At 38.2% G+C, this 72089-nt stretch overlaps 1 long non-coding RNA gene across 1 annotated transcript; it reads right to left on the bottom strand.

The window, feature by feature from the left end:
• Positions 1 to 43431: 43431 nt before the first annotated feature.
• Positions 43432 to 70722, bottom strand: LOC122237311. The gene is made up of 4 exons (XR_006215706.1): positions 70615 to 70722; positions 47100 to 47171; positions 46314 to 46406; positions 43432 to 43704 (listed from the first exon to the last, which is right to left on the bottom strand). It is a non-coding gene; the product is annotated as an uncharacterized LOC122237311 (long non-coding RNA).
• Positions 70723 to 72089: the final 1367 nt, after the last annotated feature.

Genomic DNA, 72089 nt, shown 5'->3' with positions numbered 1-72089 from the left:
GCAGGACAATTCACAGATCTGGGAATAGTTTGTGTTCCTACCAGCCAGAGTAGGAAGACCTCATAATATATGGGGCATTGGGTAGTCCTCAAAAAAAAAAAAAAAAAAAAAAAAAAAAGAGTCCTTAGTAGTAGCACTAAATTAGCCCTACATTAAAGGTTACTCTAGACCTGCTCTAACAAAGCTTAAAAGCAAGTCTTGAAATAAGCCAAATGATCCCAAGTAATTTAACAGTTCACCAGAACAAAATCTAACTGTAGTTAAAGATATAGAACAAAATCCAGCAAAACAATATAAAATGCACAATGTCTGACATCCAAAAATAACCAAGCATGCAGACAGGACTTTGGCTATGACAGAATAAAGAGGTATGTGATGGAACCAGAAAAGACCCTGAATAGCCAAAGAAATCCTGAAAAGAAAACTAAACTTTGAGGCATCACAATTCCGGACTTCAAAGTGTATTACAAAGCTGTAATCATTGAGACAGTATGGTACTGGCACAAAAATAACACATAGATCAATGGAACAAAATAAAGAATGCAGAAATGGAGTCACAAATGTATGGCCAACTAATCTTTGACAAACCAGGAAAGAATATCCAATGGAAAAAAGACAGTCTCTTTAAGAAATGGGGAAAACTGGACAGCAGAATCATGTTGTGATCACAACTGGGGCAAACAGCCTGACTAGACAGAATTGTAATAAGGAGATTCTGAAAAAGACAGAGCCAGAGCCATAGAGCACTAGATTAGCTCTCCACCTATTCCTAGATGACTGGGAAACTACATACATGCACAGGGGGTACTGAAGAGAGCCCAGTGGAAAGTAAAAACCTAGGCATACTTGAGAACTAGCTAAAATTTGAAGTTACTCACTCTTTGGTTTACACATAGGTAAGTTAGCAGAGGAGTGAGTTAAAGCCTTATTGATTCAAGGTGTTTGAGCAAAATCTCTGTTCAAATCATTGGCTGACTACTAGGCTATGTTGACACAGAGATAATTTCTAGTAAGCCAAGACAGAAAGAAAAAAAAAAGAAAGAAAGAAAGAAGGAAAGAAAGAAAGAGGAAAGGAAAGAAAGAAAAAAAGAAAAGAAAGAAAAGAAAAGAAAAGAAAAGAAAAGAAAAGAAAAGAAAAGACAGAATAAAAAATCTGGGCAGAGACATCAGCAGGGGTCTGCAACTCATGGGGGAGAAAGATTCCACCATTGAAGCCAAACAATTTTTTTTTAATCGGGGCTGGGGGGGGGGGGGAGGAATCAGAATAGAGACTTGCTACAATGCATTATTGAAATGCCTCATGTCAACCAAAAATTATGAGAAATGCAGAAAAACAGTAGAGTATGATTCACATTCAGGAAAAAAATCAGTCAATAAAAACTAACTCTATAAGCCCAGATGTTAGATTGAGGAGACAAACACTTCAAAGCAACTATTATAAATATATTTAAATAATTAAAGAAAACTTTATTCAAAGAATTAAAATAAAATATGAAAATGTTTGATAAGTAAGGAATGTCAATACAAAAATAGAAACTATAAAAAAGAACCAAAGGGGAATTCTAGAGTTGAAAAGTACAATAACAAATATGAAAAATTCCCTAAATGGGCTTTATAGCATATTGGCAGAAGAGTAAATTAGTGACTTTGAAGATAAAATAGTAGAAATTTTCCAATCTGAAAAATAGAAAAAAGAATGAAGAAAAATGAATAGAGCCTCAAAGACTTGTGGGACAGCATCAGGCATACCCATGTACCTATTATTGGAGCACCAGAAAGTGAGGAGAGAGAGAAAGAGTTAGAAAATTTTTGAAAAAATAAAGGCTAAAAATTCTCCAAGTTTTATGACAAACATTTATCTTCAAATCCAAGAAATTCAACAAACTCCAAGAATGATAAACTTAAGAGCTCCACCCTCAAACACATCATAGTGAAAAAGTTGAAAACCAAAGAAAAAAAGAAAATCTCAAAATCGGTAAAAAAAAAAAAAATGATTCATCATGTACAAGGGAACAAAAATATGATTAAAAGCTAACTTCTCATCAGAAGTAATGAGCCAAAAGGCGTAAGAGTGACATATTCAAAGTGCAAGAAAAACCTTTTAATCAAGAATTCCATATCCATCAAAATTAAAAATAAGGAAGTTTCTGATGGTCAAAATTCAGAGAATGTGTTATTAGTCAACCCGTCATACAAGATATACTAAAGGAAGTTGTTTGGGCTTAAAGAAAGTGATACCAGGTGGTAAATACAATCCACAGAGAGAAATGAAGAGCACAGAAATAACAAATTGTGGGTAAATAAAACATATAAGCAAACATAATAAATAAGAAATGTATTTATAAATATATAACATATAGTTTATAAATAAATATATTTTCTCTCTTTTCTCTTACTTTCTTTAAAAATATGAGACTGTATAAAATAATAATTATACTAATACATTGTTGGTTTTATAACACATATACTAAATTATATGACAATAATAACACAAAAGAAGGAGATGGAAATGGAGTTGTATTGGAGCAAAGTTGCTATATTTTCCTGGAACTAAGACAGTATTAACCTGCAGTAGATTGTGGTAATTAAAATGTACATTATAATCCCTAGAACAACAACAAAAAAAAACTTTAAAAATAGTAATAAAGGGGCACCTGGGCAGCTCAGTCAGTTAAGTGTCTCACTCTTGATCTCAGCTCAGATCTTGATCTCAGGGTCCTGAGTATGAGCCCTGCATTGGGCTGTATGCTGGGTGTGAAACCTACTTAAAAAAATAGTTATAAAAAGTCAAAATAGTAAAAACAATTATATACTAAAATGTTTGTTTGACACAAAAAAAAATACAACCAGGGAGTAATAGAGAAACACAATAAAAGCCATGAGATCTATTGAAGACAGATAGGAAAATGGCATATGTAAGTCTAACCATGTTACATATTATGTTAAATGTGAATAGACTAAATATTCCGATCAAAAAGCAGAGTGTCAGACTGGAAGAAAAAACAACATCCAATGATATGCTGTCTACAAGAGAAAGTTTAGATTCAAAGACACAAATGGATTGAAAGTAAAAGGATGGTGTGATTGTTAATTTCATGTGTCAACTTGGCTGGACCATAGTGCCAAGATATTTAGTCAAACATTATTCTGACATTTCTGTAAAAAAATTTTTTTGGATGAAATTAACATTTAAGTGAATGAACTTTGAATAAAGGACATTACCCTCCATAATATGGGTGGGCTTTCTCCAAATCAGTTGAAGGTCTTAATAGAACAAAAGCTGACCTTCCCTGAGCAACAAGGAATTCTGCCAGTAGGTGGCCTTTAGATCAAACCATGACTCCCCTGGGTCCTCACTCTGCCAGCCTATTCTGTAGATTTTGACTTATCAGGTGAGCCAATTCCTTAAAAATAAATGCGTGTGTGTGTGTGTGTGTGTGTGTGCGCGCGCGCGTGCACGCGCACGCACTGTTGATTCTGTTTCTCCAGAGAACCTTGACTAATATAGATGACCAAAAGTATATAGTAACCATAAGGAAGCTGGAGTGGCCATATTAACATCAGACAAGTAAATACTGAAACAAGAAATCCTACTAGAAGAGGAGGGGGAAATTTCATGAGAATAAAAAGAGTTAAATTTCAAGAGGATAAAGAGTTTTCTTCAGTGAAGAAATATAAAAATTATAAAAGTATATATGCACCTAACAGCAGAGCTCTAAAATACATAAAACAGAAAGTGACAGAATTGAAAGGAGAAATACACAATTCAACAATTATAGTTGGAAACTTCAACACTCCCTCCTCAGTAATTGATAAAACTAAGTGGTAAACAAGAATATAGAGGACTTGAACAACACAACCAACTTGAACTAACTGGCATTTACAGAACACTATACCCCCAAACAACAAAATAGACCTTCTTTTCAAGTATCCATGGAACATTTGCCAGGATAGACCATATGCTAGACCATAAAAACAAGTTTCAATAAATTTATTTTTTTAACTTTTTAAAAAAGGTTTTTTTATGTTGAGAGAGAGAGAGAGAGAGAGAGAGAGAGAGGTGGAGAGAAAGAGGGAGAGAGAGAGAATCCCTATGCAGGGCTTAAACTCACAAACCATGAGATCATGGGACATGAGCCAAAACCAAGAGTCAGACACTTAACTGCCTGAGCCACCCAGGTGCCTCTCAATAAATTTGAAAGGATTGAAATTATTTAAATTTTAATTTAATTATTAAATTATTTTTGACCACACCAAAGTAGTTAGAAGTCAACAACAAAAAGAAATGTGAACAAATCAGAAATAGTTAGAAAATAAACAACACATTTCTAAACAAACCATGGCTCAAAGAAGTCACAAGGAAACTTGGAAAATATCTTAGACTGAATAAGAATGAAACATGACATATCAACATTTATGGAAGGCAGATAAAGCAGTGCTTAGAGGGAATTTTATGTCTTTAATCACTTATATTAGAAGGCAGAAAGATCTAAAATCAATAACCTAAGCTACTGCTTCAAGAAGCAGAATAAGTCTACCATGCCAATTTTCTGAAAACTAACCATAAAAAAATTGTAAACAAGTTCAGAGGAAAACATATGGTACAATATGGAACCAAGATAAGAATGATGTCATACTTCTTGTTGAAAACTATGCAATTAGAAGACAATGGGGCTTCTTTACCGCTTTACTTCTTTACTGAAAGGAGAAAGCTGAAATCTAGAATTCTTTAACCAGCAAAAATATATTTCAAGAATGAGAGTGAAATAAAGTTATTTTCAGACAAAGCAAAGACAATTTATTTACAGGAGATCTTTCCTATAAAAATATGATAAAGGAAGTTATAGAGGCACATCAAAAATGATAACAGATGGAAATTTGGATATACACAAAGGAATGAAGAATACCAGAAATGATTACAAAGTGAGAAATGGTAACTTTTCAGTTGAAAAATGTGGTGGACATCACCTTGACCCAGTGATAAAAATTATCAACAAGACAAAATTACCAATAAGACAAATTGGCATGCTGTTCTTCCTGATGTGATATATTGAAGAGGACACAATATCACTTATATAATACTCATGCCAAAAATGTCTAACTTGAATGCAACTATGATGAAATAAACAAAACCAGCTGAGGGATGCTCTATGCTCTATTTTAAAGAAGACTAGAAAGATATGACAAGTCAATGTAATATGATCCTGGACAGAATACGAGATCAGAGGGAAAGGAAAATGACTATAAAGGACATTATTGGGGAAACTGGTAAATTTTAAATACGTACTGAATATTAGATAATAACATTATATCAGTATTAAATTCCTGCATCTGATGACTGCATGGTAATTATGCAAGAGAATATCAATATCATTTTTCTTAGAAAACACAAATTAAAATATTTAGGGTAAAGGGTATTATGTCTATATGATATTCTTTTTTTTTTAACGTTTATTTATTTTTGAGACAGGGAGAGACAGAGCATGAATGGGGGAGGGTCAGAGAGAGAGGGAGACAGAATCTGAAACAGGCTCCAGGCTCTGAGCTGTCAGCAGAGCCCGACGCAGGGCTTGAACTCACGGACCCTGAGATCATGACCTGAGCCGAAGCCGGATGCCTAACCGACTGAGCCACCCAGGCGCCCCTCTATATGATATTCTTAAATGATTCTACAAATATATATATATATATATATATATATATATATATATATATATATTTTACACACACACATATATATACACATATGTATATGAATATATGTATATACATATAATGTGTGTGTGTATATATATGTATATGTATACACACACACGTATGCAATAAGCACAGCGACCCTCTATGCATACACACCACCTTGACATTTAGCATTTGCAATGAGGAGATGGGTCTAGAATCTCTTACTTTTTTCTATCTCAAAAATTATGACTCTGATTTCTGTCATCTTTTGCATCTCAGTCACTTCCCTCAACTTACCCCAAAGCCACTCCATAATCGATTTCCCACTCCCTCTCCCACAGAGGACAGCTGTTATAAATAAGCTGTGTTCATTTAAGGAAGTAGAGAAAAAACATGAACATAATGGAGAGAGTAATGGAAAATATAAAAACACACTAAACTTCTAGAGATGAAAAAAATGCACTGCAAAATATTAAACCTTGTGGGTTTTTTGCCATTCAATTGACAAGCCCTTTCCCCATATTGTACAGCAACTCCTGAAACATCATTTCCTTCAGGCATTCTTCCCAGATTGATTCAAAGAAAGAGACTACTCATGACACTCCTATAGCTACTTCCTTTGTGCACATTTAACTTGGTTTGACCTGTTCTAAAAGGCAATCATCCTTGACCTGTAATAATATATGCATTTGCCTGTTTATTTGTGGCTTGACTTAATGTGCTAAATCAGACTGTGAATCCTCTATATGCATATCCATGTCAGTGAATCTGTCTTTGATTTTAAAGGGACTGTCTTCTCATGGTTTAAAAGGACTGGCCTTGGGGCACCTGGGTGGCCCAGTCAGGTGAGTGTCAGACTTCTGCTCAGGTCATGATTTCATGGTTGGTGAGTTCAAGCCCCACCTTGGGCTCTGTGCTGACAGCTCAGAGCCTGGAACCTGTTTCAGATTCTGTGTCTCCCTGTCTCTCTGCCCCTCCCCTGCTCACACTCTGTCTCACTCTTTCTCTCAAAAATAAATAAATATTAAAAAAATAAAAGGACTGGCCTTACTATCAAAAAAATTAATCAAAATAGAAATCTGATGCCCCACTTTCTTTCATCAGACTTTATCCCTAAATCCCTAATAGAAAGTAAATACAGGATTTCTGCTTTGAGGAAAATAGAGGAGATATACCTCTCTCTAGTCTTCCTACTAAATACAACGAAAAACTCTAGATGGTATATTTAAAGACTAGAGACCTCAGGACCCAAGGAATGACATAGTGGTGGGTTACTTTAAATTTGTTTTTGCCTCATATACCCAGACTGGGTGTTGAAAGAAGATGGCAACTTGGAAATGCCAACAAACATAGACATAAAAGTCCCAATAAAAGCTTACTTTCTCTAGCCAAGAACCAGAAAGATGAAAAACTTTGAGGCAATAGCTGTTTTGCCAAATACAAGAGAAAAAATACCTTGGCCCGAGCCTAGGGCCCTCCAAAGCACAATCCATAAAAGGAAAAATTGATAGGTGAGACTTAGCAAAAGTTATAATTTTTTGGTCTGTGAAAGACCCTATTAAGTGGATACAAAGGCAAACAAACTATAGTCTGGGAGAAATTATTTCAAAACATATATCTGACAAAGGACTAGTATCTAGAAAATATAAAGAGCTCTCAAAATGCAATAGTAAAAACCAAACAATCCAATGAGAAAATGGGAAAAAGACATAGACATTTTACTAAAAAGGATATACAGATGGCACACAATACCTGCAAAGATGTTCTATTTTATTAGCCAGTAGGGAAATGCAAATTAAAACCACAAGCAGATATCATTATACAACAATCAGAATGACTAAAACAAAAAATAATGACAACACCATATGTTGATAAAGATGAACTAGATCCCTCACACACTGCTGGTGAAAATACACAATGGGAAAGTCACTCTGGAAAATAATTTGGCAATTTCTTCTAATCAACAACAACAATGGTATGCAACTACCATATAACGAAGGAATGAAACTCTTGAGCATTTATCCCAGAGAAATGAAAATTTATATTCACCCAGAAACCTGTACATGAATGTTTATTGCAGCTTTATTTACAATAATCAAAAACTAGAAGAACACAAGTGTCCTTCAATGCGTAAATGGTTTTAAAAACTGTAGTACATTCATACCATGAGATACTACTAGGTAATAAAGGAATGAGCTATAGATATATACAACTTGGATAAATCTCCAGAGAAGTAGGCTGAGTGAGAAAAGCCAATTCTTAAAGGTTACATACTGTATGATTTTATTTATATAACATCTCTGAAATGACAAAATCATAGAAATGGTGAGCATATTTGTGGTTGCCAGGAATTAAGGAAGTAGTGGGGGTGCAAGGAAAGTGGATAGTGCTATTAAAGGGCAACATAATCTTGAATATCGATATCAATGACCTGGTTATGATACTGTGCGCTAGTTTTTCAAGATATTATCATTGGGGGAAACTGGGCAGAGAGTGCACAAGATTTCTGTTTTATTTCTTACAACTACATGTGATTCTACAATCATCACAAAATAAAAAGCTTATGTTTAAAAAAGTAAATACATTGGATGAGATTACATTTGGCTGTTTTTAGTTTTTTAGACCTTAGCATAAAAAATATTTTTATTAGAGGAGCCTTCAGGGAGAACAGGATGATCCTAGGTGCCTTGGCCTTGTGAAAAGAAGGTGGGCACACACTAGAGGCTTAAAGGACCGGAAGCCAGATACAGAAGTTAAACTTCATCAACTTCTTAATTAAGTCCAGGACTGGCATTAGTCATTTAATGATTTATCATTAAAAAGTATTAGTCTATTACTGATTTCCTTTTATGCATCATACTATTTATATTTATGTATTTTTTTTTTTACTCCACAGGATCATTTCACAATTCACAAGCACCCAGTACCAGCCAGCAACAGGACATATCATTCTTAATATTCCTTCCTCTATAAGACAAAATTATTTCAATAATAACCATAAAATTAAATAAGTAATCATGATGGCCAGAAAAGAAAACAGGCAATAAAAGTTTTCTTTTATTTAAATGTTTGTATGTTTACTGACATATATGACAGTAAAAAATACATAAATATAAATAGTATGATTCACATAAGGAAATCAATAATAGATTAATACTTTTTAATGATAATGCATTTTTGGAGTCAAAGATTAAAAACCCTTATATTTACATATTAGTATGTTATAATAATGAATAATAACAGCTTAAGAACAAATGAGAAAAAACAACTAAAAAGAAATTTTCATTTTAGAGATATTAATATGCAAAAAAACTATTTTGAATGAACTAAATTTGCCCTCACTAAACAAAAATATTACATCTCAAATTTTACATTCTGTCTTACCATTTTAAATTTCAAACACAAGTAAAAAGTCTAAGCGGTCACATAGAAAGATGGAATTTTAGTAACTCAAGATGTGTGTCCTTGTTTTTACAAGCACTATGGTATGAGGGTTTATTTCTAATCTTCTATTTAAATTTGGAAATACATGATACCTCTAGGGGTAGAGACAGAAAGCAAACTCAAATTATTCTGTCCCATTACTGACTTACTCTTGAAACAAAAGCATGTGGCTAAGACTTAATATTTTGGAAGCTGACTGTGTAACTGGGAATTTACCATATTAACTTTCAGGAAGAATGCAGTATTTATTAAAGTATAAGGAATAAAAATGTGCTAATTTTAAGTTTACCTCTATTATTAAAATGTGAGAGAATGTCAACAACTGTTTAGAAGTTAGACCAATCAAAGATTTTATTGGGGATGAGTATGTTATCACTGACATTATTTAGAATTGCTGGAACATGGTGATAATCAAAAGCATATCTACTTTAACTTGACTTTACAATTGTTTTTAGAACCTCCAAAGAAAATGCAGCCCCTATTGCCTGCACCCAGGGGTGATCACTTCCATCATCTCATACCTATTTTGCCATTATGTGAACCAACTGGACCTGTAGTGTATACCCTGATTGGTCTCTCCTACCAACAATAAACTGCTTCTTAGATTTGTAGCAGGAAAATAACTAAATCTGTTAAGGATAGCATAACAGAACTTCCTTTCCCACCTCCTTTTCTATTGCAATGAGAAGTCATTCAACATATTCTTGGCAACTACGAGGAAACCTTTCACAGGATGGAATAAAAGAGATTCCTCCAGAGAACAGTGTTCTGGCAATTTGGTGGGGGAGATGTATTTGTAATATTTAAGAAAGTGCTTCTTTCCTCCTGTTTACCCCTTTTGCATTTGGTCTCCTTTGTATTGAAGAATAGCTTACTAGTTCTTTCAGAGAAGATTTGTAGATACTGAACTCTCTTAGCTGTTGTAAAACTAAAATTTCCCTGTTTTCACTGCTCTCATGCAATGGTTCAGCTTGGTGGTTCTCAAGTATAGTCCCTACAACAATAGAATCGGAAATATGTAGGACCTTATTAGAAAGTGTGTTCTCAGCCCACCTAAAACCTCCTGAATCAGAAACTCTGGGGGTTATGTTTTCATAAACCCTCCAGATGATTCTCATGCACACTAATGTTGGAAAGCCACTGATTTAACTAGTTAAAGACTTTTAGGTTGATACTAATTTTTTTCCTCGGTGTTTCGAGAATATAATGTTACAGCCTTTTACCATCTACTATACTGATAAAAAGACTACTGTCATTCTGTCTTTATATTATATCCAATCATATGAAATTTCCAGTATTCAACCATATTTTATTGAGGTATATTTACAAATAATAAAATTCACCAGTTTGAAGTATATAATTAAATGAGTTTTGGCAAATGTACAACAATGTAACCACCATCACAATCAAGATATAAAACATTTCCAACACCCAAAATGTTCCTTCACCACCCGTTACAGTCTATCCTCTCTTGCTATGCTGGCAATCTACTCTTGGTCACCATAGATTACATGGAATTTTCTAGAATTTCACATACTTGGAATCATACAGCATATGCTTGTTTGTATCTTGGCCCTTTCATTTAGCATAATGCTTTTGGGCTTTATTCATTTTACTGTATTTGTCAGTAATTTGCTCCTTTTTTTTTTTTTTTTTTTTTTTTGGCTGGCTAACATTCTACTATATGGATAAACTGCAATCTGTTCATCTGTTCACAAGTAGTGGACATTTGGGTCAGTACATTTGTCTTGCTTTCTAGCTATTTACAGAGGGAGGGCAATTCCCATAGCAGTTACTCCTTCATAAGCAGAAACAGAGTTCCTACTCAGTCATTTTAGATATACAGTGATCTTTATTTCACCTGGCCTAATCCAATAGATAATCTGTCCTATTTTTTTTAAACGTTTATTTATTTTTGAGAGGCAGAGAGAGGCATGAGTGGGGGAGGGGCAGAGAGAGAGACACACAGAATCTGAAACAGGCTCCAGGCTCTGAGCTGTCAGCACAGAGCCCAACGTGGGGCTTGAATCCATGAACTGTGAGATCATGACCTGAGCCAAAGTCAGATGCTCAACTGACTGAGCCAGCCAGGTGCTCCATCCCATCTATCTTGAAGTTCTAAGGTTATCTCTTTCACCTTGACTTTTTTTTTTAACCTAACTTCCTATATTTCCACTCTACTATATCTAGATTTGGATTTGTTTTTATTTATTCTACTTAACTCATTTGTACAATTTCTGCCTGAAGACTCATATCTTTCTTTGATTCTCAAGATTTTTAGCCATTATCTCTTTAAATATTTGCTCTCTTCCTGTCTCTGTTTTCTTTCTCTGCAATCCCTACCAGACCTATGTTATAACTTCTTATTTCAACTTCCACAACTCCTAATTTCCCTTTTGGTTTTTCTGTTTTTTTCTCTCTGTGCTCTGCATTCTGCGTAATTTCTTTATATGTATTCTGTAATTCTAATTCTGTAAGTTTCTCTTTACTCTGAATTACTATTTAACCTTGTTTTCTCAATAAGTTTTCTCCATATTTTAACTTCCAGGGTTCCTGTATGTTCTAGTTATTTATTGCCACATAATAAACTATCTCAAAACTTAGCAGCTTAAAACAATCTTTTTATTTTGCTTGTGATTTCATACATGAGGAATTCAGAAAAGATTCCGTCAGAGGTTCTGGCTTAGGGCCTGTTCTGCAGTTGCAGTCAGACAGTGGTTAGAGCTCGCACAGCAGCGACAGAAGACATTGCATATGGCCAGAGATCTCTCTTTCTTTAGTCACCCGACCTCTACATGTGGTCATTTTGCATGGGCTAACTTGGCTTCCTCACCCCTGCCAATTCCTAAGCAGTTGAACTACTTACATGGCAGCTCAGGACTCTGGCACAAGTGATCCAGTTAGCAAGGCAAAATCTGCCCCACATTTCTGATATAGTCTCAGAAGTCACACAGCATCACTTATACCTCAATTTTGAAATAGTTTTTTCAATGTGCATTTGTTTATTTTTGAGGGGGCGGGGGAGAGACAGAGGGAGTGGAAGAGAAAGGGAGAGAGAATCCCAAGCAGGCTCCACACTGTCAGCATGGAACCTGATGCAGGGCTCGATCTCATTAACCCTAAGATCATGACCTGAGCTGAAATCAAGAGCTGGTCACTTAACGGAACTTTGCCACACAAGTGCCTGCACTTATACCTCACTGTTTTCATTGCAAGTGAGTCACAATTGTGTCCCTCAAAGGAGTTGACATAGACCTACACTTTTTGATGGAAAGAGTATGAAGGAAATGTAAGAGAAAAGCATGAGGGATGGGAAACATTGCTGTGGCCATCCGTGTGTAGCCATTTTGGAAGATACAGTCTGCCATGCTACACGATTCTTTTCAAATTCTTCCATTTTAAAGAAGTATGTCCTATTCTTTCAAGTTCTATTCCTACCCTCCCCTACTTTCTTAATACTTTTGAGCATACTTAAAGTCCCTTTTGCATTTGTGCCCTTGGTTGTGGATAAGACCCCATCAAGCTTTTCCAAGGTTGCCATTGCTGAGCATTCAATGGGATTCACTGATCACACACAAATGTTTAACTTAGATTTTTGGCACAGGGCTGCTATGTGATGAGGTTATTGTGAGAATTCGAGCCCTACATAGGCAACACAGAATAAGAATCTTTCTTTCTTTCTTTCTTTCTTTCTTTCTTTCTTTCTTTCTTTTTCTTTCTTTCTTTCTTTCTTTCTTTCTTTCTTTCTTTCTTTCTTTCTTTTTAATGTTTAGTTTTGAGAGACAGAGAGACAGAGCATGAGTGGGGGAGGGGCAAAGAGAGAGGAAGACACAGAATCAGAAGCAGGCTCCAGGCTCCGAGCTGTCAGCACACAGCGTGACATGGGGCTCGAATCCACGAACCGAGAGATCATGACCTGAGCCGAAGTCGACGCTTAACCGAATGAGCCATCCAGGTGTACCAAGGACCTTCATCTCTTAGCTCTGTTAGTATCCATGTCCCAAGGATAGGAGCCTGGCCCATGGTCTGTGGGGGGCCTAACTATAGGCTATTCCCATGTGCAGAACTAGAGACTTGACTGCCCTTTCCAGTTGTTAAAATCCATACCCCAAGATGCTGGGTAGCATTCATCTCTGTGGATTCTCAATTTTTGACACATGGAAATTTCTATTTCTTATTTAGTAGCTCAGACACTTTTTTTATGTTTATTTTTGAGAGAGAAAGAGAGAGAGTGCGTAGGGGAGGGGCACAAAAGAGTGGGAAACAGAGGATCTGAAGTAGGCTCTGTGTGGACAGCAGAGAGCCCAATGCGGGATTCTAACTCACAAACTGCAAGATCATGATGACCTGAGCCGAAGTCAGACACTTAACTGACTGAGGCACCCAGCGCCCCTCAGCTATACACTTTTTTAAAAAAATGTTTTTAGTGTCTAGCAATTTTATGTGCCAGGGGTGGAAAGAGGATTTCCCGTGTTTTCTTGGTCCTCATTTTGATGAAAGTTAACTGTGTTTCTAAATATAGAATTTTGGATTGCTGAATGCTTGCATTTAATGAACAGATAAGCTCTTTTTTTATGGATTACCTAACCTCATTTTAGGAGGACATGAGAGAATAAGGCTTTTGTGTGGAGAGACCAAGAAGGCATGGGTGTGTATTTGAAGAACAGACACATTCGGAACCTATTGGATTCAGGTCACAGATGTCAAGGACCCATTCTTGAAGAGTTGTTTCAGTGTAAGTCTGCTCCCCCTGTAAAATTCCAGAGGACTCTAGAGACAGTCACTATTCAGTGACCTTTCTATCCCTATCAACTGACTATCCAGTCATCAGTTGAGTAGGAACTCCAAACTGTGTATTCTCAGAACCCTTGACCACAGGCTTTCCACTTGAGAGATGAGGCATAGCAACACCCTGCCCTGCCATGATCCTATCCATGCCACAATGTTTACCAGCCCCAGGAAAACTCCTCAGAAAACTGAAGTGACCATTCTGGGAACCCAGCAAGGTTTGGCTTACTTTTACATCATGGAGAAATAAAGCATTATAGAGCACCAAAAACCAGGGCAGCTAGAGGGCTCATCCATGTCACAAGTGCAGATTTTAGACACAGGTGAGATAGGAGGTAATGAGAATTCCTAAGGAAATGCAATCTAATCCAGCAGAGTCAGTTCTCAGGGGGAAAATGGGATTTTACTAAAATTAGTCTTCAGGGCATTTTCTCCCATCTCCACCTCTTCTTGATACTTATTCAAAGGGAATTATTTTCAGACTTCTGATATTGTCCTTTATTTTATTTTTTATTTTTATTTTTTTATATTTATTTATTTTTGAGAGACAGAGAAAGACAGAGCACAAGTGGGGAAGGGGCAGAGAGAGATCGAGACACAGAATCAGAAGCAGGATCCAGGCTTCAAGCTGTCAGCACAGAGCCCGATGCAGGGCTTGAACTCACAAACCATGAGATCATGACCTGAGCCAAAGTCAGAAGCTTAACCGAGTGAGCCACCCAGGCACCCCCGAAACTGTCCTTTAAAATGGATACTTGGGAGGGTTAATATTTATACAACTGCTCTTGTATAAGCAAAATGATAATGATAAAGATGACTCACCAAATACTACCCATTCCCCAAGGTCCAGTCAAATTCTGGCCCCCATTGTGAAGTCTTTTCTGTCAACACCAGTCCATTCTGACCTCTCCTTTCCTCTGAGCTCCAATTTACTGTCTATTCCACTCACTGGTCATCTCACACATGCCTCAGGATTTTTCCTGTCATTGTCTGAAGTTATTTACTTCTAATGTTTTTTGTAAACTTCTAGTACATCGAGGTTGTGTCTCTCTAACCAGATTATAGAATTTTTAAGTCCAGGAATATACATTGCACATCTTCATTTTAATAATTTATAGCACTCACCATGGGCTAAGCATGACACAAGGGCTCCATAAATATTAATAAATGATAGCTTGTTTGTTCCTTCTTTTGTTTGGAAGCTTACATGCTACACCATATATTCAGAAACTGGGATGCTCTGGAATACAAAGAACCCATGAAGAAGTGATTCAGTCTCACCATGCTTCAGTTTCCCACCACAGCATGGAGATGACAATACTTGCTAGTCTCTGTTACACTGGTAGATGAGGACCTTGTTGTTGTGGGTATTAGTTTTTTATCATATGACACAAATAACTTTAAATATAAGCTTACTTATATAAAGTGTACCTCACTTTACACAAGTGACATAGCTCTGAAAAATTGGATGGAAAATGAGTTTTCACTGATTTATTGTTTGACTTCATCATTTAAAGTTTGATATGGGTCTGTCAGTTGTGAAATCAATTATGCAGTAGGAACTTGAAAATAAAGAAAAAACAAAGCTCGGGTCAGATTGGATTGACTTGAGATAAGGACTCTGCCCTAATTTCTACATTTATAAATCCAGACTTTTCTTCTTCACTATCCTCCAACAACATAGAGAAGATCCACCAGTGATCCACCATTCAAATCCCTCTATGTCTGATCTGTACAGTCCCTGCTCTTGCATATTCTCTTCTGACCCCACGTGGTGAAACTACAAATGGAGTAAGCCAACTTCCTGCTTTCAGGGCTCTTGAACCTTGAACATCACGCTCCTCTGAGGATCATATAGCCCTGTAGATTTCACCATTACCAATCTCTTCAACCCCCCAAGGGTATCACCACCACCAGAACTCAAAGTAACTGACTTTGCCTCCCACTTAGCTGGAAAAAAAATATGCAAGTGTGTGTGTGTGTGTGTGTGTGTGTGTGTGTGTGTGTAATAAAATAGGAACAATCTCAACAAAATTGCTACTTTGTTTAACCCCACCCACAACCCTTCCTAACAAACTTATGTAACTGAGATGTGATTTTGGGTTTCCCTCTATCAGAGACCTAAGCAATTTGACCTAATCCCTAAACCCACATTTCTCTACCTGTATAGGTTAAGAGACCCTCCTTAAGGTTTATGCAAATGCAACACTTAATTGCCTTTGCCTTATCTATTCCCTTTGCACCTTGTGTTTTGTCTCTAAGGAGCCCCTGACAGCCAGGATGCTCATCTTGGCCCCTTCACTATTTTCCACAGGAAATCCTATCACAATAATGGTTTTGTGAATTTCATAACTTCACTGAAGGCTCAAGGCATTATTGGGAGGTATCATTTGGGACACACCCTGCCTTTCACCAGTGAAGTGAAATTTACACCCCATTTCCTATGTCAGAAGCCATCCAAACAAAGCACTTGCTTCTAATCCATGATCTTCAACACCATTAGCCATTGAAGTGTAGCTCACTTCCTAATGTTTATTTTCTTTTTCCTTTTTTTTTAATGTTTTTATTTATTTAATTTACATCCAAGTTAGTTAGCTTATAGTGCAACAATGATTTCAAGGGTAGATTCCTTAATGCCCCTTACCCATTTAGCCCATCTTCCCTCCCACAACCCCTCCAGTAATCCTCTGTTTGTTCTCCATATTTAAGAGTCTCTTATGTTTTGTCTCCCTCCCTGCTTTTATATTATTTTTGCTTCCTTTCCCTTGTGTTCATCTGTTCTGTGTCTTAAAGTCCTCATATGAGTGAAGTCATATGATATTTGTCTTTCTCTGTCTGACTAATTTCACTTAGCATAATACCCTCTAGTTCCATCCATGTAGTTGCAAATGGCAAGATTTCATTCTTTTCGATTGCCGAGTAATATTCCATTGTATATATATACCACATCTTCTTTATCCACTCATCCATTGATGGACATTTGGGCTCCTTCCATACTTTGGCTATTGTTGATAGTGCTGCTATAAACATTGGGGTGCATATGTCCCTTCAAAAAAGCACACCTGTATCCCTTGGATAAATACCTAGTAGTGCAATTGCTGGGTTGTAGGGTAGTTCTATTTTTAGTTTTTTGAGGAATCTCCATACTGTTTTCCAGAGTGGCTGCACCAGCTTGCATTCCAACCAACAATGCAAAAGAGATCCTCTTTCTCAACATCCTGGCCAGCATCTATTGTTGCCTGAGTTGTTAATGTTAGCCATTCTGACAGGTGTAAGGTGGTATCTTATTGTGGTTTTGGTTTGTATTTCCCTGACGATGAGTGATGTGGAGCATTTTTTCATGTGTTGGTTGGCCATCTGGATGTCTTCTTTGGAGAAGTGTCTATTCATGTCTTTTGCCCATTTCTTCACTAGATTATTTGTTTTTTGGGTGTTGAGTTTGAGAAGTTCTTTATTGATTTTGGGTACTAACCCTTTATCTGGTATGTCGTTTGCAAATATCTTCTCCCATTCCATTGGTTGCCTTTTAGTTTTGCTGATTGTTTCCTTCTCTGTGCAGAAGCTTTTTATTTTGATGAGGTCCCAGTAGTTCATTTTTGCTTTTGTTTCCCTTGCCTCTGGAGACGTGTTGAGTAAGAAGTTGCTGTGGCCAAGATCAAAGAAGTTTTTGCCTACTTTCTCCTCTAGGATTTTAATGGCTTCCTGTCTTACATTGAGGTCTTTCATCCATTTTGAGTTTATTTTTGTGTATGGTGTAAGAAAGTGGTCCAGGTTCATTTGTTCAACTGGACATGTTGCTGTCCAGTTTTCCCAGCACCACTTGCTGAAGAGACTGTCTTTATTCCATTGGATATTCTTTCCTGCTTTGTCAAAGATTAGTTGGCCATACGTTTGTGGGTCCATTTCTGGGTTCTCCATTCTGTTCCACTGATCTGAGTGTCTGTTTTTGTTCCAGTGCCATACTGTCTTGATGATTACTGCTTTGTAATACGGCTTGAAGTCACACTAATGTTTATTTTCTGAGGTGAGTCTGTCCCTTCTGCCCAGTCTTCAGATTTTTGTCATTCTGAAAAATGAAAATTTCAACATCTCCTTTTATTCATCTTTTTTGAAACTTTTCTTTGTTTCCATTTTCAGTGGAAAGGCTGTCTTTTATTTTTTTCAACAGTTGAAGCCTTATTCCACCACTCATTTTGGGGGTTCTACCATCCTCTAAGGCCTTGCTCTACCAATTATCTCTTTTTTTTCCTGCAACTCTCCCCACAGCCTACAGACGTGCCAAGTTAATTTCCTTTTAAAAGAAACAAACAGTATTAAACTAAAAAGCTTCTGCATAGCAAAGGAAACAATCAACAGAATGAAGAGACAACCTACAGAATGGGAGAAAATATTTGCAAACCATACAGATGATAAGGGGCTAATAGCCAAAATATATAAGAAACTCAAACCACACAATAGGTAATCATCATCATCGTCATCATCATAATAACTCAATTAAAAAATCGGAAGGACCTGAATAAACATCTCTCAAAAGAAGACATACAAATGGTCAACAGATATATGAAAAGGTGCTCAATATCACAAATCATCCAGCAAATGTAAATTAAAACTGCAATGAGATATCACCTAACCTCTGTTAGAGTGGCTACAATAAAAAAGACAAAAGCTAACAAGTGTTGGTGAAAATGTAGAGAAAAGGGATGTCTTGTACCCTGTTGATTGATTATAAATTGGTGTAGTCATTGTGGAAAACAGTATGGAGATTCCTCAAAAAATTAAACATAGAACTACCATATGACCCAGCAATCCCACTTCTGGGTATATACACAAAGGAAATAGAATCAGGATCTCAAAGAGATATCTACAATGCCCATGCTCACCAAAGCATTATTCACAATAGTCAAGACATGGAAACAACCCAAGTGTCCATCAACAGATAAATGGATAAAGAAGATATGATATATATATACAATGGAATACTATTCAGCCCTTAGAAAGAAGGAAATCCTGCCTTTTGTGATAACATGGATAAACCTGGAGAACATTATGCTAAGTGAAATAAACCAGATGGAGAAAAACAAATACTGTGTGATCCAACTTACATGTGGAACCTAAAAAAAAAAAAAAAAAAAGTGAAACTCATAGAAGCAGAGAGTAAAAAGAGTGGTGGCTTCTAGGAGCTTGGTTGGGGGATAGGGAAATGTTGATCAAAGTGTACAAGGTGTAGTTACATTGAATGAAAAAGTCTAGAGATCTAATATATATGCCTGATTGCTATACTTAATAATACTGCACTGAACACTGGAAATATGCTAAGAGAGTAGACTTCTGCATTTATCATGCCAAAATTGGTAACTGTGTAAGGAGATGACATGTTAATTAGCTGGACTAGAGTAATTATTTGACTATGTTTATGTATATCAAATCATCTTGTTGTACACCTTAAATATATACAATTTTTATTAAAAACATATAAATAAATGGAAAAAAGAAACAAAACAATTAAAATATCTTCTATTGTACTTTACTTCAAGTTATTATCCTATATTTTTTTCTCTCCTCATGGTCAGGCAACAGAGTTTTCTACCTTGGTGTCTCTGGTTCCTCTGCTCCTGCTCAGTTCCTTACCCAATACAACCTGACTTCTGTCCCAGATGCCATTAAAACTGCTATCTCCTTTATCACCAATGACTTCCTTTTGCTAAGTGATGGCTAACAATAATAATGGTTAGGATTTAATGAAGGCTCACTATGCATCAATGCTTCTCAGAGTAAGTACTCATACATCTACAATCTCATTTGTTGTCCCAATAGTCATATAAAATGGATACTAAAATTATTCCCATATTACATGGCAGAAAAAAGCCTTAGAGAGGTAAAATAAGGCATCACACAGCTATAAATTGCCGAGCCAGGACTTGAACCCAATTCTTTTTCACTCCAGTACCAGTGATTGGATGTCTAGGTCATATACATTCTCTTTCTGTAAATTGTAACACTGTTACCACTCCCTCTTTTGTGCAATTCTTTACTGTTTTAGTTTGCATGAATCCACTGTCTCCTACTCTCTGCAACTATTCAGTGTCTATTCCAGGCTCTTCTTTTTTGACCCATGCTTCAAAGGTCAGAACTCTGGAGTTCTGTTCTTGGCCCTCTTTAACTTTCATGCCACAATGTCTCCTTGGGAAGATTCTTATATTCATTAGGAAACTCTTACTGTTGTTTGGTAATGACAACCAACTGCAGGTCTCCAGCCAGATTACTCTCTTGTTCTCCTGATCTGACTATCTAATTGGCTTCTGGACATAACTTGGAAACACAAATTCAGTATGTTTTAAATGAACATACTGTCTGCCTCTGCTGCCATCTCACCCTGAAAAAAATGTTTTTTCTTGAGTGAAGGGCACTCTCATCCACCCTGTTGATCAATCAAGTCACCCTTAACCTTCCTCTCCTGCAGCTCTCACATGCAATCAAACAATCACCAAGACCAATCAATTTTACTACCTAAATAATCCGCTTTCCTTTACAGTCACGTTCCGAGTTCAACCCTACATGATTGCACCAGTCTCCTTGCTGGTCTCCCGGAATCCAATCTTTCCATCTTTACTCTATCCTTCAGGCTTAAAGTTGGTTGTTAAAACAGGTTGGTTTAGATAGTCTCTACATGATTATCATTATCTTTGGACTAGCAGCTAGTTGTGGCTTCACTATTGCTCCATGTGTCTTATTCTGGCACCCAAGCTAAAAGAGCAATGGCCATCCATGAGCCTATTATTGCCAGAAAGACCATTCTAAAATTCAAAGGTTATCAAGCATTCCCTTAATCAAAATTCTTTAGTGGCTCCCTGATGCTCTTAGAAGACAATCCAAACTTATCATGATGTATTAGTCAGCTATTGCAACAATACTGTGTAACAAACCACCCCAAATCAAAGGCTTACAATAACAGTCTTTTATTCTCATGCTTGCAGTCCATAGGTTGACTGCAACTAAGCTGAGCTAGGCTAGAATTCAGTCTCTTGAGTTCCAAGACCGCAGCTATAGGAGGTAGATTGGGTTCAGATCTGTACACAGCTTAAGGGATTTCACAATAAAGGCCCAGCCTTATTATCCAAGTTCTTAGCACAGAAACATAGTCTATAGTAGATGCTTACTAAATGTTTGTTGGATGACAATGAAGCCAGATAGGGCTGGTGTTGGGGAAACCAAGAAGTTAATTTCTTGGGTTTTCTTGTCTGCAGCCTCCCCATTCTATATGCCATTTTCTCTTTGATAGTGTGTCTTTTTCAGGAATCTGGTTCCCTTGTGATCACTTCCCTCAGTTCACCACTAAAACCCACTCTCACAAAAAGCATGCATCCAGTAATTTACACATTAATTAAAAATATCAGTCTGTTAACCCTTACAGACTTATTTGGCATCTGAGCTTTCACTGAAGAATCTGTAGCAGGACTCTGACTCTTACTAAAGGAACTTAAACTACATGGTAAAAGATAAAGAAAATTTTAACACTAAATAAGTAGCAAGTTATATTGTTCTCCAGGTAAGGTTCATTCAAAAACCAGACTCAGCTCCCATTAGTTTATCAAAAAGATGTCAGCTCAACCTCTTCACAATATATTACAAATAGTTTCACTCAACAAGGTGAAAAGCCCTCCAGGATGAAAGCTTTCTTTGAATATACTGTGGATAAAGACAGCTGCCATAGACAACAATCTTCCCATAACACACCAACATTCATGCCAGCCTCTCCCACGTTTAATCCTTCAGCTTGTGGTGTACACATGGCTTCTTCCAGTTAGATCCCAGAATGCCCTTAGAAATAGGTCATCTGAAATAAACATTAACTTTGCTTTAAAAAGATTCTATGCCTATGTGGTCATAACCCAAAAAAAGAGTCCTTTGGGGAAACAGGACATGTAAACAGCAGAGCCCAGGCATCCTTGCATCCTGTTCCTTCCTTCTCAGTGGCAATGTCATATTTGACCTCTCTAAAATCAACAGCTCTCTGTTCTCTCCATTGAGTTTGGGCAATTTCTTTCCCTCCTCCCCCTATTTCCATTTCCTTGGCCCCTCAACATAATACTCAGTTTGTAATAACATTACTTAAGTCATGTAAGCAGCAGGATTGATCCATCTTTCTGATAAACTTATAAAATAGTAAATATAACTAAGGTGAATCTCTAAGCCAGGTTACTGGGAGTGGGAATTGCAGGGTGGAGTGTGGGGGTGCAGAGGAAACTAATATTTATTGAGTGGTTTCCACACACCCTGTTCTATTGTTTTACATACAGGATGTAGTTTAACCCTCCCTCATAACACTTATCTGAGATATCTGTTATTATCTCTCTTTGTAAATAGGAAAGCCATGGGTCAGAGAGGCTAATTACCTGATCCTTGGGTCCCACAGCAGAGATAGACTTAGAACCCAAATTGGACCAATCTCCAAAATCCATATCCCCGACACCTGCAACACGCCTCCATGATTGAATCTTTTTAATGAGAGAATAAAAGATGCATGTCTGGGGGCGCCTGGGTGGCTCAGTCGGTTAAGCGTCCGACTTCAGCTCAGGTCACGATCTCACGGTCCGTGAGTTCGAGCCCTGCGTCGGGCTCTGGGCTGATGGCTCAGAGCCTGGAGCCTGCTTCCGATTCTGTGTCTCCCTCTCTCTCTGCCCCTCCCCCGTTCGTGCTCTGTCTCTCTGTCTCTCTCAAAAATAAATAAACGTTAAAAAAAAAATTAAAAAAAAAAGATGCATGTCTAGAATTGTGTGGTAAGCAAGAAACCGTTTTGATGAACCAATCAACAATTTTTCAATTAACAAGTATGTGCTTAAAGCCTTGTACGTGCTGAGCTCCAGAAGACACTACAGGGGAGACGCAGAAGTAGGTGACCGGCTCTTCGACCTCCAGTAGCTTACCAGCTTGGAGAGGAGAAAAGCATCTTGCACGCAGGCAATGGATAAATTCTCAACTGTGTAGTACAGTCCAGAGACAGGCCAGGCCAGTATGTGCTGAACAAAGAATGAATCGGTCAGGAATCTAGCTGCAAGAAACCAGATTTAAGCAGAAAGAATTTATTTAACAGCTAGCTAGTGGGCAAAACCATAATGAGATACCACTTCACATTATAGAATGGCTATAATAAAAAAGACAGATAATGACAAAGATTATTTGGCAACAATCATGTGGAGAAATTGGAACCCTCACACATTAAAAACTGGTATAGCCCTCTAGAAAACAGTTTATCAGTTCCTCAAAGGTTAATCATAGTTAACATATCAGCAATCCTACCTCTGGGTATATACTCAAGAGAAAAGAAGATAAAACATCTATATAAAAACTTGCACATGGGCGCCTGGGTGGCTCAGTCGGTTAAGTGTCCGACTTCAGCTCGGGTCACAATCTCACGGTCGGTGAGTTCGAGCCCCACGTCGGGCTCTGGGCTGATGGCTCAGAGCCTGGAGCCTGCTTCTGATTCTGTGTCTCCCTCTCTCTCGGCCCCTCCCCCATTCATGCTTTGTCTCTCTCTGTCTCAGAAATAAATAAACGTTAAAAAAAAAAATTTAAAAATAAAAATTAAAAAAATGCTCATAGAGACATTAAAATATCTATCAACAGCCCAAATATCTATCAACAGATGAATGGATAAATAAAATGTAGAATATCCATACAATGGAATATTATTCAACAATATAAAGGAATGAATTACCAATACATGCTAAATATGGTTGAGACTTGAAAACATGAAAGAAGCTGATCACAAAAAACTACATATTATATAATTCCATTTATATGAAATGCCAGAATAGGCAAATTTATGGAGGTATCAAATAGATTAGTGGTTGCCTAGATCCAGGAGTAGAGGAAAGAATGAAATTAACTGCTAATGGGCACAGGGTTTCTTTTGCAAGGACAAAAATGTTCTAAAATTAGAGTGTGGTGATCAAGGCACAACTCTGTGAATTTTTTACTTTAAAATGTTTTACTTTAAAACATTGAATTGTGGGGTGCCTGGGTGACTCAGTTGGTTGAGCATCTGACTTCAGCCTATGTCATGATATCCTCATTCCTGAGTTCAAGCCCTGCATCTGGCTCTGCTAACAGCTCAGAGCCTGGAGCCTGCTTCAAATTCCATGTCTCCCTCCCTCCCTCTCTCTCTCTCCCTCTGTCCCTCCCCCACTCATGCTCTATCTCTCTCTCTCTCAAAAATAAATAAACATTAGGGGCGCCTGGGTGGCGCAGTCGGTTAAGCGTCCGACTTCAGCCAGGTCACGATCTCGCGGTCCGTGAGTTCGAGCCCCGCGTCAGGCTCTGGGCTGATGGCTCGGAGCCTGGAGCCTATTTCCGATTCTGTGTCTCCCTCTCTCTCTACCCCTCCCCCGTTCATGCTCTGTCTCTCTCTGTCCCAAAAATAAATAAAAAAACGTTGAAAAAAAAATTAAAAAAAAAATAAATAAATAAAAAAAAAAATAAATAAATAAACATTAAAAAAAATTTTTAGGGGCTCCTGGGTGGCTCAGTTGGTTAAGAATCCGACTTCGTCTCAGGTCATGATCTCGTGGTCAGTGAGTTCAAGCCCCGCGTCAGGCTCTGTGCTGACAGCTCAGAGCCCAGAGCTTGCTTCAGATTCCATCTCCCTCTCTCTCTTCCCCTTCCCAGCTCATGCTCTGTTCTCTCTGTCTCTCAAAAATGAATAAACGTTAAAAAAATTTTTTTAAACATTCAATTGTACCCTTTAAATGGGTAAAATTGTATGGTATGTGAATTATATCTCAATAAAACTGTTTAAGAAAACTAGTGGGTAGTTTACAGAATCTCTGGGAGGATGGAGGACTGGGCTTAGAGGTTGTGCAGGCAGAAACAATTCTGTACATTATCTGGGCAACTGGAATGGCAAAAACATCACAGCCATTGCTGCTGGACACAGACTGTGTTGCTTGCCTAGAAGACACAACCAATTCAACTGCAGGGACCACAGCCACTATTGCCTCTGGAAGACAGATTATTTACTGCTGCAGCAACCCCCACTGGGCACCAGAATGGATTCTGCACCATCCCTGCTTCTTCTCACAGCTAGTTTGGGATGGAGGCATTTCACTGGAAGAAACTAAGTCACATGCCCACACCCTAATTAGCTGCAATGAAATCTGGGAAAGTATCCACCATCGTCAGTGTTGTAGGAGAAAATGGACCCTATAAGGGTAGTTCTCCAAACATAGGAAAATGGCAGCCACAAGGAATGACTAATGGTGCTACAGAAGGTATCTCAAATTGGAAATAGCTTTAGCTGCTCTTTGAGGGGTGGACAAGATTTGGACCCAGATAAAGGATAAAAATATTGCAGTTGAGGACATTCCACTGGGTGAGAGGGAATAAAAGCTTAGGTTTCTCAGGGGTGCCTGGGTGGCTTAGTCGGTTGAGCACCCGACTTCAGCACAGGTCATGATCTCACAGTCCGTGAGTTCAAGCCTCACGTCAGGCTCTGTGCTGACAGCTCAGAGCCTGAAGCCTGCTTCAGATTCTATGTCTCCCTCTCTCTCTGCCCCTTCCCTGCTCATGCTCTGTCTCTCTCTGTCTCAAATATAAATAAAAACATTTAAAAAAGACATTTAGGGGTGCCTGGGTGGCTCAGTCAGTTAAGCGCCCGACTTCAGCCCAGGTCATGATCTCACAGTTTGTGGGTTCGAGTTCCACGTCGGGCTCTGTGTTGACAGCTTAGAGCCTGGAGCCTGCTTCGGATTCTGTGTCTCCCTCTCTCTCTGCCCCACCCCAGCTCATGCTTGCACTCTGTCAAAAATAAATAAATAAAACTTAAAAAAAAAAAGCTTAGGTTTCTCAGGAATTCACAAGATCCTTTAACATGATGGAAAGATAAGGCATGCAGGTGTCCTAACAGATGACAGACAAGGCAGAGTGACATCAAGCTCTGGGCTACGCAGTTGTAGAGACTTTAAAAGAAAAGTCACTGAAGGTGGGTTATTAGAAGAAACCCTCAAGGTCCAAATCACTTGTCAGAATTTCTTTGTACTCTTTGTAGTCACTAGAGGCTTCAGTGACAACTGGAAAGTTAGAACCAACCAGTCCCCTGAGTTTCAAGGGGGAGACACCCAGGTGGTTTCTTCACTTCCTTTGTTTTGTCCCCTTGCACGCCTGGGCAGGAAACAAAGCAGTGGAAACAAGGGCTGCTTTTGAGGTGTATTCAAATGGGGGCCATCGTGGCAGTTTGGGGTGGGACATGTTATTTCTAGCTTAGGCTGTTGAGACTTTGCCAAATGATTTCTTTTTCTCCCTGTATCTCCCATGAACACAGGATGGATTGATCCCTTTCTCAGACCATCCCACATCATTTCTTTCCATTCTTGAGTCCTATTTAGAGCTCTAAATCTTTGTTCCACCTGGATAACTGGGATGATGTAGAGCAGTCTGGAAGAGGGTCTGGCCCTTTCACCATAGTTCATTTCATTTTTATGCTCCCTTTCTATCTGGCTTTTCTTAATAGCTTTGAGATGAATTTCCTTTCAGCCTTGCTCTGGCCTTGTGAAAGCAAAGAGTTGAGTTATTACGCACGATATGAGCATTTATTTATCTGGTTTTCATCAAGATAAATAACAAATTTATATAAAATCTTATCACATCAAAAAATCCCAATGTAGAAAAAATAAGCATGGTTTACTTAATGGTTTTGTAAAACTTTGTCATAAAATCTCAACATGGCAAATTAATTTGCTAAATAGTATCTTAACCTGAAGTCACTTATAGCATTATGGGCCAGATGGAAGGGGTGAGTTTTAAGAAAGTCTCACCATGGAGCTTTAAAAAAAAAATCACCACATCAGCGACATCATACATAAAAAGTGGGGATGATGGATTTGCCATCAATAAATTTAATAGCAGCCAGAGCACCATTTGCTAGAAATTCACTTTGAGTCTGAATTATTTTAAATAAGGCATCGCGCATAAGGGCAAGAAAGAAAAAATTCCCAGCTCAATTTCCATTAATTTCTCAGCCAGTAACTTTGAAATAGTGTAGAATTTACAGGTTAGCAGCAAAAACTCACTCAACCAGGGAGAAAATGGGCCATTTCTCTTTGGTGTCCAACTGAAGACCCCACTTGGAAGCTAATTTCTGATTCTTGAAGTCTTTTAACTGTATCATTCCTTGATTTTAACTGGACTGAAGCAGCTCCCCATGATACAGGGAAATGTGAGTGGATTGAGTTTTCCTTCCATTACAAAGGCATTACCCAGGCCCCCAAGTGGTAACCCGCCCAGATTAGTGTTAAAGACTATGTCACGCCAACTGAGAGGAAGACACAAGGCACAAATGCTGGCTTTTGTCATTGGCGAGTTAGAAATGCTGAGCAAGTGGAAGAGAGAAATGTGTAGGTCTGAGTTTCGCAGCCCATTGGAGAAATTTGCCTTTCTGTTCTGCCTTCCTCCATATAACAGGCCCTGCCTGTCACTGGAGCTGCTATTCAGGATGGTCACTGGCTGGTTCTCACACTCACAAAGAGCTTCAACTTCAGACATCTCCAATCCCAGAGATGCATGGTGACTAAAAGAGGAGGACATTCATGTAAAACTCTCATCCATCCTGTGGTGCAATATATATTAACATTTCAGATATTATTATTATACAAATAACACAAATACATCTCTTTACATTTAACATAAACCAGATTTAAAGCACACTATGATTTTTTGCAAACCAGTTTTAGAATTTTTAATACATATGTGTATCCGTTATTCTGTTATTATGTATTATATAATGCCAAGAGCCTCAAAAACAAATAGAGGAACAAAAGAGAGAAAGAAAATGGTCTGAGCCTCTCTCAATTTCCAAGAGACCCTGTCTAGAAGACCATGTTTTACCTTACTAATGACAAAATGCTATACATTTGACTCCAATTTGTTTCAATTATTAATCAGCCCTTAAGATCTTAAGTTGCACAGATAATAAAAGCAATCTATAAAGAAAAATAATAGTTACTATTTAGTAAGCAGTAACTACATGCTGGCCACTATACTAGAGCTTTTCTGTTACTTTCTTTGATTTACAACAGTATTCAGGTAAAGATTATTCAATTAAAGACTATTATCCCCCTTTTATCTATACGTAAACTGCATGTGCCCCAAATCATCCAGATGATAAACAGAAGAACTGGGAATTGAACCCAAATCTGTTTGTCTCCAAAGGCCATGTTCTCAGCCACTACTCAAAGATCATTTAAATGGCAGTTACCAATTTTATAGGAAAACTAAAAGACACAACTGACACATCACAGAGAGCATCTCCCTGAGTCAGTACTAGACTGTCAAACTCTACTCTTGGTCTCCCTTTTCTAGACCTCATGTTGACCAGCCCCTATCTAGCAGCTCAGTTTTCCTTCGGACAGGTAACTATAATATGGCTAAACAGGCTTCAGCTTTCAATTTTTGTATTCTCCTGAGATTAGGCCTTGACGGGGTTTTGGATAATTTAGAAATTCCTTGGCAACCTCTCACAGACACTGTTAGAGTGATAACCTTATTTACAGAGGATAATGCTATATTTAAGCCTTGCTTAAGTTATATTACCTTGCTTTTTCTCCATGTGCCAAATAATGTACCTTTAGGGAAAGAACTACTAATGTTCGAATATTGTTGCTAGCATAGTTACAGGTCATGTCTAATTTTTAATAAATAATTGTAGCATTTTAATAGGTAAGATAGGGACATGGACTAATACTCAAGAAGTTAAAAAGGACATCTAGCGAAGGGGTGCCTGGGTGGCTCAGTCGGTTGAGCATCTGACTTTGGCTCAGGTCATGATCTCACAGCTTATGAGTTTGAGCCCCGCGTCGGACTCTGTGCTGACAGCTCAGAGCCTGGAGCCTGCCTCGGATTCTGTGTCTCCCTATCTCTCCCCCTCCTCCACTCATGCTCTGTCTCTCTGTCTCAAAAATAAATAAACATTAAAAAAATTTTTTTAAAGGACATCTAGTGAAAAGTAAAGTCTCCCTCCCTACCTACACACTCTTGCCCTAGTTCTCTACCTGAAGGCAACCACTATCCTTATTCCATGGAAGTATAAGTATGAAATGTATCCATTTTAACATCAGCACCCCACTCTGAACACTGCATTTTTAATAATACATCTTTAAGATGGTTTCATATCTGCACCGGACTGCTCTGTTTTTTGTGGCTGCATAGCATTCCATTATGGATTTAACCAGTCCCCTTTTGATAAACATTTAAGTTGTTTCCAACATTATGCTAGTAGAAAAAATGCTACAGTGAGTGCCTTTCTGCTTGTGAAAATTTACAGATGTAGACATCTATAAGATTAATTTTTAGAAATGAAGTTGCTGTGTCAAGTTTAATCTGCCTTTTCCAGAAGTTGTGCCAATTTACACTTGCACCAACAATTCCCTGCTTTCTAGTATCTTCACCTACACAATGTGTTACAAACTTTTGGATCTTAGCCAATCTGTCAGTTTGAATTTGCATTTCTCTTATTATGGGGTGATTGAACAACTTTTCATATGTTCACGAGTCGTCTGTATTTCCTTTTTTTTAAGTTTTATTTTATTTTTGAGAGAGAGAGCATGAGCAAGGGAGGGCAGAGAGAGAGCAGAACAGAAGATCTTAAGTGGGCTCTGCGCTGACAGCAGAGAGCCTGCTGTGTGGCTTGAACCGTGAGATCATGACCTGAGCTGAAGTTGGACGCTTCCCCAACTGAGCCACCCAAGTGGCCCTGTATTTCGTTTTTCATAAAGCATCTATTAATATTCTTTACCTATTTTTCTATTAGGTTGTTGATACTTTTTCTTATTAATCTTTTTATGTTAAGGAAATAAACCCTATGGGATATGTGTTATTAATAGTTTTTTTTTCCCCTCAATTTGTTGTTTGTCTTTTAACTTTATTATTTCTTGGCAAGCAGAATTTTTTAATTTTTATTAATTAAAATGTATCAGTCTTTTCTCTTATGGCCTCTGGGATTTGTATCATACTTAGAAAACCTTTTCCCACATTGATGTTGTATAGGAATTTTCACATGTATTTTATAACTTCATTTTTATATTTAAATCTTTTCTCCATCTGGAATATATTAGATACAAGAAGCAGGGTAGAGATCCAATTTGATTTTAATGTTCTAATGGTTGCCAAGTGGCTCAAAAACCATGTTGAATTTCATTTTTTTTTCTCCAGATAATGCTTTAGAAGCCCACTAAAAAATCTGGGAATTGAAGGGAGCCTGGGTAGCTCAGTTTGTTAAACATCCAACTTAGGCTCAGGTCAGGTTAAGTGCCTGACTTCACCTCAGGTCATGATCTTGCCACTTCTGAGTTTGAGCCCCGTGTTGGGCTCTGTGCTAACAGCTCAGAGCCTGGATCCTGCTTTGGGTTCTGTGTCTTCCCCTCTCTCTGCCTCTCCTTCGTTCACACTCTTGTCTTTCTGTCTCCAAAAAATGAATAAATGTTGAAAAAGAAAGAAAGAAAGAAAGAAAGAAAGAAAGAAAGAAAGAAAGTCTGGGAATTGATGTTACCTTCAGCCTCAGATTCCTTGTAAAACCCGTCCCACACAGTACATGGAAATCACCATCATTACCCCTTAAGAAATAAGCTAGTATAAGTAGAATGTGTCTGAATAAGAAGGAAAGGAACTGGGATTAGTTCAGATCTGGGCAGACAAGTTTTGGTAAGCCTAAAGCTTATAAATTTGTGCAGAGGAGGGTAGAGGAAGGAGTGTTCTTCAAGAAAAATAATATAAAATTACAAATAAAAAATTACATATAAACCTGAATATTTATTTAGAATGTAAAGAGAAATTACATAAAAAATTAAAAAATGGAAAAGTGAATACATTCTGCAAAAATTAGAAAATACAGAACAATAATATAATAACCTAGCAATATTTTTATTTAACTCCCTGACACTCCTCCATAATATTTTGGCTGCATACTCTTTGATTGCCTCGTCAAATGGTAATGATATTATAATATTATTTTCCATAGAGAAAATAGAAAGATAATTCAGTTTTTCCTCTAGCATGGTTGATGAAAATTTGTTTTTTATTAATGATGGTTTAGAAATTTTCCTTCAGCATTAAATGTGATATTAGTATTATCATATAACTTTGGGGAAATGTCTATCAAATTTTTTTCATGTATAAGCTATAAGATTTCAGGTCATTTGAAAGTTTCTTATTCAACAACTAACCTTAAATTATCTTTTCATTGATGATATCTATTGACCAGTTTGTCATCAATGCCCTCATTATAAAGTTTCCATGCATTTTATATAATTATTTGTTACCCAATATTTTATGCCAAACCACAGAGTAATATAATTTTCCACTATGTTCATATTTTATCATCTTCATTATTTGGATTGTCAAACAACACAGGAGTTTATTCATTGCTACTATTCAAAATGTATCTCTTCCAATTAGCAAATTACTGCAAATTTGGGGAGGTCAAGTTCACTTTTTGTTGTCTTTTCTTGTCTGCATTGCTTTCATTTCAATTTTATTTATTTTTGCATTCTTTTATTCCATTAATTTTTATATGATATTTTCTTGATCAAAGAGGAAATTAAATCTGAAATTATAAATTATATAAAAATAATGAAAGAGAGATAATAAGAAAATCAGTGAGTCACAGCTAAAACTGTACTCTGAGGAAAATATGTAGCCTGACTACCAAAAATAAATTTATGTGTAATGAATTTATTTTCAAGAAAGTAGTGAAAGAATGAGGAAACCAAAAGAAAGTAACAGGAGATAATTAATAAAGACAAGGTTGGGATTATTGAAAAGTATAAAAAGTTATGGAAATGTCAATAAATCCTCAAAGTTTAACATTTGAAAAGGACCAATAAAATGGGTAAATGTCTCTCAAACCTAATTAAGGGGCAAATATAGAAAAGAGAACCAAGAATCATAAGATTGGGAATAAGAAAGAAGACATATGAGAAAATACTATGAGTGAATAATAAATTGAACTTTATAGCTATGATTTGAGAATACAGAGGAAATGAATGTTTTCTTATTAAAACAAAACTACATTCAAGTTGAAGTTTCAGCTGAAGCTGCAAGATGCATCAGATTCTGCATGACTGTATCTCAAAGGAAGGACTAAAGCACATGCAGAATTTTTCAAGGCAAAAAGTAATAATTTATTACATAATTTTTGAAGCTCTCACCCACCTTGAAGCCACAAAAGGGTCAAAAGTTGGAAATTAAAGAGACAAATTTGTTAGGAGGCTTTCTTTGGAAATAACAGCTGTCATTCCTCCACCAAAGGAGAAGGGAATGTTACCTTCTGACCCAAGTCTAACGCCAGAGATTTCAATTGGATAACCCAGAAAGCTTGATTTGTGTTCCCTGATATTGTTGGAGGGAGTGGGAGTGGGGTCAAGAGCACGATTGTCTGGGGTCTTAGTCCCATCTAAGAATTCTCCTGGGCAAGAGACTAGCTATTCCAGTGGCAGAACATGGGGAGTGGGAGTGGGGTCAAGAGCACGATTGTCTGGGGTCTTAGTCCCATCTAAGAATTCTCCTGGGCAAGAGACTAGCTATTCCAGTGGCAGAACATGGGGACTGATCTGCCCTGCAGTGTTTGTTGGGATGGAGGACAGGACTTCTTCCCTTAGACCAAACATAAGCCTGCAAGGAGAGAGAGAATTGGCCTTTTTGATTCTTGCCAGGAGCACAATGTGAGAGGTCTATGAGAATCCAACAGAGGGAGTTTATACAGTGGTAATGGGGAAAGTGGAGACCAACTGAGAGAGGATGCATAGAACTCATAGCCCACATCACTAGATTTCCTGTCAGAAGGACCTAGCAGGAAAACTCTGAAAAAAAAAATATTATACAAGTGGCCATGAGATAAAAGGAAAAAAACAAACAAACAGAGAACAAAAAACAGGCCTAGGAAATGTAAAGCCAGCTTATAACAGTATCTGTCAAAAATGAACTTTCTACCCATCTTTCCTTTCCTTCCTCTGGGCACATTCCAGCTCCAAAGGGACTGGAAATAGCAACTAATAATTGAGTGGAGGTGAGTAAGAGAAAGAAAAGATTTCTCCCCAGTGATGATGGTGGTGGCAGTGTCATTTTTTAATCTCTCTGATTCCCTATTTAAAAACAGAGCAGTGGATAGCAGAATCAAAAGCCCATGCCTGGATAACACTTATAGTGAAACTAGTTGACAAGGTATCCACACAAGTCCCAAAATACAAGCAAGTGAGGACAAACCGTCAGGAGCCACAGATCTGCGTGGTATCACAGACCTTGCCTAGGAGAAAGCAGAGGGAAGCAATACAGCATCTGATAGATATGAAAACAGACGACCCCCAAATGACCAACAGATATTTACTGGAAAGGATGGAAGGACAATTAGGAAGGAGCAGGTAAAACTGTGAGGAGTTTGACCCAACCTAATAGCAGGTAAGTGTTACAGGCCCTTTGAGAGGCTAAAGTGCCCTGGCCCCAGCACACTGCCCCAAACTACCTACTAGCCTCCCTTGCAGGGCAAGGCCTCACACTGAGGAAACACCGCTGGAACTAGTCAGGGTTTTGTCATCTAAGCAAAACCAGAACATGATGTGTAAGATTAAGAAAATTAGATTAGCATCAAACTTCAACAGCAGCACCACATAACAGAAGAGGAAGTAAAACAATTAAGATACTCAAAAAAAGAAAATGTGAGCCAAGGATTTTATATCCAGAAACATTGACTTTCAAGTACAAAGGCACAGGTAAACAAGTATCAAAAAGCACTAATTCAGAGAATACTGGACCCATGAGCCCTTCCTGAGGAATCTGCTGGAGAATGAACTCCAATCAAAAGACTAGAGAGACATTAACATAAGGACTCTTGGTGAACATTAAATATAGAATATATGATTAACTGTAGACCAAGACTAAGTGAGAGGTAAAAAGAAGAGAGTCTAGTAGGTAATCTTTATGTGCTCAAGCAATACAGATATACTATAATTATAAAAAAGATGAGGGGGAATAGGGAGAGCATAATGTAAAAAAATAATTCTAATTAGGGGCGTCTGGGTGGCTCAATTGGTTAGGCATTCGACTTTGGCTCAGGTCATGATCTCATAGTCCATGGGTTCAAGCCCCACATGAGGCTCTGTGCTGACAGCTCAGAGCCTGGAACCTGCTTCAGATTCTGTGTCTCCCTCTCTCTCTGCCCCTCCCCTGCTCACATTCTGTCTCTCCCTGTCTCTCAAAAATGAATAAATGTTAAAAAAAACTTTTTAATAAAAATAATTCTAATTATTCTCAGTAAATAGTATTGTAGAATAGAATGAAATAAATGAGTAATCAGGGGATATTCTAATTCTGTCATCCCCTTTTTCCTTGAGACCCAAGATTCACAGTATGAAAGAAAGGACATAAAATTGTAATATAGAGTAAAAACCTTTAGACTGAATTGAATTAGAAATATCAATATAAACTCATGAGATAGTTTACCTTTGAAAATATAAATATAGATTTAGACATATGTGCTACCTAGCTTTGTCCACTAAAAAAGCCTAGAAACAGTAACCAACCCAATAGCAATAAGCTAAACTAGTACCCAAAATGTGGTCTTAAAATACCATTTCTCACTAAAAGACATCTCTGTTTCTTGGAGGAATAGCCAATTCCAAGTCTGCCACAAGAAATGTACAAAAAAAAAGCTTAGAATGTCATGTAATACTAGCAAAGAATAGTCTGAATGTGTCAAAAGAACCCAGAAGCCTACCAGAAGAAGCTCATACTGACCAAAGAGGAAATTTTGAGCTTCAAAAAGATAATAATTGTAACTGATTGAAACCTATCAAATGTGTTTAAATCCATGAATTCATAATATTTAAAAAAATTAATTGATGAAGCCAGACACGAAGGCCACACCTCATATGATTCCATGTATATGAAACATGGAATCCGTAAATCCATAGAGACAGAGAGCAGATTGGTAGCTGCCAGGGGCTGGGGGAAGAGCGGAAAGAGGAGTGAGTACTTAATGATTAGGGGGTTTCCTTTTGGAGGGATGAAGATATTCTGGAACTAGATTGAGGCAATGGGTGCACAACATTGTTGTATGTACTAAATGTCACTAATGGTAAATTTCATGTTATATATATCTTACCACAGCATTTTAAAAACTGGGAAAAGAAACCTAACTGATCACCTTCAGAGAATTACAGAAAAGTAATTCATTACCTTAAAAGCAAGTAAATAAAAGAGAAAGAATCAAGCATTTATCCTGCCTTTCTTACATTAATTTTACCACTAAGTAACCAAAAAGTAGATTAGGGAAAAGGAGGAAGGGAGGGAGGAAGGAAGGAAGGAAGGAAGGACGGAAGGAAAGGAGGGAGGAAGAAAGAATGTTATCTCAGCTTGCAAGTGATATAACTGTGTTCCTAGAAAACTCAAGTGATAAAAAAAAAAAAACCTGTAGAATTAATAAGAGAATTTGATAAGGTCACTGAATATTCTCTCTATATATACAACCACATACAACACACACAAACAAAAACAGTAGGTTTTTCTCTATAATTTTAATAGCAGGGGAAATTTTCATTCACAGCAATGACAAAAGTTATAAAGTATTGGGATAAAATTTCACAAGGTACAGGACCTATATAAGGGAAACTACAAAATCTTAATAAAGAATAAATGAAATGAGACCTGAATGTACAGAAACATTGATCATGTTCCTAAATGGGAAGACTTAATTCATAAAACATATGCCTTCCAGAATTGTTGTATAAAGTTAATACAATTCTAATTAGAACCCCAATAGGGAGGTTTTGTTTTTGTTTGGAAACTCCATAAAATTATTTAAAAAAAAATTTTTTTAAACGTTTATTTATTTTTGAGACAGAGAGAGACAGAGCATGAACAGGGGAGGGTCAGAGAGAGAGCAAGACACAGAATCCGAAGCAGGCTCCAGGCTCCGAGCTGTCAGCACAGAGCCCGATGCGGGGCTCAAACCCACGGACCGTGAGATCATGACCTGAGCCGAAGTCAGACGCCCAACCGACTGAGCCACCCAAGCGCCCCCCATAAAATTATTTTAAAGAAGTCTATGAAAGAATACGTTCCAGGAATAGCAAAGAAAATTATTCTTTAAAGGAATAGTTAAAGGTTACGTGCTCTCTCTACACAAAGGTAGGTTGACCTAATGGTTAAGAACATGGGCTCTGGGGGCACCTGGGTGGCTCAGTCAGTTAAGTGTCTGGCTTCAACTCAGGTCATGATCTCAAGGTGCATGAGTTCGAGCCCCACATCGGGCTCTGTGCTGACAGCTCAGAGCCTGGAGTCTGCTTCAGATTCTGTGTCTCCCTCTCTCTCTCTGCCCCTCTCCCACTCACACTCAGTCTCCCCCTCTTTCTTAAAAATAAATATTTAAAAGAAAAAAGAACATGGATTCTGGAGCTGTCCTGCCTTGGTTCAGATGACCCAGGCTCTGCTACTTACTGGTGGTGTGGTGCAGAATATGTTTCTTAACCTCTTTTCCACTTAAGTTCATCCTCAGTAAAATGAGGATACTAATAGTACCTACCTCATAGGGTTTTTGTGGAGATTAAATCTAAATTCCTTAGAATAGGATATAGTAAATGCTATAGTTGTGCTGTGTTATTATATTGCCATTACTATAAAGTCTGTCTTTGAAAAGAGTATCATACAGGTCCAGAAGTAGGCAAATTGATACTGGAACAGATTAGAGAATCAGAAACAGAGTCTAGCACACATGGGAACTTACTGTACCACAAAAGTTGAATTTCAGTTTAGTAGAGAAAGATAATTTATTTACCGAAGTGTCACAATGGGCTAGCCATCTGGAAGAAATGCATGTCATATACAAAAATATATTCCAGATGGATTCCAGATTTAAATGTAACAACAAAAAAATAAAACTTTCAGAAAAATTTAGGAAAATAATCAACCTTGGGTGGAGAGAGGCATTCTTAAATAGGACAGAAAACTCAGACCCAATAAATGAAAAGGCGGGTATATTAAACAACATACAATTTAACACTTCTGTATGGCAAAAATCATAAACATAAATAAATAATACAAATTATAGTCCAGGGAAATATTTGCAACATTCACTTAACAAATTTATTTATTTAATGAATATTTGTTTGAACACCTTTTATATGATGGGTGTTACCAGAGGCAATGCTGAATAAAACATTCAGCAAATGCTACAAGTCAGGGTTTGATTTATTATTTTGTTATTTGTCTGAATACCTGTATTCGTGGCGCTTAACTTCTAGTGATGGATGATACACATGACTAATAACATACAGAAAATTCTCACAAATGAGAGGGAGAATACAATGGTAAGAATAGTAAAAGAAAAAAAAACATAGACAACTCAGAGAATTCCAAATAACCATAACATGTGAAATTATATTTATTGCTTTCATATGGAGACAACACTGCTTATGTCTTCCCTACTCTGTGTTCAGTGACCTCATGCTGGTAGCTTGAACTCAGCCATGATGAGAATATTTACACTACGGAAATCAGCAAATGCTACAAGTCAGGGTTTGATTTATTATTATTTTTTCTTTGTCTAAACTTAGGAAAGTGATGGAGAAAATGTTAAAAATGCAGATGAAACTTAAAAGTGTGGTGTGTCTCTGGTCACTATATTATGAATAGCAAAAAACATTAAGGCAATATTCTTCCAGTATTAGAAAACTATCATCCAGTTCAGCATAGAAGTTACTCACCTCACTGACAAATGAGTGAGGTTCCAACACATGTAGTGCTAAAGCTAAAAGAGATTTCAGTTTAATGATATAATTTATATGAGGATGAAAAATAGTTTAGGAGTAGATCACATTTCAGATTGAATGGCAAAGAAATTTATTGGGAGAAGAGTTAGGGAATTGGAATGGAACTCCATTTGTCAAATGATGGTTGATCTGTAATAGGTTGCATACAGATATAGGAGTTCAGCAACAATTAACCAAAGCATTCTGTAAGATCCAGTTGGCTGTATGGAACTCTATTGATTACTATGTATTTTATTAATTGTAAATTGTGTATCTTTGACATCAGTAACATTTTAATAAACTTAGGTGCATATACGTAAAGTGTGTGTGTGTGTGTGTGTGTGTGTGTGCAGAGTCAGTTAAGCCTTTACCAGCACGCTGTTGCTTCCACATACATCCCTTTAACCAGAATTTATTCATGTGGCCAAGAAAGGCTTGTTCTATTCTAGGCAACCTTGTGACCAGCTAAAAATTCTATTCCTATGGTAAAAGATAGGCTAGACTTAGGGAAAGAACTAGCAGTCTCTGACACAGCACTATGATTTTCATTTTATGTGGGAGGAAATTGAGACTCAGGGAGCTTAAGTTAACTTACCTAAGGTCACGCATCTAGTAAAAAGTTGAGCTGAGATTTGGACTCACGTTTGTTTAGCTTCAAAGGTTTTTTTCTCCACACCATTCTCTACCTCCAGAATATGCAGTGGAATTTGCAAGTGAAAGATTCTGCCCTCCCCTCCTCCAAGGTAAAACTTCCCCTTAGTTATGCACTTATAAGATGACTAATGGGGGAAAGGGGTTTTCTGTCACAGAACAAGAAGTCAAAGAATGGCTAGGGTTAGGAAGTCAGTGGGAAAAATGTGTACTCTCTGTGAAGTTCATTTGCCTGCAAGGAAATTAAATCCTTGGGTTTATTCAGGAAGGTAGGGAGCTATGCACCTATCTCCATTTTTTCAGACACAGTCCACATGTTTTTTTTATTACTTCAGAAATTAACGTTGCTATGGACACAACAGGAGAGATGAAAGGTGGGCCAGGGAGGAGAAAGAGGACTTGGACATGGAAATGATGCATCTTAGAAAATTCCCTTGCTCTGATTGGTCTGTAACACATTCACCCTAATGTATTTAGCTGTTTCTAAGTCTTATATACTAGACTTTAAATCCTTTGAAGGCAGGAACTATATCTTGTTAAATGATCTAACATAATTTCTTCATAGAGTCAATGAGTAACAAACAATGGTTGAATGAATTATCATATGAGTGGACTGGGATTAAATGTACTCAGTATTTGTTTATATAATATGTGTCTTATTTCTCTTTGAGTATTCCCTGAAAGGAGGAGCCATGTCTGCTTTTGGGACCAAAGGTTGTTCAATTATTTATCCAACAGATACCCAGTAAACTCTTGCCATATATGAAACACCATAGAGTGAAAATATTGGCCATTCCTTAGACTAGAATCTATATGAGGGTGGGGACCACATGCCTTCCTTCCTCTGGAATTTTCCACAGAGAATTGTATATTCAAAATCCAAAGTTCATTATAAAAATGGCTAACATTTATTGGATACTTACTATGTGTTGGCACCAAGTACTTTGCTGTATTATTGCAGTTAATTGGCATAACACCCCCATGAAGTGAGCACTAATATCACCTCCACTTTATAAATGAGCAACCTGAAGCCTAAGGAAGGAAGTAGTAAAAAAAAAAAAAAAAAATCACATAGCTATGAAGCGTCAGAATCCCTGGGTCCCAGGTTCTTACTCAGTATGTTCTCCTGGGCTATTAGCAGTGCCAGTTCTCTGGGGAAGCAGCACTGAAAAATGATGAGCTATTGAAAAGCCTGCAATGGACCTTGGAGTCTTTCTTCAGTCTCTCCCCTTCTTACCCAGGGCTGACAGATAAGGGTGTAGAGATCAAGGTTTTAGACTAGGTGCCTTCTAACAGAATTAGTGACCAACACCATTTCTGACAGGTTCTAGTGTTTGATTTTATGGAATGGGTATTAGACTACTCTCACCTGTCTCTGGCTAATTAGAAAACTAAGAGTTGTTTTGTTTGCTGAAATTGGCACCCATATGTTGGAAATGCCTTCAAAGAGGGGCACCTGGGTGGCTCAGTTGGTTAAGCCTCCGAATTCAGCTCAGGTCATGATCTTGAATTTTGTGAGTTTGAGCCCCGCATCAGGCTCTGTGCTGACAGCTCAGAGCCTGGAGCCTGAAACGTATTCTGTCTCCCTGTCTCTCTGCCCCTCCCCTGCTCATACTCTGCCTCTGTCTCTGTCTCTCTGTCTCTCTGGCTCTCTCTCTCTCTCAAAAATAAATAAATGTTAAAATTTTTTTTAAAAAAAGCGGGGGTGCCTTGGTGGTTCAGTCAGTTAAGTATCCGACTTCAGCCCAGGTCATGACCTCATGGTTCGTGCGCTGGAGTCCCGTGTAGGGCCCGGTGCTGACAGCTCGGAGCCTGAAGCCTGCTTCAGATTCTGTGTGTCTCTCTCTATCTCTGCCCCTCCCCCGTTCATGCTTTCTCTTTTTCTCAAAAATAAACATTTAAAATTTTTTTAAAAAATGAAAGAAAAGAAAAAAAGAAAATGCCTTCCCCTTCTCCCAAACTACTAAAATAAGCGTAAGGATTCACAAAAGAGAATAGGCAGGAGGAGTTGTTCATGGACCAGAGAATTTGATGACTTTCTGGAAAAGAGAAAGTGGGTAAGAACTTGTCTACAGGTAAAATAGAGCAAAGGAAACTGTAAGCCCAAACTCATGTGGAGGATGAAAGCAGAATTGGATAAGAAATAATGAGGGGAAGGGGAGAGAGGAGGAAAAGAAGGAAGGACAGAAAAATTAGAAATGTCAGAGGTGGAAGGATTTTGTCAGAAAGTTAAGCTCCATTTATAAAGCAAACTAAAATGCAGCATGATTACTCTCAATAATAGCCAAATTATGGAAAGAGCCTAAATGTCCATCAACTGATGAATGGATAAAGAAATTGTGGTTTATATACACAATGGAATACTACGTGGCAATGAGAAAGAATGAAATATGGCCTTTTGTCGCAACGTGGATGGAACTGGAGAGTGTGATGCTAAGTGAAATAAGCCATACAGAGAAAGACAGATACCATATGGTTTCACTCTTATGTGGATCCTGAGAAACTTAACAGAAACCCATGGGGGAGGGGAAGGAAAAAGAAAAAAAAAAAAAGAGGTTAGAGTGGGAGAGAGCCAAAGCATAAGAGACTGTTAAAAACTGAGAACAAACTGAGGGTTGATGGAGGGTGGGAGGGAGGGGAGGGTGGGTGATGGGTATTGAGGAGGGCACCTTTTGGGATGAGCACTGGGTGTTGTATGGAAACCAATTTGACAATAAATTTCATATATTAAAAAAAAATAAAAAATAAAAATAAATAAAAATAAATAAAATGCAGCATGATTTCCAGCATGTGACAAAGTGTAAGAAAATGCAATCCCTTTGACCTTGATGCTTGAACAGGTTTCTTTGAACAGCATTACTTCTTCTCTAAGGGTTCGACAACAGTGCTTGGGTATAAGGAGAATATTATTTAAAGAGGCATGATATGAAAACATTGTCAAAGGTTTCCAATTTTTAGAATCAGTCCACAGAGAAACCATAGAGGATTATACAGTTACAGAATAGAATGTAAAGGTTATGAACCTGAACAAGGTAAAAGTAATACTGTAACTGACAGGTTGGGAAGAGAGGAGAGGGGGATGAAACAGAGGTGCTAATATCCTCATTGTTCATGGTATAGAATCAAAGGGTATTGTCTAAAGTTGATGTTATGAAAACTAGATATTTAGGTGTATTCTATAAAGTTATAAAAATAATCAATAGAAAAGGCAATAATAAAAAAGTAACTAACAAAACTTGGCAGTGGAAGGGAGGTGGAAGGTCATTTAAGTGAGCTAAATTTACATCTCTCATAGTAAGGAGTCAATAAGATTTAAATTTGGTAAATCAAGAAATAAATGATTACCATCTTATTTTGAATGATCATGACAAATAACAGAAGAACTAAAAATAGAAATGGTTAAAAATGGATATTTCCTACCTATTCTAGAGAAACACTTCCACATGTGTCCAGGAAGTGGGGACAATGATGGTCAGTGCAGCTCTGTGTTGTCAATAGTGAAAAATGGGAAATAACTAAATAAGTAAATTATGGCCTAGTCATATTACACAACAGCTTAAAGAGATGAAATAGATATAGTATGCACTGACATGGAAACATATCCAAGATATATTATTTTTTATAAAGTTTTATTTATTTATTTTGAGAGAGAGAGAGACAGAGAAAGAGAGAGACAGAGAGAGAGCCAGTGGGGGAGGGGCGGAGAGAGGGAGACAGAGGATCCAAAGCAGGTGCAATGCTGACAACACAGAGCCGGATGTGGGGCTTAGACTCACGGACCGCGAGGTCATGACCTGAGCCGAAGTCAGATGCTTAACCAACTGAGCCATGCAGGTGCCCCTATGAGATGTATTATTAAATAAAAAAAAAGTAGGTGCCTGGGTGGCTCAGTCTGTTAAGTGTCCAACTCTTGATTTCAGCTCAGGTCATGATCTCCTCAGTCTTGATTTCGACTCAGGTCATGATCTCACAGTTCGTGGGATCTAGCCCTCCGTCAGACTCTGTGCTCACAGTGCAGGGCTTGCTTGGGATTCTCTCTGTCTCTGCCCTTTGCCCACCCGCACATGTGCATTCTCTCTCTTTCTCTGTAAATAAATAAACATTTTTTCAAAAATCAAGTTGTTGGATTATAAATCCAGTATACCATTTGTGTAAAATAAGAACCAAAACAAGCATACCTGTGAAGATTATTAAGATCTGGGAGGAAACTCACTACTGTTAACAATGGTGGTTATCTCTGAGGAGAGGGAATGTAATTGGAGTGACCGTCAAGGACCCTAGGTTTGTCTGTACAGTTTGAAATTTTTGCAAGAAAGTATTCGTGTATTATTTGTGTAGCCTGAAACTGATCATTTTTAAGTGGTTACCACGGGGTGGGGGGGGGGCAGGCATAGAGCCTTTTCATTTAATACCACCACTCTATGACATATCAATTTCTTTTTTTTACTGTGTGCACATATTACTTTAAAACAATAATTTTAAACAGTAACAACAAGAATCAATGCTTTTGCTCCTTTAGTTACAGGAAACTTCATAGAACAATGTTGCTGCAGGCAGTTCTCTAAGCCCAAAGGTTGCCCTCCCACCAGCCCCATAAATGATTGTTATTTATGAGCACTTCGTGACATAGATGTGTACAGCTATTTACCATTTCTGCTGGGAGGATGGATGTTCACATTCATATGAGACAAAAACAAATCAAGATTCAACTAGACGGGCTGCTGTGGGCTTGGGGATTAGAAGAGCAAAAATAAAAATAAAAAACAAACCCAGCAACATACTCTAGTAAATCACTTCTCCTTTCTGTCTTGTTCTTAAGAAAGAATTTAACAACCTCATCTGGGTTGCAGACATTTTTATGTACTTGCCACTGAGTTTTCAAAAGCATGAACAAAATGTTTGGCTGAACTAGCCTCTGGACTGAAAGCTCGATTGTAATCATGGCAGATCTTTTTGTCCAGGATTCAATATGGCAGTGTGCATATGTCACTTTGTCTGTCCAACAATGGCTCTTCTCTGTTTTCTTATCTTTTTGAACAACCTTTCAGAAAGCTTCAAAATTTTACCAGACCCTATAGGTTTCACTTCTAAGACCAAGTGAGATCATTTGAACATTAGGGGGATGAGAGAATACTTTTTTCCATTCTTATTCAAATTCTGACCTTCCAACAGCCTCCTGATCCTTCAACATCCCACCATTTTGTTCTTTCTGAACTTCAAGGAGTGGGTTGAGTTTAACCTTCCTCGTCTGTTGCTTGTCTTTCAGGCATGGTTCACTTGGGAAGAACCTAGAATCTTTCCAAAGCAGGCGTCACAGATATTGGTCCAGATGGTAATGTTGAGCACTTTGTTTTACCTATAAAGGAATTAACATTAATGAGTTCGTTCACAAACATTGTTTAATCCTCTCAATGTCCCCCATAAGTCTGGGTTTTAAGGAAGAAAAAACTGAGGGCAGAGATTAGGAACTTTGCCCTAAGAGACGCATCATGACAAATTGCTCTCTATTCCAGGCCTTCAACACAGCTCTCCTGTTCCAGGTAGCTAACTGGAGGTCTTTATTAAAATGCCTCCTAGGCCTGCTTTTAGCTTTTAATAAGAGTACCTTTGTGCAGTTTAGTAAACTTCCAGGGACTTTATTGGGGGAGCTCTCTTAATGAATCCCTTTGAAGTTGCCAACACTTTTGAGATATATTTGCAGTGATACCATGAGTTGCTTTTTAACCTGCTGAAACAAAGCACCCTATCTTTGATGTTGAGCTCTGAATCCTAACTTGCATTTCTACCTGGGGCAGTACATTTAGAGCAGTGAACTGCCGCTTGAAAAGAAGATTCACATGTGTGGTTTCCCCATCATCACTCTCTATTTAACTCACCGTGTGTGTGTGTGTGTGTGTCTGTGTGTGTGTGTGTGTGTGTAGCTGATGTTTGAAACCTCACTCCTGGACTTAAAGATATGCAGGAGGGAACCATCAGGCCTCTCTATCCGGAACCAAGTATGTAGAGACAAGATCACTCCACTTTATGTCAGCTGTGGCCCAGGCCTTGCCATTACTCCACTTACCCTCACGTTGGAGGTACTTAAACCAAACTATGAAGGGCTCAAAACATCAAATCAAGCCTTGCCTTAATTTACTCCATTAATTTGCCCATCTTCCACCTCCCCCATTGTCTCAGGCAGTCCTGTTGCTGCTCCAATGTGATCAAGGCTTGTCCTTTCCCTCTTCTTTCCAAGTTGAAATGTTGTCACTCCCTGACTCATTTCCATTGGTTCAAGATGTCTGTGCCTTCCATAGTGAGCTAGCCTGATAAGCCAACCCATGCAAATATACTAAAAGGCTTAGAATAGAACCTCCTTTCTCTTTCCAAATAAAGCATGCATAGTTCGTTCAAGACTAAAAATATCCAAAACTAAAAAGAAAATTATAAATATGTAAAATTTCCCCCACCTTGTTTTTCAACTAATTTATCCTGAACATCTTCCCACATCAATCAATTTTATGCAGCATCCTCTTTAACGTTTCAAAATCCAGTTATACTTCCTTGTCTTCCCACTAATGAGCATTTATTTTCTCTCCAGTTGTTCATCTGATGAACATCTTATATCTAAACTTGTACAAAGTATGATTTCTATATCACAAGGAATACAGCCTCATGAACAGAGAGGAGACCCCCTAGAAGGCCTGTTATGTGGCTTCATTTTCTGTTCATGCCTGAAGCCAAGCCTCCTTCTAACCGTATCTCAGCCTTTGGCTTGTAATTATCACTCTGAAACCTATAAATTGGGGACAGACTTCGGGAAAGGACTTGGGAACTGATAAACCTTGACATGTGTCTAAAAATTCACTTTAAAAAATGTTTATTTATTTATTTTGACAGAGAGGGAAGGAGAGAGAAACCACATGAGCGAATGTGAGTTGGGGGGTGGGTGGGCAGAGGGAGAGAGAGAATCCCAAGCAGGCTCCAGTCTCACAAACTACAAGATCATGACCTGAGCCAAAATCACGAGTCAAGTGCTTAACTGACTGACTCACCCAGGTGCCTCTACAAATTCACTTTTATTGTATATATCTCTATCAGTTTGGATAAAAACTGGTACGTTTAACCAAAATTTCCCCATAGAAAATTCATGAGAATTCTATCTGGACAATCAGAAAGGTGATTGGGTTTCTGCAGTAAATTTGGAGTTTGTGGGGCCAACAGCTGATCTGAGCCTTAGGTTGGCTGCTTTTTCTTCTTTTGCTTCTGTAAGCCCTTTTTTTCTGAGCTTCAGAAGGTCAAGAAAGGCAATAACTGTCCCTCTCTTCCAACAGTATATTGGAATATAGGCATGAGGAGGAGGAAGAGGATGATATTCACGGTAATGATAACACAACAGACTGCAGCGAAAGCCTTCATTCTACTGGCAAAATATTCTATTTCAGAAACAATACTGCAGATCAGAGGAGCAGAATAATAAGAACTTGAGTCTTCTCATCTCAGAGGAAACATGAGGGTTCAGTGCTCCCTTCATCCACCTGCAATGAGATCCAGCTGTGTATTGTCCTACTGTTCCTAGTTCCATGAAGGGCAGACCTTACAACTCTTTGACAATTAAAAAGCGGACACTTGGGGATTAAACTAGAATTGAAGCAAAGGTTCATAAATCTTATTTTAGCCGCAATAAGATTGAAGACTTTGCCTCCAAAATCCTGAGGATAAGGGGTTGATGCACCATCCATCACTTTGATGTGTTCAACATTCAGTTATAGAGAGAAGCTCAATTTTAATGGAATACCAGAAAAAGAGTCTAGTGGACAATCAGGTATTGATTTCAGATATCACAGAGAATGTGTATATTCTGTGTCAGAAAGATAGAGGATCTTTTCTTGTGACCAGAATTAGAGATTTTTTCCAGCAAAAGACACCTGAAGGGTGTCTGCATACTACACCGGAAACAGTTGGCAGGTTCACAGCGATTCCTACCTCATATACCTTCCATTTTGGACTGAAGTCCTCTGATAAACCTTTAGCTCTGCTTTAAAGTATGAGTTGCTGTTATTCAAAGTCCACTTTTGCCTAAATGAGACAAGGACATATTATATGAATGGGAGGCAGCCATAGATTTGAAGGGGATCATAACAGTTCCTGAGTTGTATGATTCAAGGGGTACCAGGAAGACTCCATGCTGTCTCTCACCACATGTGCCCACTGCATGCATTAAGAACTTTTTTCATTGAGTCATAAGGTCTTTCTGACTTTCAGAGTCCCTGGTTCTGATATAAATACCTCTGGAAAGGGTCACACGATCACCTAAAATTTAGAAGGGGTTTATTTTATTTTATTTTAATTAGTGTAATACTTTTTCTAATGAAATCTTATCTAGGACCCCAAAATATAAAAGGCAGAGTAACTCTTGCTGAAGCAGGTGGAGGGCTGGGGCTCACTTACTTGACTTCCTCTTTAATCAGAGAAAATCAGAAAAGCAGTAGTCAATTGTATATATATATATTTTTTTTTTTTTTCAGTCAAAAGGTCTCACATGTTTATTACTGAACCAACCTACAGGTGCAGAAGCATCATAACAGAGAAAAGTGAATTTCCTGATAAAACAGATCTACTGGTCAGGCAATAGGAAGGTGATGGAATAGAAACACATGACTTTCAGGCAGCATAAACATGTGCCATCTCATGTTCGATCCCATCTCATATACAGACCCAGCTTTGTTCTTCTCCAATGCCACCTCTTGGAGTTGTATCTGATTTTATTACCAGTTTTCATCTGAATCCACTGGGACGATTCTGCTTTTGTTTCTTTGCCGGGAATCACTTGATCCTGAAAGTCTTGTGAGAAGACATGGTGAGAAACAGTCAGCAGCACACACCACAATGGCGAAGAGGAAAGAGCATCAATTGTATATTTTTTAATGAAATTTGAATTAAACATTTGCAGGGCCCCTTAAGTAATCTTGAAGAACCTTAGAGTTCTTCAATATATATTTTGGGTCATTAAAAACTGGACAAAATAAGCATTATGAGCTTCTTAATGTGATGCATCAGGAAGCATATACTACCACCTATGAAGTATCTCCACCAAAAGGAAGGAAGAAAATAAGAAAGAAAGAAAGAAAGAAAGAAAGAAAGAAAGAAAGAAAGAAAGAAGGAAGGAATTTAAGCAAATCTTTAGTTCTAAAGTATCTGTTTACAGGAAATAAGAGAATAGAGAAACAAGTTAAATTACACCATGTGGAAACAGCCAAATACTGAATAAAGGAAATTCTGCAGGACAAATGAATTGGTTTGTTCAGCAAATGAAGAGTGTGAAAAGGGGGAGATGGGGGAGGGTAATTATTAGATTTTAAAAGACAATAATGCCAAAAAGACAACCCATTTTAAAAAGGGACAAAGGACTTGAATAAATATTTCTCCAAAAGAAGATGTGCAAATGGCCAAGATGTTCAATATCATTAGTCATTAGGGGAATGCAAATCAAAACCACCACAAGATACCACTTCACATCCACTGGGATGTCTATAATAAAAAATGTAGAGGGGCATCTGGGTGGCCCAGTCAGTTAAGCATCTGATTCTCCATTTTGACTCAGGTCATGATCTCAAGAGTTCATGAGATCAAGCCCTGCATTGGGTTCTACATGACAGTGTGGAGCCTGCTTGGGATTCTCTCTCTCCCTCTCTCTCTGCCTTAGTTGCATGTGCATGTGCTCTCTCTCTCTCTCAAAATAAATAAATAAACATTTTTAACTGAAAAAAATGTTAAAAATAATAAGTGCTGGCAAGATGTGGAAAAATTGGAACCCTTGTACATTGCTGGTAGGAATGTAAAATGGTGCAGCTCCTGTGGAAATCAGCTTGGCAGTTCCTTAAAAAGTTAAGCATAAATTTATCATATGACCCAGCAATTCCACTTCTGGGTATATACTCAGAAGAACTGAAAATTGGTACTCAGACAAATATATACACAACTATGGCCATAGTAGCACTATTCACAATGGCCAAAAACAGTCCAAATACCCATCAACAAATGAATGGATAAACAAATTGTGGTAAATACATACAATGGAATTATTTATTCCATAAAAAGGAATGAAGTACTGATACATGCTACAATGTGGATGGACCTTAAAAATATTATGGTATGGTCACATATTGTATGATTCCATTGTATGAAGTAACCAGAACAGGTAAGTCTCTATAGACAGGATACAGATTGATGGTTGCCAGGTGCTGGTGGAAGGCAGGAAAAGAGAGCTACTGCCTAATGGGGCTCTTTCAGAGTGGGTTTCCTTTCAGAGTGATGAAAATGTTTTGAAACTAGACAGAGGAGGTGGCTGCACAACACTATGACTGCACTAAATGGCACTAAGTTGTTCTCTTTAAAATAATTAATTTTGTGCTATGTCAATTTTACATCAACAAGGATAGATAGATGATAGATAGAGATTTTTTTTTAAAGAACAGAAATATACCAACCAAATCAAACATGTAGTCCTTGTTTTGATTCTGAGTCAATCAAAGCAATCATAGAAATATATTTTGGGGGGCACCTGGGTGGCTCAGTCAGTTAAGCTGCCAACTCTTGATTTCGGCTCAGGTCATGATCTCATGGTTTGTGAGATCGAGCCCCATGTCAAGCTCTGCCCTGAGCGTGGAGCCTGCTTGGGATTCTCTTGCGCTCTCTCTCTCTCTCTCTCTCTGTCCCTCCTCCGCTCTCTCTCTCTTTCTCAAGTAAATAAACTTTATATAAAGTATATATATATATATATATATATATATATATGGAGTTGGGGAAACTTGAACATGAATTAAATGACAGATGATATTAAGGGATTATTGGTAATTTTTTGTAAACTAATGCCATAGTGATTGTGTTTGTAAAAATTCATTCCTCAGAGATTCATTCTAAAGTATTTGTGAATGAAATAATATATCTGGGATGTGCTTTAAAATACTCCAAAAAAAAAAAAAAAAACAACAACCAAAAACGTTGAGAGGGAGAATAGCTGAAATAAGATTAGTAAAATTTTGATAATTGTTAAGGCTAAGTAATGGAGGCATGGGCATTATTGCTACTTTTGTGTATATTTGAAATTATCCAAAATGAAACACTATTCGATTTGGTTAAGAAACCATAGATTTATTTAATGCCATTTATGGCCCTTCAAGATGGACATGGGATAGGTGCCTGAGAGGTTTTTAGCAAATGTGAGAAGAGAGGGAGATAGGGAGATGGAGAAGAGGAATACTAGAAGAGAACACCAAACGAGCCTAAAACCATATGCTCCATAACTTCACAGGGGGCAGGTCCCTCAGAAGGAGAGAGAAAACTGTGCTTCCTCAGCTATAAACATGGGGTGGGGACCCTCAGGTATCCCTCCCAGGGCAGGGGAAAGTGCATCTTCATGCCCATTATCAGTGGCCGAACATTTACTGGGCACCAACCATGCATAAAATATTGTGGTTATTAGCAGCTCCAAGTTAAATCACAGCCTCAAACTATGCCCTGATAATAGTGATTGTATCTAAGTAGCCCTTACACAACTAGGGGACCATTTCTTCCTGGAGATGGAAGGAACCTGAGAAATCACAGATCGCTCTTGATTTTGTGAAGTCACAATGGACCTTTGCAGTGTAGACTGCCCTGATCAGGAGCCCTGGGTTCTAGTCCTAGCTCTACCAATTACTAGTTGTGTGCACCTGACTCTAAGCATATAAGTCTCTAGTTGCTGACTCTGAGCACCTCATTTATGGAATGAGAGTTTGGATGATTTCTCTTGTTCAGTCTATCTCTACAAAGCATTCACTTCATTCATGCATTCATTTACTATATGAACATTTATTCTTTGAATAACCTTAGTACATCTACAGCTAGCAAAGAACTCTGCATCTCTGTTAAACACAAAATATCTAGAAAGTTTTCCTAAGCAGACCTCTCTAATTGCCTCTTGATTTCAAGGGTTGAGAGTTACTCAGTGTTTCTCTTTTGAATGGAAAATGTGCAAGAAATATATTTCTGTATCCCTGGTCATAGGTGCCTTATAGGTGGGGCCCTAATATTGAAGGAAAGCAGCTTTATTTTTGCAATTAATAAAGGGTAAGGAGTTCTTCCTGAATTTCCTTTCCTTTTATTAAAAAAAATCCTAAAATTTTGCCATCCATAGGAGACCTCTTCTAACAGGTTTCTGTATGCCTTTTCGGGTATCATTTGTAATGGTTATACAGTATGCCTTTATATGAATGCATTATAATTTACTTAAATATTCTCTACTTAGGTAGCTTCCTACCATAAAAATTCTGGGGGAAAGCATCCTTATATACACATCTTTATTTAATTGTTCAAGAAAATCCTAGAAGTGGAACTTCTGGGTCTAAAGGAATGGACATTTAAAGTTTTCATAAAGCTGCTTAAGTGCCCTCCCAAAAGACTAGCAACTGACACTCCTTTAGCACTATATGAAAATGCCTGTGTCACTACATCCGTCCCAACGTCCCAATGTGAGCGTTAGCATTCATTTCAGTCTTTGCTGATCAATCCTTCTTGACATTTCACAGGGTCTCTTATAATGCTACGTTTGCATTTCCATACCCTGAGAGGTGCTAGAACACCATTGTGAGTTTATCCAGAGGTAGTTGCTTCCTTCCTCCATTTCTGAAGGAACAGGATCTGTCACAAATCACCTGAACCTCCTAGCTCTCAGAGCAACAGTCTGCAGGCTGCACCAGCTTCTCCCTTTCTTTGTCCTACTGCTGTGGTAAACCAGCATACCACTTTGGTGCCAGGCTCCCATCTTCAGGAGGTTCTCATTCAAATTAAAATCACAGGCAGCTAAAAGTTAATTCATCACCGCTCCTGTTTTAGCTGTATAAAATAAAGCTTTCCTGCACCCCAGTTCTGCAATTAACACTTCATTTGGGGGGTATAAAGTGAGCTTTGCTAAGCAGCCATGAGTGATAGAGGAGATTCTGTTTTATTTGGATTTCTTTCAATTATGATTTCCTGCTAGCTGCCTCACTTACAAACACAGAGGAAACACCACACCATAGATACCTTCCTTTTTCTTTCTTAAAAGATTCATTTTGGGGCACCTGGGTGGCTCAGTTGGTTGAGCATCTGACTTCGGCTCAGGTCATGATCTCGCGGTCTGTGGGCTCAAGCCCCGCATCAGGATCTGTGCTGATGGCTCAGAGCTGGAGCTTGCTTCGGATTCTGTGTCTCCCTCTCTCTCTGCCCCTCCCCCACTCATGCTCGCTCTCTCTCTCTCTCTCTCTCTCTCTGTCAAAAATAAATAAACATTAAAAAAAAGAATTAAAAAAAAAGATTCATTTTAATAGGTGTTGGCAAGGACCTATCAGATTGCTAGAGGTTTTTTTTCCCAGCAAATTAAATACCTGATTTATTCTCCTGGCCAATTTTCCCTCCCTACCAGCCCCAACCCCCATGACAAAACAGTCATGAGGTTATGAAAACATATGGAGAGAGGTTATGAGAACCAGTAAGGCTCAGAGCATGCTGTCTGCCAGCCTAAGCTGCCTCCGTGATTGTGTGCAAAGAACACAATTTGCAGAGAACAGGCTGTTACATATTGCTCTCTGTTGCATCGTGAGATCAGCTCTCCATCTATGGGGCCTCTCCCCCTGAATGCAAGTCTCTCTCAAATAAACCACTTGTCCAGGTAGTGCTTCTAGCCAATGCACTGATAGAAGAAATGAGGATGCTTTATTCCCTCTAAAGAGGACACAGTGTCAAAGGCAGACTTTTTAGAAGGGTCACGGAGGGCTATAGATTTTTGCAGGTCATGAATCAAGCTGTTGATAAAAAGCGATGTGCTTTCCGGGAAGGTGTGATTTGATGTAGACTTGACCCAGGACATGGTGAATATACAGCACATTAAATAAGCAGCAATGGTTACCTGGGTTATAGCGAGGTGGCTCCAGTAATGTTTAAAAGTTGTACATTGAAGACTCTAGAAAATACTTTAAAACTGTATATAATCTTTTGGAAGAATTTCATTTGCTAGGCACAAGGGGCAGCTGTTGGAGTATGTGGCCATCAGAGGGCTCCCCTCTTGCTTTGCTTTGAATTCACACCTTCTCATGCCCAAAAAGGAACAACAAGTTGATTTTTGAATACATACCTTATTTAGATAAATGTAAAAATCTCCTACACATACTCTGCAGGGATCCTGACAGTCTCTACACATACTCAACCTAGAAATCATTACTTTCTGCATACCCCCACTAGCCTGGGAAATTTTACTAGCTTTACTGATAGTCGTTTTCAGTATGAAAATAATAACAGATTGTTTTTATTTGCCTTCAGATGTTAAAAATGTCTTCCAGGGGCACCTGAGTGGCACAGTTGGTTGAGCGTTTCACTTCAGCTCAGGTCATGATCTCGAGGTTCATGGGTTTGAGCTCTGTGTTGGGCTCTGTGCTGACAGCTCGGAACCTGGAGCCTGCTTTGGATTTTGTGTTTCCCTCTCTCTCTCTGGCCCTCCCCACCCCTCTCAAAAATAAATAAACATTAAAAAAATTTTTTAATGTCTTACAATATTGAAAATGACTTTTCGAACTATACAGCTCTCCCAAGGATGGACAAGCATTATCATAGAGAATCAGGAAAGTCCATATTCCTAACTAGTCTAGACTCCTGTCCTGCCCTCCTCTGAGCACCATTCCTGGGATTAAAATTGTAGGCAAAAACTCTACCGGTTATTTACACTTTTGTAAGAGTCTATGTCATTCTGTTGCTTCTTTAGCGTTATGTGCAGATTATGCCTTATCTCTGATCAGAAATGAAAGACTTCTGATTGGGGGGCATATGTTCAAAGTTGTATTATCAAAAGTCCCAAACCTGGCAGAATCCAGACCCACATGAACTTACTAAACCAGCTTCTCCAGTGGTATGGCAAAGTTACCTCATGTGGCTCTGACATATGTCCACATTTGTAAACAACCAATTGGCCCTACAGTGGAAATTTACCTTTCTTGGCTGCTCCAATTTCCTTTAACACTGTTACCACGTTTTAACAGTTCTCCACATTGTGACTCCCACCTTCCCATTAAAAAATCCAAATAAGTGGTTTTCTTTTGCTGCCAGGTGTAAACACATGACAGGTTCTACCATTCAGAGGCATCTAGGTAAGATTTGGGTTCAGAAAGAGCTACCCAAGGAAATAGCCTAGGCGCTGGGTCCATTTTTTCTAGCACAAGGGACCACAAAGGCAGATTGTCATTGGTACAGCAGCTAGCAGATTATGGCAGAGGCTGTATTGTTCTGAAGTATGTGATGGCAATGGCTCCCTCACCAGGCAGATTCAGCAGTGCGGTCCTAGATGTTATTCCTAGGAGATCAGTCTAGAGTACTGATTTCAATTTGGCTGTATAGTGGAATCACCTAAGGAAATATTAAAAAAAAAAAACAAAAAACAAACGTACGGCCCACTAATCTTTGACAAAGCAGGAAAGAATATCCAATGGAATAAAGACAGTCTCTTCAGCACGTGGTGCTGGGAAAACTGGACAGCGACATGCAGAAGAATGAACCTGGACCACTTTCTTATACCATAAACAAAAATAAACTCAAAATGGATGAAAGACCTCAATGTAAGACAGGAAACCATCAAAATCCTCGAGGAGAAAGCAGGCAACCTCTTTGAGCTTGGCTGCAGCAACTTCTTACTCAACATGTCTCCACAGGCAAGGGAAACAAAAGCAAAAATGAACTACTGGGACCTCATCAAAATAAAAAGCTTCTGCACAGAGAAGGAAACAATCAGCAAAACTAAAGGCAACCAACAGAATGGGAGAAGATATTTGCAAACGTCATATCAGATAAAGGGTTAGTACCCAAAATCGATAAAGAACTTCTCAAACTCAACACCCAAAAAACAAATAGTCCAGTGAAGAAACAGGCAAAAGACATGAATAGACACTTCTCCAAAGAAGACATCCAGATGGCCAACCGACACATGAAAAAATGCTCCACATCACTCATCATCAGGGAAATACAGATCAAAACCACAATGAGATACCACCTCATACCTGTCAGAATGGCTAACATTAACAACTCAGGCAACAACAGATATTGGCAATGATGTGGAGAAAGAGGATCTCTTTTGCATTGCTGGTTGGAATGCAAGCTGGTGCTGCCACTCTGGAAAACACTATGGAGGTTCCTCAACATATTAAAAATAGAACTACCCTACAACCCAGCAATTGCACTACTAGGTATTTATCCAAGGGATACAGGTGTGCTGTTTTGAAGGGACATATGCACCCCAATGTTTACAGCTGCACTATCGACAATAGCCAAAGTATGGAAGGAGCCCAAATGTCCATCGATGGATGAATGGATAAAGAAGATGTGGTATATATATACAATGGAGTATTACTCAGCAATCAAAAAGAATGAAATCTTGCCATTTGCAACTACGTGGATGGAACTAGAGGGTATTATGCTAAGCAAAATTAGTCAGACAGAGAAAGACAAATATCATATGACTTCACTCATGTGAGGACTTTAAGAGACAAAACAGATGAATGTAAGGGAAGGGAAGCAAATATAATATAAAAGCAGAGAGGGGGACAAAACATAACAGACTCTTAAATATGGAGAACAAACAGAGAGTTACTGGAGAGGTTGTGGGAGGGGGGATAGGCTAAATGGGTAAGGGGCATTAAGGAATCTACTCCTGAAATCATTGTTGCACTATATGCTAACTAATTTGGATGTAAATCTAAAAAAATAAAATTAAAAAAATTTTTTAAAAATACTGATGACTGGGGGTGCCTGGGTGGCTCAGTCGGCTAAGCGTCTGACATCGGCTCAGGTCATGATCTCGCGGTCTGTGAGTTCGAGCCCCGCATCGGGCTCTGTGCTGACAGCTCAGAGCCTGGGGCCTGTTTCGGATTCTGTGTCTCCCTCTCTCTCTGACCCTCCCCCGTTCATGCTCTGTCTCTCTCTGTCTCATAAGTAAATAAACGTTAAAATAATAATAATAATAAAAAAATACTGATGCCTGGATTCTACCCCCAGACAGCCTGATTTATGGAATGGGGTATAATACGACCATTAACTCCCAGATGATTCCAATGTGTAGCCAAGTTTGAGAACCTCTGATCTAGAGCCTCTGCTTCTTTTCCTTCCAATAATGATTTAATAAATGTCTTCCCAACTAAGATAGTTAAAATGCATTTTCCTGTCTGCAACTTAAAAACCTGACCAGTGCACATTTATAAGGTGGCTTCCAACTCTGAAAACAGAATTTTAAGGGTACCTGGGTGGTTCAGTCAGTTAAGCATCCAACTCTTGATCTTAGCTTAGGTAATGATCTTATAGTTAGTTGGATCGAGCCCTGTGATGGGCTCTGCACTGACCGTGTGGATCCTGTTTGGGATTCTCTCTCTCCCTCTCTCTCTGCCCCTCCCCATCTTTTGCACTCACACTCTCTCTCTCTTTCTCTCTTCTCAAAAAAAAAAAAACAAATAAACAAACAAAAAACAGAACTTTATTGTATTCTGTCTTTTTAAATCGGTAGAGGGGTACCAAGACAATTCAATGGGGGAAAAAAGTATCTTCAACAAATGGTACTGAGACAGCTGGATTGACACATGCAAAGGAATGATGCTGGACCCTTATCTCATCCCATATACAAAAATTAATCCCAAATGAATCAAAGACCTAAATGTAAGAGCTAAATCATACAACTCTTAGAAGAATAGGTGTAAATCTTCTTAACCTTGGATTTGTCAATGGTTTCTTGATTATGACACCAAAAGCATAAGGAACAAGAGGAAAAAATAGATAAATTGGATATCAAAACTGAAAAATTGTGCACCTCAGAGGTCACCCTTGAGGAAGTAAAAAGACAACTGACAGAATGGAAGAAAATTTTACAAATCATATACTGATAAATGACTTGAATCTAGAATATATAAAGAACTTCTATAACTCGATAATAAAAGACAAGTAACCCTGGGGGCCTGGTCACGCAGTCAGTTAAGTGTCCAACTCTTGGTTCTGGCTCAGGTCCTGATCTCACGGTTTATGGTATCAGGTTCTATGTCAGGCTCCATACTGACAGCACAGAGCCTGCTTGGGATTCTCTCACTGCCCCTCCCCACCCCTCTCTTTCAAAATAAACAAATAAACTTAAAAAAAAAAACTATTAAAATGGGCAAGGAATATGAATAGACATTTCTCTGAGAAATATATTAAAGTGGCCAATAAGCATATGAAGAGATGCTCAGCATCCTTAGTCATTAGGGAAATGCAAATCAGAACCACAATGAGATATTACTCCACACCCACTGGGATGGCTATTAAAAAAAATGGAAGATAACAAGTATTGGTAAAGATGTGGAGAATCTGAACCCTCATACACTGTACACCAGTGGGACTGTGAAATGGGGTAACCATGTTAGAAAACAGTTTGGCAGTTCCTCAAGATGTTAAGCATAGAATTTATCATATGACCCAGCAATCCCATTCCTTGGCATGTATACCAAAAGAAATGAAAACATGTCCATGTAAAAACTTGTGCGTGAGTATTCACAGCAGCATTATTCATAATAGGTGAAAAGTGGACAAAACCCATCAGCTGATGAATGGATAAACAAAATGTGATCTAGCTATACAATGGAATATCATCCAGCAATAAAAGAGAATGAAATACTAATATATGTACATGCTACAATATGAATGAAACTTGAAAACATTGCTAACTGAAAGAAGCCGGTAACAAAAACCCCCACACATACTGTATGATTTCACATTTATATGAAATATCCAGAATAGGCAAATCCATAAAGAGAGATAGTTAGTCAGTGGTTACCTAGGACTGGGAGGGTAGGGGGGAATATGGAGTGGCTTCTAATGGGTGTGGGTTTCTTTTTGGGGTGATGAAAGTGTTCTAAAATTTATTATAGTCATGGTTGCACGAGTTTGTAAATATACTAAAAACCATCAAACTGCACACTTTAAATACATGGCGTATAAATTATATCTCAATAAAAGCTGCTACTAAAAAAATTGGAGGGATTCCAAACTTCATCTTGTAGTGGAAGATATATTTAGGAGGAAGAGTGATGGGAAATCCTTCTAGGACTTGGAAAATCATCTCATGTAGTCAGTCACCTCTCCCAGTTGGTAAAATGCACTGCAGAAAGGCACGGTCCTACACACAACAGGAGGCCCCAAAATAGGTGATAGTAGAAAGAAGAGTTTTTGAGAAGAAACTTTTCGAGAGGAAGTCAGGAAAACAATAGTGCATTATAGTCAGACTCTTTCTTGCAGTCAGAAAGAAGGTAGTGGGAAGCGAGCAATTGTCTTCGGTGTCCTCAGGTGGCTTGCAAGACGTGGATGGGTGCTGAAGTCAGGGAGAAAACCTTATCTGAGCCAATACAGAGACAGAGCTGTTTGGGAGTGTAAAAATACAGACAGCGGGTGCAAAATCCCTATGGAAAGTGGGAATATGAGAAAAGTTGGAGAGCTTTGTACCACCAAACTGTTAATAGAGGTGACCTCTCAAGAGTGGGCTTAGAGTGGAAGGGAGAGGGCACTTTTACTTTTTATTGTATTTTTCCTCCATGTAATTAAAATGTTTTACAACAAACATGTATTACTCTATGATTAACAATGTAAGAATGAACTAGTTTGCTTTAGCAAGTGTATGAATATTTAAATGAGAAAAAAATCAGGAAGAGAACCACGAAGCAGAATGGAATGGAAATAGGAGAGGAAAAGAGCAGAGAATGGGGATGAAACTCATCACCACAATGGTATTTGGCAAAGAACATAAATACAGTATTACTTCAAATTTTTTACAAAACTAGTTGCCGAAGAGTTTACGTAGCATGGACAACTAATAAAGACTGTGTCCTTTGATTTTGTACCTTCCAATTTAAGTGATTTTCTCAAGGTTATATAGTTAAAGGTGAACTAGAATTTTAACAAGAGAAAGTTGGAATAGACAGGCTGGAATACTACATGCCAAGCTAATATGTTAGTTTATTCTGTAGACAAAGAAAACTTCTTCAAGAATTTGGAGCAAGTGGAATTGCATTTGGTAGTGATATGAAGCAGTGGTTCCCAAACCGAGGTGTGCATCAGAATCCTAGAGTTAGCTTTAAAAATGATATAGATTTGGGGCGCCTGGGTGGCTCAGTCAGTTAAGCGTCAGACTTCGGCTCAGGTCACGATCTCATGGTTTGTGAGTTCGAGCCCCACGTCAGGATCTGTGCTGATAGCTCAGAGCCTAGAGCCTGCTTCAGATTCTGTGTCTCCCTCTCTCTCTGCCTCTCCCCTGCTCACTCTCTGTCTATCTCTGTCTCTCAAAAATAAGTAAAAATGTTCAAAAATTAAAAAATAAATAAAAATGATATAGATTATTGGGAGCTTACCACCCTTCTTATTCTGTAGGTCTGGGCTGTGATCCACGAGTTTATATTTATAAATCTCATGTGTTACAGATGCTCTATCACCTTTAGGAATGGGTAGAGAATAAATAGATCAGAGTTCAGGAAATAATGCAAATAAAGAGACAGGAGGCTACTGGAAAAGTTCAGGGTGTTGGAATACTGAACTGGAATGGTGGTAGAGGAAAAGAATTAATATGACCCCATCATTACAAAGACAGATTCAATGCAGTTTGTTGAGTGCTTGACTCTATGTCCCATGCGGCAAATATCAGTTTGTTTTGTTGACTATTGGATATCCCAGAACCTCACACAGTGTACATGATGTAGTAAGCACTCAATAATATTTGTTGAATGAATGGATGGGAGAAAGTCAAGGCTGACTCGAAGGGTTTGAGTAGAGTGACTTTAACACTGGTGGTACAGACACTTCGGGAATCTGTTTTCAGGAAAAATAATTATAGATTTTCCATGGTTGAGTCAGAAAGTATGGTGAGATGTACAAGCCCTTAGAGAATATGGGAGAACTTGTGCCTACACCTCTCTAGGGCAATGTGGCTGGGACAGTATGGGAAGAAGAAGTCTGGAGAATTTTTTCACGGACTATAAAGTCTTTAAATAGCTGTCTGCAAAGTTGGACTCTGTGAGACATTCAGTTTGGTTGTCAGGTCTTACTGTGTTCTCTGACTGCAGATGGAAGGTTCTTAACTAGGTAGTTTTCCACATCTCCCCCTTTGTAACTTTTAATTAAGTTAACTTACCCCACACCTTCATTCAGCATCCATGAAGGAGTTTGTCCTCTGGCTTCATTCACCCTTTCACCAATGACACCTTAATTCCTCTCAATTCCCCTTTTACATCTTTCAAATCCCTCCTCTACACACCCCCAGCCTCCAAATCCCAAGACTGTTTCTGTATTTACTTTGCCCTTGACTCTTGTGTTCTGCCTCCCCTTCACAAAGAGATGCGGGTTCTGCTGGCCAGACCCCGAGCATTCTTTCAGGAATGTTTCGGTTCTTTCATTCTGCCTCTGTCTGCTCCTGCCCACCCTGGGCATCAAGTACCAGGCTGGGACCCCACCAGGCCTGCTTCATTCTTCCTAGAAGGAGGGTCAAACAATCATGTAGCACAGAACTGTAAAAAAGATATGGCACATTTCCCTCCTCCTTATAGGAGGATCAAAGACATGGACAAGACCTGGGGTCTATTTCCATTTAGGCTGAATCACACATAGGTGCACTTAGAGATCTTAGGAATCTTAGGAACAGGGAAAAAAATAAAACAAAAAATTGTGTGGGTTTTTTTGTTTTCTGGGTTTTTTTTAAATGTTTATTTTTTGAGAGAGAGAGCGGGGGAGGGGCAGAGAGAAAGGGAGGCAGAGAATCCAAAGCAGGCTGCAGACTCCAGGCTCCAAGCTGTCAGTGCAGAACCCAATGCAGGGCTCGAACCCACGAACTGTGAGATCATGACCTGAGCCAAAGTCAGTCACTTAACTGACTGATCCACCCAGGTGCCCCAATAAAATTTTGTTTTAAATAAAATAAAGCAAAAAGACCCAACTTGGTAGGTAGGTGTCATGTTACATTGGAATTAACTGTGTGACCATGAGCAAGTCATTTTGCCTTAAATGAGGTCAGTTTAGCTAAGACAAAAATCGTTCCTTCTAACTTTTAACACTCTTTGATCTAATAAATATATCCCTTTGTTTCTGATCCCTCTTCCCTGAGGTGGAGGAGAGATTGGTGTGGGGTGTATGGGCCCACCAAGATTGGGGAGCAGCATGGAGGTGGCATATTCTAGTTTCCCTGGTTAACGATGGGGAGAGAATGCCAGGAGACCAAGTAGTCCAGCCAGGCTGGAGTGACTTTCCTAGAAAGGGTCTCCATAGACAGGGCACCTATTTTGAGACCAGGAGCCTAGGTCTGGAGCCAAAGGAATGTGGGAGGATTTGAGAATGTAGCAGAATTGGTACAAAATGGAAGTTATATGGGAAAACTCCAGGCCCTGCATTTGTAGGTAGTTCATTTCACTCAATGGGGAACAGTATGGACTGGGCATGCTGACATCGTATCCTGGCTGCCTTGGCTGCATCCAAGGACATATTGAGTATCTACCATATTCTGATTTCCCTTCCACACCTCCTGGCCCAGAGAAGTAACACTGTGCAGTTGCCAATTTTCGCAATATAAGACTGATAAATCTGGAGACACTCTCCTACTGTCTCAACGGGATAGTTTTGAATGAAGGAGCTACATCTCCAGCCTTCGAAGGGAATAATGGGGTGATATGTGTTTGTGGAGCCAAGGAGGTAAGCTCCATCTTGTCAGGGGATGCAAACTTCTTGGTCTTCAGAGACGAGAGGGTGTCATACGTATAGGATGTCACATTGCATTCTGCTCTTTCCATTCTCTATGAAGGATTGCCACTTAGGAAGGCAAGTCCTTATGATGATAAGGACCTGTTTGCCTATTTCAAACTGTTGTTTTTTTTCTCCCTTATCTCTTATCTCTCTTCTCTCATTTTTTATTTTTTAAAATCAACTTAAAAAAACAAACCCTTTTTGGATATTAAAGGTGTTGCCAATTCTTCACTATTATAAGCACTACCATAATAAACAACTCTATACATACATCTTTGTCTATTTGTCCAATTAGTTCCTCACAATAGATTCCTAGAAGTGAAATTGCTGAATCAAAAGAAGTGGATGTTTTGAATGAATTTTCTAAATTTTGCCAAATTGCCTTCCAGAATTGGAACCATATACATACCATCAGCTGATTATGATAGTGTGCTTTCTCATATGCAGCAAACATTTTCAAATCTTTGTTAATCTGAGAGGTTAAAAAATATATCTCCTGGGTGCCTGGGTGGTTCAGTCAGTTAAGCGTCCAACTAGAGATCTCAGCTCAGGTCATGATCTCACAGTTTGTAAGTTCGAGCCCCACTGCAGGCTCTGCACAGATGGCATGGAGCATGCTTTGAATTCTCTCTCCTTCTCTCTCTGTCGCTACCCCACTCGTGTGCTCTCTCTCTCTCAAAATAAATAAACTGAAATATATATATGTATATGTATATATACATATACATATATATGTACATATATATATACATATACGTATATGTATATGTATATATATATGTACATATATATTTCTCCTTCTTAAATTAATTTCATTTGCAGGTACCAAAGATTTTTTTTGTTATATATGTTTATTGTCCATTTTATTTTCTTCTTTTGTGGGTTTCCTTTTCATGTTCTTTGCCTAGTTTTCTTTCATAACATTAAGCTTTATCTTGTAAGTAAGCTTTTCATTTATTAAGACTATTAACCTTTTTTTCCACCATTCCAAGTGTTTTTTTAGTTTGCCCTTTAACTTTATCATTGTTTGTGGCATTCATTTTGCTTTGTCTTTCTTGATCATATAACATTTATTATTTTTGTTTAGAAAGATCTGATATTTGCCTTTAGAAGAGAAGAATCCTGAAGAAAGCCAAAGTGGGGGAGGGGGGAACACCTTAATTACAGAGGAAACAAAGATAAGAATCACATCAGACTTCTCCTTAGAAACCATGTAAACAAGAAGAGAATGGAATGAAATAATTAATGTGTTGAAATGTAAGAACCACCAAATTGTATTCTGTAACAATTGTCTTCAAAAATGAAGGAGAAATAAATCCTTTTTCAGACAAAAAGAAGTGAGGGAATTTGTCACCAGTGGATGGGCCCTTGAAAAAAATGTTAGAAGTTCTCCACAGAAAAGGAAAACTATAGAGGCCAGAAATTCGAATCTACATTAAGAAAAGAGAGAGACAGAGAAGGATGTTAGGCAAGAAACTAACAAAGGTAAAATGAAAGCTTATATTTTTGTTATTCTTAATCTGACAGCTGTTTGCTTAAAAAAATAACAATTGCAATAATGTATTGGGTGACTATAGCTTATGAATGAGCGAAATGAATGACAGCAAACTGTGAGACAGGAAGGCAGAACTGAGAATACCCTGTGATAAGGCACCCATCCTGCCAGTTGAGCAATACAATGTTATTTTCAAATAAGACTTAGGGGTGCCTGAGTGGCTCAGTCAGTTAAGCATCCGACTTTGGCTCAGGTCATGATCTCCCAGTTCATGGGTTCGAGCCCCGCATTGGGCTCTGTGCTGACAGCTCAGAGCCTGGAGCCTGCTTCGGATTCTGTGCCTTCCTCTCTTCTCTTCCTTCCCCTTCCCCACTCACACTCTGTTTCTCTCTCTCCTTCAAAAATAAATAAACATTAAAAAAATTTTAAATAATAAATAAAATAGACTTGGATTATTTGTAAATGTTTATTGAAAACTTCAGGGGAAACTTTTTTTTTATTATTTTAAAATGGTATAGTTAATGTGCCAAGAGAAAATGGGACAGTATAAAATGCCCAGTTAAAAATAGAAAGGGCAGAAAAAGAGGGGAACACAAGAAACAAAGAACAATTGCAATGAATAGAAAACAATTACAACTATGGTAGCTGTTAATCCAATTATATAAATAATCATTTCAAATGTGAATGAAAATATACCAGTTGAAAGATGGAGACTGAGAGGTACCTGGGTGGCTCAGGCTCAGTCAGTTAAGCGCCTGACTCTTGATTTCAGCTCTGATCATGATCTCATGATTCAATTCATAAGATAGAGCCCCTTGTCGGGCTCTATGCTGACAGCCCAGAGCATGCTTGGGATTCTCTCTCTCACTCTCTCTTTGCCCCTCTCTCTGTGTGTGCATGTACACACACACTCTCTCTCAAAATAAATGCATAAACTTTAAAAAATAAAATAAAAAAAGACAGAAACTGAAAAGGTGGACAAAAACCATATGTTGTCCATAGGAAGCCCACTTTATTTTTTTAAAAACTTTTTTTTTACATTTATTTATTTTTGAGAAACAGAGTGAGACAAAGCGTGAGCGGGGGAGGGGCAGAGAGAGAAGGAGACACAGAATCTGAAGCAGGCTCCAGGCTCTGAGCTGTAAGCACAGAGCCTGATGCGGGGCTCAAACCCACAAACTGTGAGATCATGACCTGAGCCGAAGTCAGACGCTCAACCAACTGAGCCACCCAGGTGCCCCCATAGGAAGCCCACTTTATGTGTAAAGACACATACAGATTAAAAGTAGAGAGATGGAGAAAGATATACTATAGGAACACTAATCAGAAGAAAGCTGGAGTAGCTGTATTAATTTCAAATAAAGCTGACTTCAGAACATGGAAAATTATCATGGCAATATCAATATGAAGGAAAATTATTCATAATAAAGGCGTCGATTCTCCAAGAAAGCATACTAATCCTGAATGTGTATGTGCCTAACAACACTGATAGAACTGGAAGGAGAAATAGATGAATCCACTATTATAGTTGGAGATTTGAACACCCCTCCATGAGTAAGTGGCATGTCCAATAGGCAGAAAATCAGGAAGGATATAGTTGAACTGAGCAGCACCATTAATCAACTGGAGCTAATTGACATTTATAGAATACTTCATCCTACAACAGAATACACAGTCTCCTCAAGCCTACATGGACGTTCACCAAGATAGACTACATTCTAGACCATAAAACGCACATCAGGGGTGAGTGCCTGGGTGGCAGTTAAGCGCCTGACTCTTGATTTTGGCTCAGATCATGATGTCACAGTCGTGATATCTGCACTGGGCCTGGAACCTGCTTAAGATTTTCTCCCTTGTCCCCACCCCTCCCCCACTTCTGGCTTGTGCTCTCAAAAAAAAAAAAAAAAAGCACATCAACAAATTTAGAGGCATAAGAATCATACAAAGTATGCTCTCAAACCACAGTGGAATTAAACTAGAAAATCAATAACAGAAAGATAGGTGGAAATCCTAAAACATTTGTCTGTTTAACAACGCATTTCTATATAACACATTGATCAACGAATAAATCTCAAAAAATGTTTTAACTATTTTGAACTAAATGAAAATTCAACTTAACAAAATTTGTGGGATGCAGTGAAAGCAATGCTAAGAGGGAAATTTATAGCATTGAATTCATGTATTAAAAAAGGAGAAAGGGCTAGATTAATAATTTAAGCCTCTTAGGACACTAGAGATTCAGGAAGATAATTATGCTACTACTAAAAAAAACTAAGCAGGAATGAGTTCCAAACCACCTAATTCTTATGTTTGCTCATGCCACTATTTTCTCTGGGTCCAGAATTAGCTGTTTCATCTGGTTATTGATCCATGTTATATAAGGCTAGTGCTAATACAAACAGTTCTTCAATCTCTGCTGTCACCAAGGGGAGCTGCTGCACAGATAATTCAAATTATCAGACAAATTTGTACCTGATATGCATATTTTTTTAGGTTCAGGAATTTCTGGCCTTAAGGTTAATTTTAACCAGTAGGACTTGATTTTGCAGATTACACATTTTCATTAATACTGGAGCTGCCTAGAGAAAACTTTCTCTCTATAGAGTTGCTATGAGTATTTCAGAATTTTCTGATTCTGAAAGTAACATGAACTTATTGAACTTTGGCAAGAAGTTTTGTTTGTTTTTGCTGAGTGGGTGATGGCTGTATGCATATGTGGGAAAGTGAATTCTTCTGCATAAGAAAGGGAGAGAGATCTGGAAGCCTGGGCATATCACGCTCTAGAATTGAGGAAGCCAGAAACCAGCCTGTCTTGGTCCTACCCAGGGAAAGACAACAAAAAGAAAATCTGGTTCGGTTTATAGCTGGCAAGAATTGAGGGATGAAGCATGTATTAGTCAGGGTTACCCAGAAAATCAGAATCAACAGGATATATAAAGAAATATATAACCAATAGGATATATACAAAGTGATTTATATGTCATCCAATAGGGTATATATAAAGAAACTTACTATAAGGATTTGACTCACATGGTTATAGAGACTGAGAAGCAAGCGGGAAACTCAGGAAAGCTGGTGTTGTAATTCCAGTCCAAGTCAAAGGTCTGAGAACCAAAAGAACTGATGGTATAAGTTCTAGTCCAGGTTTGAAGGACTGAGAACCAGAGAGCCAATGGAGTAAGCTCCAGAGGACAGGGGAATACCAATGTCCAGGTCAAGTAGTCAGGCAGACAAAAGAAATTCTCCCTTCCTCCACCTTTTGCTGTATTCAGACCTTCAATGAATGATATAAAGCCTACCCACATTGGGACAGCAATCTGTCTTACTCAACATCTGCAAATTCAGATGCTAATCTCTTCTGGAAACATCCTCACAGACACACCTAGAAATAACATTATCTGGGTATCCTGTGGCCCAGTCAAGTTGATACAAAAAATTAACCATCAGAAGACACACCTGAAAGAAATATTTGAATTGCTGTGAACTGTACAGTGTAAAACTCTCATCTGTCTTTCCTACAAAATCTTCAGTAAAAATCAACATTTGGTCCTATTATAGTCCTCCTGGGGAACAAAGAGGTATTGAGTTATGTTTTGTGATAGGTTCAAGGACATGACAGAATGTTGGAGTTTAGCCCTAGGGACAAATAGGGAAAATTTTTTAAAGAATTAAATGTAAATGCTCTTCATAGAAATGACCATTATTGACCTTATGGTATTTTTCCTTCCTCCTTTTATGTATGTATATATATGTATATATACATATATACACACATATATATATGTACATGAGGGTATATATATTATAAAATTGGGACTGCATTATATAAATAGATTTCTATTCTACATTTTTACTGAACATTAAACCATGACTATTGGATAATAGTAAATATTCTTCAAAAACCTGATATTTAGTGGTTGCATAATACTTCATCAATGTCAATATACCAAAGTTAATTAATTACCTCTCTTTTATAGATATTTATCAGTTTTCAACTTTTTATTATTATAAGAACTCTATCATGGATATCTCTTAATGTAAATCTACATGGGCATCTACAATTCTTTCCTTAGGATGGAGTTTAGGAAGTCAACAGGCATGAAGCTTTTTAAAACTTTTGATCCGTTCTGTTATTTTACCAAAACACTGTTCAGAATGGGTTATTTCCACTCTCACTAGCACAACAAAAAGATTATTTTACCTGTGTTTGTACTGTATATTAATGGAATTACAAGGTACGTACCATTTTGTGTCTGGCTCCTTTCCCAAAATATATGTTTGCGAAATTCATTCACATTGTTGCATACGGTTGTAGACTGTTTTTTCTTATTAACTGATGGCATTTGTTGTGGGAGTATACAACAATTTATTTATCCGTTGGTGAGCATATTATGAATAGTGCTGCCGTGACATGTCTTTTGAAGAATATATGTCCACATTTCTGTTAGATAGTTACATAGGAGTGGAATTGCTGTGTGTATATATATACTTAGCTTTAAGAGATATTGTCAAATATTTTTCCAAAGTGGACATACTAATTTACATCCCATTAGTAATGTGTGAGAGTCATAGTTGCTTCGTATCCTTGCCAGCATTTACTATCATCAGTCTTATTTTTTTTAACTTTTTTAAGCTTTATTGATTTTTGAGAGAGAGAGAGACAGAGTGTGAGTGGGGGAGAAACAGAGAGAAAGAGAGAGACACAGAATCCAAAGCAGGTCCCAAGCTCTGAGCTGTCAGCACAGAGCCCGACGCGGGGCTCAAGCCCACGAACTGTGAGATCATGACCTGAGCCGAAGTCGGACACTTAACCGACTGAGCCACCCAGTCTTATCATCAGTCTTATTAATTTTAGCCATTCTGGTGGGTGTGTAACAGTATCTCATCGGGTAATTTTCCTGATGAATGATATTGAGGTCCTTTTCATATGTTTATTGGCCATTTAGATACATTCTTTTGTGAAGTACCTGTTCAAATCTTTGTGGTTTTTTTTCTGTCAGTAAGTTGAATATATGTATGCACGTATCTTTTCTCAGTCAGTGTATTCCCTTTTTGCTCCATCAGTAGTATCTTTGGATGAACAGAAGTTTTTCATTTTAAAATGGTCAATTTATCATATTCTTCTTTAATGTTTACTGCTTTTTGTGGTCGCTTAAATAACTTTTGCCATTCCAAGAACATGAAGGTATTCTTCTGTGTTTTCCTCCGAGAGTTTTATTTTTTTCTCTTTCATGTTTAGCTCTGTAATCCATTTAGAGTTGATTTTTGTGTGTAGTATGAGGTATGGGTCCGGATACATTTTATTCCATAAAGCACCATTAAAGAACGTCTGTCTTACAATATTTAGCCACAAATATTTTTTGTGACTTTGCCACAAATCGGGTGACCATATATATGCAGTTCTGTTTCTCCATTCTGTTCCATTGGTTGACTGGTTTTATATTATTGATCCAATATCACAATTGTTAGTCAAATAATATCTAATAGTGTAAGTTCTTCAGCTTGTTTTTCAAGATTGCTTTATTGCCCACTTTGACAACAGGATATTAGGGATTTTTTTTCTTATTGCTCTGTAAGAATCCTCTACCAGTAAAGCAGATTAATCCTTGCCTGTTATATGCGTTATAAATATCTTCCCATTTGTCATTTGACTTTTGATTTTATTTATAGTTTCTCTTGTCATAGAGAAGTATTAAATTCTTACAAAGTGAAGTCTATTGACATGTTGTGATTTTTTTCCTCCAGTATGTTTATGAAAGTTTTTCTCTGATCCCGATGAAGTTTAAATGTAATGTTTATATTCACAATATGGAGTGTATGTGACTACATGAAAATAAACATCTTTTTTTATAAAATAATCAATAATCTTCCTTTCTTTCTAGAGTAGGAAGTTGAGGTTCAGGGAGGGTGGGGGCGGGGTTCACTCCTGCTCAACATTAGGAAATTGAGAATTCTAAGAAAGCTTTTGCTTACTTACTAAATCCCAACCTCATGGGCCAGTTACCTCTAATAGAGAAAAACGTCCTCCTGATTTCATCTGATTGCAATTGGCCCAATCAACAGAGTGGATTGCTGTGTTAGTGTTAGAAGGAATTACTGGGCCTGTTAGGGGGTTTTGTTTGTTTGTTTGTTTTTAACATTTATTTAGTTTTGAGGGGGGAGGGAAGAGGGGAGGTGAAGAGAGAGAGGAGAGGAGAGGGAGACACAGAATGCAAAGCAGGCTCCAGGCTCTGAGCTGTCAGCACAGAACCCTACATGGGGCAAGCGGTGAGATCATGACCTGAGCCAAAGTCAGACGCTTAACCAACGGAGCCACCCAGGTGCCCCCTGGGCCTGTTAGTTTTAAAGACTGGAGCTGAGGCTGACAACGAGCCAGGATCTCCCTGCTCCTGGAGAGATCAGGTAACGAACAGCCTGCTAAGACAGGACAATATCCTTGTCTTCAGAAGGACTGTCCTGTGGCTCATAGGAGGCTGCCTGGGAGGTACTGGCCAAATCAGAAAAGTTTTTAAATATGAGCAACAGCTCAGCTCACAGAAGTCCCCGTGTTTATGTCTCTTCTGGAAGCCCGGAGAAAAAGAAGGTAATATGGTTATTTGACTTCTTTTTGACAAAACCAAATCCTTGTAGTGATTATTAAGAGGCAGAATAGAAGTCCAAATGATGAGACTGAAATATGGTTTAAGTCCTAACTTATTTTGATCCTGTGCTCATTTTTTTCTTTGCAAGGGAAAAAAAGGAAGCCATAAAAACCCTCCCGGCACTACGTGTGTGTGCTTACTTAGTCCATGGCCTAAGGGAGTTTTATGGGAAAGTTTGCTGTGTGCCAGTGAAGCATTTTATTTTTTGTCATTTTAAAAACAAAAACAAAAACATTAACTAAAATGAAACCTTTCATCTCCTCCCACAAAAATAAAGAAGAAAAACCCACGGAGCCATAGAGCTCCTCCCCTGAATATGAAAGTTTTCATAATTTCGTCCCTCCCAAAAATTAATGCATAGGACTGATTGCAGTTACAAAACACTGAAAGCTTTGGCTTTTCAGCCACGTAGTGTCCTGTTCAGATATCCCTGGAGGAGAGCCAAAAGGGATTGAAATCTTCTGAAAGACTAAGAGATGATTATCTCCTTTGGCTCTAGTGTTTGACTCTAAATCTTTAGCTTTCAGAAAAGCTAGAATAAACCAGTTTAGATGGCGACGGCTTTTTTCTTTCTTAAAATTATTTTAAATTATGTTCATATATTCACATACGATCTCATATTTGAGATTAGCTGCAATAAGCAGCAGCCTTTGTAGCCTGTCATTTTCATGGTGAAGAAAAATCTCCACCGCCCTTAGATGTGAATGAGGTTTTCCTAGGATAAAATGCAAATACCCTTCAAAGTTAATACTGATCATTGCTACCTCAGCATGAATGACCTTACTGGGCCTTTTCTCGAGGGCTAGTTTTGACAGGAAAGAAGTACAAGCTCTGCTGGGAGCCAGTCTAAACTGAGGGGGCTGAGCAGGGAGGCAGAAGGAGCAGGGAGAAGGCACAGAACCTGTGACACAGCCAGCAAGGCGTGCAGACTACGTGCAGGGCTACGGTACGCCCCTTCAAGCATACATCTTTGTTCTATGCCTCCTTTCTCCTTCCAACCAGATAGCTGAATTTTTGTCAGTTAGGATAAAGTTGGGGTAAGGATTGAAAACCCTATTTTGGGAAGGGAAAGACTATGGAAGTGGGAGACAAGGAGGCCTACTCCTGGCAGGGGACACACTCAGGGTCCTTCAAGACTGAGGAGTCATCTTGCACTACCTCAGCAGAGAAAGCCAAAAGTCCCCAAAGTCTGTGTCAAGACCTTCCCCTGGCCCAGCTGCTCAGCTGTTCAGCAATTCCTGGGCCTCAGGTGGCAGGTCAGATGTTTGGACCTAGTTTGTGTTCTGGTCCAGGCAAAGGCACAGCCCATTCACTTCCACCACTGCAAGAGGAGTCTTCATAAACCTCTGTCTCTCACCTTTTCTGGTTGATCTTCTATGAACAATTGATTGGAAGTCAGATCTTTCCTGGAAACAGATTGATTGAGTTACTGATTGATCTTCTATGAACAATTGATTAGAAATGAGATCTTTCCTGGAAAACAAAGATTACAAGATATTTATAAAGCAGGGTAAAAGTGTTTAGTTAATCATATCCTAAATAAGAGGAAAATATATTTATTTTATCTTCTCCCCAAGAAGGGAATATTTAATATTAATATTAAATTTATTAATAAATAAATATTAATTAAATATTTCAAGCTTCTCTTTTCAAAACATTGAGGTCATTTTTTTTAAGTTTATTTATTTATTTTGAGAGAGAGAGAACACGCAAGCATGCAAGTAGGAGAGGGGCAGAGAGAGAGGGAGAGAGAATCCCAAGCAGGTTCTGCACTGTCAGCACAGAGACCAATCTCATAAACTGTGAGATCATGACTTGAGACAAGATCAAGAGTTGGATACTCAACAAACTGAGCCACCCAGGCACCCCAAGGTCATGAGTTTTTAGTCTGCTGCATATTTCTGAAGTAGAATGAGACCATCACCAAGTTATTATCAGCATCCCCAAGGACACAAATTCCCACCAGCGTCCAATCAAACTAAAGAAAAATGGAAAGGAGTACATGAACCTGTGGTGTTTTGGGGTTTTGACCTCTATAATTTTGTGACTACTGTCTGATTTCCTTTGGGCTCAGCCTGATTTAGTTGAAAGCTTAGAACTGTGTCCACTTTTTAAAGAAATATGGCTAAAACAAATTTTAAAAAATACTAAAATTCCTAAAGCACTTACTGGTTCTAAAGGAGCAAAATCAAAACTAAGGCCCAAATAATTTTTTTAAGGACCTAGATGCCATAAAGAGTAAATCTGACCCTAAGCCCCACTCAAATTTACAAAGAAAACGTCTTCTCCTTCTGCCTTCTCTGAAAACACATTCTGCCCCCTGTCTTAATCCAGTTCTGCAAAGTGAAGGCTAATACCAGGATATGAGACTAGGGAGCAAGGAGCAACCAGAAAATGGACACACTTATGCATTTCATTGCCTCCCTGATCATCATGAATCCAAATCTAGCTTTTGGTTTCTGGAAATTTGACCTCAGAACTCATTGGGGACATCTCCATGTTATAAATATGGAAGCAGGCCTAGGTTTGGCCTATGGGCCATAGTTTGCTAACCCTTGATTTAGATTATCATAATAATGATAAATATAATAATAATGAGCATTGGGGCGCCTGGGTGGCGCAGTCGGTTAAGCCTCCGACTTCAGCCAGGTCACGATCTCGCTGTCCGTGAGTTCGAGCCCTGCGTCAGGCTCTGGGCTAATGGCTCGGAGCCTGGGGCCTGTTTCCGATTCTGTGTCTCCCTCTCTCTCTGACCCTCCCCCGTTCATGCTCTGTCTCTCTCTGTCCCAAAATAAATAAAAAACGTTGAAAAAAAAATTAAAAAAAAAATAA

The sequence above is a fragment of the Panthera tigris genome, chromosome A3 (assembly GCF_018350195.1).
Source record: "Panthera tigris isolate Pti1 chromosome A3, P.tigris_Pti1_mat1.1, whole genome shotgun sequence".
Classification (NCBI taxonomy): Eukaryota; Metazoa; Chordata; class Mammalia; order Carnivora; family Felidae; genus Panthera; species Panthera tigris.
Note: the sequence above shows the minus strand (reverse complement) of the source record. Positions and strands in the feature narration are given on the sequence as shown.